Raw genomic sequence first — 72,089 nt, 5'->3', positions numbered from 1 at the left:
CTGGTAACAGTTTTCTGTTCCGTGCTCTCAAATCCGGTAGATCTTTTTCATCCTGAAGTTTTTGAAGAGTCTCTACGAGCAGAGCTGGAAGAATACCGTTTGAACGATGACGTTTTACCATCTCATTATGATATCGAGTTAACTCCATACTTCGAAGACGAGGGCGATCACAAAGCATTTACTTTTGATGGGGAAGTTTTCATCACGTTAAGACCAACAAAGGCCGAGGTTAAGAAGATTGATCTCCATGTAGCTAGTATTACAATAGAATCCGTAAATTTAAAATTATTTGATAATAGTAAAGATGTGAAGCTTGGGGAAGTTAGTTACAACAACGATACGGAGATCCTCAGCATACCAGTGAATGATGTATTTGCGGAGATGGAGGATTACTTACTAATTATTCGTTACATAGGTGTTTTGGGTGATGATATGAGGGGATTTTATAGAAGTTATTATAAGGAGAGAGACACGAAAATTTGGTTGGCGTCCACTCAGTTCCAGACTACGTCAGCGAGGCGTGCATTTCCTTGTTTTGATGAACCTAAATTCAAGGCTACATTCCAGTTGAAAATCAATCGTCCGTATACTTATCGATCGTTTTCGAATACTAAAATCATGAGCCAGTCCTACATTAGGTAAGATTTTAAGATAGCATGAAATAGTTATGAAAAACTTTAATTTCGTTTCGTTTCGTTTCGTTTTAGTGACACTCGTATTCAAGACTTGTTTGAAGAAACTCCGGTGATGTCAACTTATCTGGTTGCATTCATTGTGGCCGATTACATAGAGAACACAAAGAGCAATATGGGTATCTTGGCTCGACCCGAGGCATGGGATCAGACCAAATACAGTTTGCAAGTCGGTATTGATTTGTTACACGAATTAGAAATGTGGATTGATTATCCATATAGTTCCGTTCCGAGTATGGATCGAATGTATATGGCAGCGATTCCAGATTTTTCAGCTGGAGCAATGGAAAACTGGGGCTTGCTGACTTATCGCGAGACCAATATACTCTACCATAGCGACGATTCGACTAGCATGCAACAGCAGCGCATTGCTGCAGTCATTGCACACGAAATTGCTCATCAGTGGTTTGGGGATTTGGTTACTTGTGAGTGGTGGGATGTCACTTGGTTGAATGAAGGGTTTGCTCGTTACTTCCAATACTATGGTACAGCTTTGGTTGAAGACAGCTGGAATTTGCCATACCAGTTCGTAATTGAACAGCTACAGGGAGTTATGCAGATGGATAGCTTGGAATCAACTCACCCCATGACTCACGATGTGTATACTCCGGCTCAAGTGAGCAATATTTTCGATAGCATCTCATATAATAAAGGGGCTGTTGTATTGAGAATGGTTGAGCATATCCTATCTACGGGAAGATTTAAAGCTGGTCTTGCAGCGTACATCAAAGAACGTGCGTTCAAAACTACTAGACCAGAAAATCTATTTGCGGCACTTAATATGCAAGGAAATCCTACAATAGGTAGTTTTATGAAACCATGGACAGTCCAAGCTGGTTATCCACTAGTAAGTGTGATTCAAACTACCGATGGATTTTCGGTAAAACAAAAAAGATTCCTCCTCAGCGGTATGGCTCATGAAGATAAAACGCTATGGCCTCTTCCTATTACTTATGCAACGAAGTCCGAAGATTTTGACAACACAAAACCGTCTATTATCGTTGAAACCGAAGAGTCTAAAATTAATGTTACCAATCCAGATCAACTGCCGTACTTCATTCTAAACAATCAGCAGGTCGGATACTATCGCGTGAACTATGATGCAAAAAATTGGGAAAAAATCAACAAAGCACTTAAATCAAATGGTTTTGGCGGTATCCACGTCCTCAACCGAGCACAGATTGTTGATGATTTATTCAATTTAGCTCGCGCAGGAGAAGTTAAATATGAAACAGCATTAGAAATCATAGATTACCTTCAGGATGAAACGGAATATCCACCCTGGTTATCAGCAGTGAACGGTTTCACAATCTTATCTCGCCGGATTCATCATGACGACGAAGAGTTATTCGCTGTAAGAACAATTAGATTTACCATGCTATTCAGAGATCAATGTTTTAGTTTTCAATAATTGAGAACAAATACCTACTTTCTTCGGTAACACCAACCGTTACTTGACTGGTACTGTTTCTGGTTTTTAACTAGTAAATTTAACGGTCGAATACTGAAAACTAAAATGCCGATCCAAAGCATTAAAATTTCCTAAAACAATTTCCACCATTTTCAGCAATATATCTTACATCTATTCAGGAAGGTATATAGTTTAGTGAAATTCCAAGAGCCTGCGGCGAACGAAGATCGTCTCTTAACGTACCTTCGAATAAATGTTCTTCAATGGGCTTGCAACTATGGTTTGGAAGCATGCAAAAAGGATGCTGCTGCCGAATTCAAGCGGTATTTTGAGAACCGTGGCAAAAAGTATGGACTAAAATTACACGAATTTTTACATAACATTGATAATTTTTGTATTTAGAGTTCATCCTGATATTCGACAAGTTGTCTATTGTGAAGGTATTCGTCAGGGCACTGAAGAACACTTCAGCTTTCTATGGAATCAATATCTTTCCACTAACGTGGCAACCGAACAGATTCTTATTCTTCAGGGACTAGGTTGTGCTAAAGATAAACAGCAAATTCACGTAAGTGAAGGTTCTATACATTGAATATAGGTATTGACGTTTCTCAAATTTTTCTTTCAGACACTGATGGATGCTATAATCTCAGATAATATCAGACCGCAAGATAAGAGTAGTGCCTTTTCATATCTTCTTGCCAATCCATACACTCTTGATCATCTTTCCGAGTATCTACGAACGAATTATACAGAATGGGCCGAAGCGTAAGTATAACAAGTGTATGTGAGAGTATGTGCGCTGAAATAGTTTTATTTACAACTTTTAGACATGGTTCGTACATGAACGTGGCATCGGCGTTCAACAGTTTGTTGGCACGCATGAAAACCGCTGAACAGATAAGCAATATTGAAACATTCGCGACCAATAACAAAGATGTGCTTGGTGAATCGGCCTACAACTCAATTCAACAAGGGATCTCTGATGTCAACGCTAACCAAAAATTTATAGAAAACAATCGTGAAGTCTTGAAAAAATTCCTTAAAGAGAGAGCTTCCGGTGCTAGTACAATAACCATATCTTTGATTACATTAATTGGAGTTGTTATAGCTGTGATGCGGAAAGATTTTATGTTTAATTTATAATTCGATTTCAGTAGTATAAAATGAAATAGAAAGACTGAAACAACTGTTGAAAATAGTTTACGAGAGAATTTACTAACTTTTCTTTAGTTGCTTACATTCCTGTAGCAGATACGAACAAGTATTACATTTTCACACAAGATTAGGTCGTCATTCTTTCATCTTCCTGCCATACAGTTTCAGATAGAGTCGAGTTCTTATACATATGCAGCGAGAATGAGACCTGGCACACCGATCTTCAATATTAGTTTCTCATCACTTATCAAAATATTTTGACGAATTTCTACACTTGCTAGCAGAATTGTTTTAAGGGATGCAAAAGAACTCGAAAATTATTTTTTTTAAGTATATGCTCTTTTAAACAGAGAGTATAAAAATGTTATAAGCAAGGTTTGTGGTCAGATTTTTGTATAGGAAAAATACATTTACGTACTCGAACACTCTTTGCGTGAGGACGAGAGAGACTTTCTTTTTTACAGGACATACACACTAAACAATACCTTTGGCTCGGACCTAAAGACTGTCCCAGGAAGTATGGTTCAGAATCAGTCAATTTTTATGGCTGCGTCCTGTTGTTTACACTCTTCTCCAACCACTTGAGCAGTTGTTTATTCGTTTTCATTAGTTTGTTTCGAAATGCGTGGACTTTCAGCAGAACAACGTTGAAAAGTTGTGTACAAATGGTGCACAGAACGAGGACTGTCACTGAGAAAGATAGCAAACCTGGAAGGAGTAAGTGAAAAAGCTGTGCGAAATGCAATCAGGAAGTTCGGTGAGGATAACACCTTTGAGGATAAACCGAAAACGGGTCAAAAAAAGGTCCTGCTAACCCTCAGTTGGATAAACGTATACTGAAGGCGTTCGAGCAAAAGAAGGAGGGGATGTGGCAAAAAAGTGGGCACTTTGAAGTCAAATGTTCTTCGTGCTAAAGAACGTTTGAATCTTCGAACCTATAAGAAGCAGAACCAACCCAAACGTAGTCCGAAACAAAAAGCATCGATCAGGCCGAGGGTTCGAAAGCTGTACAATGCGATTCTTGCTGGGAATTTGAACTGCATAATCATGGACGACGAAACCTACGTGAAACTCGATTACAAATCCTTGCCGGGACCACAATATTATACGGTGCGAGAAGGGCAAGTGTTAAACCAGTCCGAGACATCGATTGAAGTCGAAAAATTTTGTAAGAAAGCTATGGTTTGGCAAGCAATTTGTAGCTGCGGTAATTCAGTGAACAGCGAAATATACATCAAGGAATGTTTACAAAAACGACTTCTACCCATGATTCGAAGCCACAAGGATCCTGTTGTCTTCTGACCAGATCTTGCTTTTTGCCAATACTCGAAATTAACGGTAGAATGGTATACTACAAAAAATGTCACTTTCGTTCCAAAAGACATGAATCCAACAAATTGCCCACAACTTCGACCAATTGAGGAATTTTGGGCATTAACGAAGGCACATCTTAAGAAACATGTCTCGGCAACCGAAACCATTCAACAGTTCGAAAAAGAGTGGAAAAAAGTGTCAAAACTTGTCACCAAGAAGTCTGTACGGAATTTAATGAGGAACGTTCGCAAGAAGGTGCGCCAGCTAGTCTACAATTGTTGAGAATAATATTCTGTTGTTGTAGTTTTATTTATTTGACAATATCAAATAGCCAGACCTATAAGTTCAAATAGTTATAAAATCTGATATGAAAATTTCGTATTACCTGTGTCGTAAGATTTATGACTATTCCATTCAAATGTTGATTATAGAGACTTTTTTTTTCAATAAAGCTGGTTGATTCACCATTCTTGTACTATTTCGATTGAGTCAATTGAACGAAAATGAAACCAATCGAAAAGCTCTGCTCTATTACTGCTGTATAAGAAATTTACGGTCAATGGGTAGTAATAATTCGCAAGCAGCATAATGAAACAAGTTTTGTGATTGGATTTATATTTTTATTTTTATTATCAATATAATCATTTGTAATCACAACCGATGAATTCGATTGTATTTTGAAAACGTTATAAGTTTTTGTTCTCCCGTACTCGCTATACGAGACTGAACAAAGTACACTGTGTTATTTGTCCGCAAGGACAGTAGTATTTTCTTCTTCCGTACCAGAATGTACCGATGCGTACCATTTTTGTACCATTATTTTGTATGACGGTTTGTAAGTTTTGGTACTCATCACCCTATAACTTCGGAACCGAAAGTCAGATCTGGATGAAATTTTACAGTGTCTTTTAAGGCAATGAGAGCTTTAATTTGAATCAAGAGTTGTGAAAATTGGTTAAACCGTTGCTAAGAAATTGAAGTGAGCTCCGTCTTTGGAAATTTTCTTAACTATTTTCGGTGTTTCCGGAACTAGAAGCCGGGGATTAGTAGTCCCAGAGTCGGTTTATATATCCACAAACTAACAAGATCTGCCAACTAGATGAATTTTCCAGAAGATTTTATAAAATTTTGCATTTTTTCACCGTCATTTCTGAAAAAATTCATGAAATTAAAAATTGTTCACTTATAGCGCTGAAATACCGGAGCCGGATCGACTTTCCGGGGACTTTTTCAAGAATTTCACGACCTTTTATTTGCATCTTAGTTTGTGAAAATGGGTTAATACCTGAGAAAAGTGAGTGGCTATTTAATTCTATTTTTGGTGCATGTCACCCTGTAACTCCAGAACCGAAAGTCGGATCGAGATAAAACTCAATAACAGAATATGGGGCCATAAGACCTTTCATTTGAATTTATCCAACTCGCTTGCACTAGACAAAATCTAGGATACATCACCTAGGTTGGATCCGTTATTACACTAGAAACCGACAATCCAGTGACGGCTGTTCCATCAGCTAACCAACCAAAGACATCTGTAGTTCAGAATTTGAGCTCAGCCCCACCCTCTTTGTGTGAGCTTCACGCGTTCATTTTCTACATCTTTCCACGTGGTTCTCGTAGCGGTGCCGACAAAAAGCACCCCGGCCGATCAGTCTACGTTTTCTAACGTTTGTCATTCTGCTGGCAGTGCTCGGACTATAAAGTACGATTTAGACCGTCCGTCACAGTCAACCTCCGTCAAAATTAGTTGGATACATTCTTATGGAGACATTCACACACAGCGTCACCGTAACGGAACGTCTTGACCCGTATGAACGTTCCGGAAGAAGAAAGTATTGAACTAATTTTGACGGACACTGATGTTCTGGTGACGGACAAGGCTGGCAATCAGAGCTTAAAATTGTCACGCATTCTCAATGAAAGAAACCATTCCAACAACCCCATTTTCAATATTTTACTGATTCATTCGTAAATGACAGACACCAGAACAAACGAAGAGAGACGAAGTATTTTCGTTTTTCATTGAAAAATTGAGAGAGTATAGTTGTCTAGCGTCACTCTTTCCTCTATGAGAATACGAAACCAAAATATCGTCTGCAGGGAGCATCTGCAGAATTTCATTCTTTCATCGATGTATTGAAAATCTGTAATGCTTGGCTATAAAGAGTGACTAAAATATGACAAATCGAAGTAATTACATCCCAGAACCTCTTTGGAAACTAAAACTACTATAAATTCGTACACCAACAGGTAAAAGTAATTGAGAAAACTTTTTCTGTCATTTTCGATTCTCAAAGCTTCGGTTGAATACCGACATACTATGGGATTTTCACTGAAAACAGCAAATGACTGAAAGGGCAAATGAAAGAAAGAACACAATTTAGAAACTACTGTTCCGCTTATGTCATTGACTGGACATGACTTTCGTTCTCATAGTTTGCAAGCGAAGCTGAGAGTGACATTGATTTCTCGTCATTTTTGTCTATTTTGAGTCAATGAAAATAACTTTTTTAGTTCTGTTGGCAATCATATTTTTTACTTCATCATCAGTGACACACACAGCTTCTAATCGGTTTCAGTAGCATCATGGATAGACAGGATAGACACGAGTGGCACGATTTTCAGAAAGTCCGTCCAGCTACTTGGTTTCGTTGATGATATTGACATTATAGCTTGCAACTTTCAGAAGATACAAGATACGTACATCGGACTGAAAACTTAGGCCAAGCGGATCGGACTAGACATCAATGTGTCAAAGCCAAAATACATGAAAGTAGGGGCCCGAGAGAAGATGTCAGCCACCCATTACGAGTTCTTATGGGCGGTGATGAAATCGAAATGGTCGACGAATTCGTGTACTTGGGCTCACTGATGACTGCCGATAATAACACCAGCATAGACATTCAGAGACGCATCCTGTCAGGAAATCGTGCTTACTTTGGACTGCGCAGGACGCTTCGATCGAGTAAAATTCGCCGTCGTACGAAGTTAACTATCTACAAAACGCTGATTAAACTGGTTATCATCTACGGGCACGAGTCCTGGACAATACTTGCGGAGGATCAACGAGCACTGGGTGTTTCTTAACGGAAGGTGTTGCGAACCAGATTTGTGATCTGTGATCTTATGTGTTTGTACATCAACACATTGCATCAGATTCTTATGACACAGTTTCGCTTGTATTACCATCCAGCAGAGTTGTCATGGACGGCCGATGCTCGAATCGATGTCATTTCAATAAAATTCTCAACACATGTTCTCGTATGATGCACATCGTGTTCGGTTCCGTAGCTAGTTGTGTTTAGCTCGAGACATGAAATTCAATCGTGTTACCTTATACATTACGATACGGTTCGGTTTTTGTCTTCGTACATCTATGTTCGTGCTGGTTTTGAGTACCAGCAAAAACAAAACCGAAAATCTTGGTTGTGTTGGCAGCTCTTTAGTGTAAACATACACTCACCAGCGTTGCTCACTATGGTGAGACCAAACTCAATACTCACGTTTCAAAACTCGGAATGAGAGTTGGGTACTATGAAATCAAGACTGAGAACCATCAATACCATCACAATTTGGACCCAGTGATGGCCTGTAAAGGTGAGTGTGTTTGTTTAGATCAGCGAAGAGTTTCATCTCTACCATAATTTTACGGATTGCATCTTAAATCATGAAGTGAGCTTATGACTAGAAGAAAATGAGCCTCATGAGCGAGTTTTTGCCACCTTTGGTGACGGAAAGAGACGGACCGTCTGAATAGTACCAAAGACATCATATTATCAAGATATCCAGCTCTCCCATTTCCCGAACAAATGATTGGAATAATGTTTTATCAAACTAGTTAAATTAAACTACATTGCAGCAGACCTTATCAGCTTGGAGCGTAATTAATCTTCAGTTCAGCAATGCCATCGCACAGCATCACATTCAACATATTATGTGAATCGTATGGGTGCACAGTGCTGCTATTTTGGCGCGTACGAATTTGACATTTCTCTCCCCTACTTCTATGTACAAGATTCGATGCGGACTCGCCTGAGGGCGCCATGTTCGCGAAAAAGATGTTGCCAATGATTTTTTCGGGAAATGTGAGAGCTGGATATCTTGTTAATGTGATGTCTTTGTTTGCAGTCTAGTCATTCATCTTAGCCGTACTTTTGTGATACGCTCTGTAGGTGTCAATTGCTGGTGTTGCACAAACAAGTTACTCAAGCGGTAACGGAGGTATTTTAACCATTCTAATATTTTTGCCCCAGCGTTCACAGGTTATAATAAAAATGAAGTACATATTCATACCTAATATGTTAAAGAATGGAATAATTTTTAAAAGGTACGATGTTCTTCATTTTGATCGCATCCAGAAATAGGGAAACGGCTCCCTATTTCATCTGAGCTCCTATTTCCATCTCATCCATTCATCTCATAACTTCGAACATAAATCATATTTTTCAACATACCTGAACCAAGCTGTGAAATGTTTTAAAATGTTTATTTCAGCTTCTCCACTCAAATTGCACTGCTTTGAATTTCATGTCATTTTTTTAAAGGTAGAAAACTGCACACACTGACCTAAAAATTTATGAGACAACCAAAACAATGCAGACTCTGTAGGGAAATATTCTTTACAGGTCCTCAATTCGGCTTGTCATTTTGTCGTGAATACGACTTACTTTACTATGGGGCGCCTTTTCAAAATTTACCCTCTGAGAGAGTGATAAGTTTTTGATCGAGGATATCTCCTCTTGTTTCTAATTAATCAACATAATTCTTGCGACATGTCATCGGAATATGATCATAATTTTATGATAAAATTTTCTGTTTTGTGACATAATCTCAAATAGTTCAAAATTAAACTTTTCTGAAATGTTTGGTATAAACGAGTGTCAAAGAGGATAATTCAAAAGGCGCGTTTGCCTTTCTCGTATTTTGAAAGCTCATAGTTCAGTGATCCGTAGAAGGATTTATATAATCTAACTACCAATAGCATCGAAAATTTTCAACTTGAACGTGTATTGCAACAACATTGAAGTTTTTCAATAGTACACTATTGAAAAACCTGTTTGATTTAACCCATGACAGCACCAGCCAATCAGAACGCGAGATGTCTGCATTTATACAAGAGCATCCATATAAAAGTTGAGTGGTTCATTTTTTCTACCATTTGCTGAGCAACTGTTCCCGAAACAAGATACACGAGAGCAACATCGACGACCTGTCGTCTCACTGTTTCCCGTTCTGCGAACAGGAAAGGAATTTTAGGTATAAAATGAAATGTGATGTGAGAAATAGCGTCATTTAAGTTAAAGCAGCTACTCTGAACGTACGAAGCACCGTCAGCACAATGACACCGAAAACCGGTAGAAAGGCAGCCAATAAGTCCAGCAAGGCCCATTCAAAGCACTTTTAAGTGCTAAAGATCATCCTAAAGAACTAGATGAATTTTGTCGCTTTCCTACCAGCTCAGATCTCAATATTTCCTACCAAAATCATTCATCAAGATAGAAATTAGAATAATTTGCACCGTCACTAACACATTCAATTACGAACGGCAATGTGAAAGCGAAAGTGATGATGTTGAACACATCTTTAAACTAGTATAGAGTCTTGTGAAAATATGGCATGCGAAACAGGGTTGCCATATATACAGGTTAATCTGTGTTTTATTTATACATATATATATATATATATATATATATATATATATATATATATATATATATATATATATATATATATATATATATATATATATATATATATATATATATATATATATATATATATATATATATATATATATATATATATATATATATATATATATATATATATATATAGACCATTGCAATTGTCTCGTACTGAAATTTTGAGAAGAATCTGTTTCAAGTTTGGAATATATAGTTGTAGAATAGTAGCTGTTTAATGTAACTAATCTGTACTTCAATGTAGGTGCATCGCTTCAAACTCTATTAGTGAAAAAGGAGAAAGCTTGCACAATTCATGCAATCAATTAACTAATTGATATTCGGAAAAGTGATGGGAGCGTGTCAGTTTTTTCGTATTCACGATATCCAGTTATGTCTATGACATTACCCACCCGCCTTTTTTCTCCGTGTGAAGAACATTATTCCCCAGTTCGCTTTCACATCTCATCCAAGTCAGTCGATAAAACAAAACCGCTTACGTTCGGGACAGAAGAAACCAAGTACAGTATTGTGTAGTGCACAATAGAACGACATCGAAATGAGTGAACCAAACGAACAAAAGCTACCGCCGACACGAAAGAATACAATTGTTGTTGACTTCAGGCAGTGCAAAATTCGACCTTCGATACGAGAACTTGAAGGTTTGCTTAAGGTGAAATGTAGCGGAATGCGAAAATCGCGTTTTTGATCAATTATTCAAAAACTAGACCGATTTTCGAAAAACCAAAAACACTTAAGTTTTCGAAATCAAATTTATCATAACTAAGTATTCTTAGAATTTTGAAATTTTGCTTTGCCGAGCCGTAATTGGTTTTTGAAATGTATAAACGGTCACTGTTCCGTCCCACGGGGATGATTTTTGAACTAAAAAGTAGCAATTGTAGCAGAATTTCACAAAGAATCTGAAAATGCAACTCAAAATTATAAAATTTTAGCGAAAACAACCGAAAATTGAAAAAGTTTTCATAAACTTTTCTGCATTTTTTTTTATTGCTTGCGCGCTGCTGTTTCGTATTGAGGTGGTGTGAGAAATGCACGGTGGGCACGGTGGCATTATATCGTGAGCAAAAAATAGATATAGAATAATGACGCAAATTTATGCAGCATTGGGTTTTGTGTTGAAATAAAAACGACTTGAATACAATAAAATGAGTATTGTAAGAAATCGTTTATTTTCTAAGTAGCTGTCATTTATACAAACAATGTGATAAACATTGAGGGCCAGCTTCGAGCCAGTCAGCATGGAAAACTTATTGGAATTCATTGGTTTTTCAATTATTATGAATACAATGAATCAACGCTTGATTTTGCTTTCAAAATCGATTGAATAATAAGGAACTACGAAATAACTTTATATTCAATTTCGTGCCCCAAATATGTGCTTAAGAAAAGATTCACTAAATAATTTTAACTGCATGGTATGATGAACTATTAGTTATAATTGGAATGTATTCCAATAATGTAATCTTGGAAATTATTAAACTATTGTTGATTTCTGGCACCGGAGGCCAGAGGCTGTTGGGTCTTCGGTTCGTTATCGTTGAAACAGACATTTCTAGACTCATCATGCTATACAATTCCGAAAGTCGCTTCCGAAAAAAAGTTAATGGTGAATACTTTTACGTAAATTCTATCTCATCGGCGGGAAGGGCCTGGTGAACGACTGGCAAAGATATCGAAAATACTTGAATGTTCTCTTGTCTTCAACCGTTCTTTTGAAGGAGAATCGACGCTTGCTACTAAAATCAGGCATATACATGGTTAGCAAGGTAGTCAATACATATACATTTAACCTCATGTTAATCATTCCTAATTACTCATGATATATAGCTCTAGTGTAAGAGTAATCACTAACAATGATGATTGAATCAGCATATATTCAAAGTGTGAAGAATTCTAAAATCCATTACGTCCCGTCTTTTTTACAAGCCAATATAACGAGAGGTAAACCCACTGCGCTCAATCATTGAAAAAAGTTCTTGTTTCTATGTGGCCGTTTTTCTTAAGGCTTAAGGTGAAATGTAGCGTCATAAAATGCGCGCAAAATTTCATACGCTTCCGTTGAACGAACCGTCGCACAAAGCATACCACGAAAAACGGACACATGGAAACAAGAACTTTTTACAATGATTGTGCGCAGTGGGCTTAGCTCTCGTTATATTGGCTTGTAAAAAAGACTGGACGTAATGGATTTTTGAATTCTTCACACTTTGAATATATCCTAATTCAATCGTTATTGTTAGTGATTACTCTTACACTAGAGCTATAAATCATGAGTGATTATGAGTGACTAACATGAGGTTATATGTATATGTATTGACCAACTGAATTGCTGAATACGAAATGACGAACTGTCTGTTTCCTTTTGTGCGTCTTGTTTCAAGAATAAAAATCCATCTACTACAGGGCCGCTTTCACGTTTCAATGGGTCCGGGCTCAAGCAATATTTGTGTGAGGACCCCCGAGAACAAGTGATGAGAGCAAAAAAGGTCCCGGTTATATCATTTAATTTATTTTTTTGGTCGATTGACCCGGGGCCTGTGTAAAAGCGGCCCTGATCTACTAACACTTGCACTCAAAGCATAGTTTGTGCAACCGGTATAATGAAATATTCACATACACAGCCGAAGAAATTTCAAACCAAGCCAAAGAGGCCGACTCATGTGTGTGCAATAATAAAAAGCGGCACATTTTCTCGGACATCACTAGCTTGGGTTGTGAGAACTTAGATTGAAATGAACAAACTTTATAGTACCATAAACTACCATTAACTTTTTTCCGGAAGCGACTTTCGGAATTATATAGTCTAGAAATGTCTGTTTCAACGATAACGAACCGAAGATCAAACAGCCTCTGGCCTCCGGTGCCAGAAATCATCAAATAATAATTTCATAGATTACATTTTTAATACATTCCAATTATAACTAATAGTTCATCATACCATGCAGTTAAAATTATTTAGTGAATCTTTTCTCAAGCACATATTTGCGGATCGAAATTGTATATAAAATTATTTCGTAGTTCTTTATTATTCAATCGATTTCGAAAGCAAAATCAAGCGTTGTATTCATTGTATTCATAATAATTCCAATAAGTTTTCCACTGACTGGCTCGAAGCTTACCCTCAATGTTTATCACTTTGTTTGTATATCATGTTAATGAACGATAATACTTGGCTTGTATTCATTTCATTCAGTAGCTTGCTACAATCTAGAATAATACCTGTTATACGATATCACACAGCCAGGCTTTATTGCTTCAGCAACATCAATGCATTGAACTCAACAGAATTGGACATTATTAGCATTATAAATGACAGTTACTTAGAAAATAAACAATTTCTTACAATACCCATTTTATTGTATTCAACTCGTTTCTATTTTAACACAAAACCCAATGCTGCATAAATTCGCGTCATAATTTTATATGTATTTTTGCTCACGATATAATGCCACCGTGCCCACCGTGCATTTCTCACACCACCTCAATACGAAACAGCAGCGCGCAAGCAATAAAAAAAAATGCAAAAAAGTTTATGTAAACTTTTTCAATTTTCGGTTGTTTTAGCTAAAATTTTATAATTTTGAGTTGCATTTTCAGATTCTTTGTGAAATTCTGCTACAAACACTACTTTTCAGTTCTAAAATCATCCCCGTGGAACGGAACAGTAACCGTTTATACATTTCAAAAACCAATTACGGCTCGGCAAAGCAAAATTTCAAAATTCTAAGAATACTTAGTTATGATAAATTTGATTTCGAAAACTTAAGTGTTTTTGGTTTTTCGAAAATCGGTCTAGTTTTTGAATAATTGATCAAAAACGCGATTTTCGCATTCCGCTACATTTCACCTTAAGGAGCAAATGCATCTTGACATTAAACGTGAGCATTTACATCAATGCAATAAGACAAATAATGTTATTTACATCCAGTTCTATGAAGAGTTGGATGCCATTCAATTCGCAAAAGACAATAACAATGTGCACTATGTAGAGCACGAAAACATTCAGTACAATATTCCAGTATATATGGTAGATAGTGCTATAGAAGTGCGTGTGCATGATCTTCCTTCAAGCGTCATCGGTTCTTATATTCGCAAAACTATGTCCCAATACGGAGAGATTCTCTCTATCGGAAAAGAAAAGTGGAAGAACTTTTTCCCCGGTATTCTAAATGGCGTACGTTTGTTACGCATGCGCTTGAAGAGTCCTATACATTCTTATGTGACTTTCGGCCAGGATACAAGAATACAAGAATGACGAGACGAACCACGAACGAAGTGCCCCTCAATCCTCGCAGGAGGGAAATGGAAGCTCCTCTCCCCCTAGAAAAAGGGTGACAACGAGATCCAACTCAAAAAATAAAAATTATTTAAAAAATCGGCTCAATCGGCCACGTAAAGCTTGTACGCAAATAGGCCTGAATAAAAATATCTTTTAAATAGAAAAAATTATTCCCCGCGGACGCATACGGACAGAAGGGTGAGGCCACCGTGGATATGTACTAGAGATGGGCAATTCGTTCGCGAACGGTTCCAAAGAAGTAGTTCTTTTGTAAGAATGAACGAGCTATAGTTCTTTTTTCGAGAACGGTAGTTCCTCAGTTCAAAGTCGAGGGATCTTTTTTTTAGTTTTTTGAGCTCGCTCAACCTTTTTTCAAGAACGGTACGAATAAGAGTTTCGTCACGAAACCTCAGTTCTACTGCTTTTTTCCCTCGCTTAAGCTTACAAAAATGAGTTCTCGTTTGAACAAACAAACCAACTATGAATAGAACGAAAGAACGGTTCTGGAGAACTAGTTCTTTCAACAGAACTTTGCATCACTGAACGGTTCTTTGAAATGAACTGTTTTTCCCATCTCTAATATGTACCAGTGTCTCCGATATGAGTTCCGACCCACCAACCATTGCCGACTAGAATCTGGAAGTAAGATTCCCTAGAGTAGATCACCGTTACCCCAATGCGACATCATTGATTTAAAATTAGAAAATGCCCTTGCTATTTTAGAGCTTAAGTAGTGTGCTTTTAAACTTATATTATTATACAACAGTTCGGCTGAAAAGTTCGTATCGTTTAATAGAAACACACATTTTTTTTGCCAAAATTCGTTTTTATTATTCAACATAATTGCCATCAGAGGCGATACAGCGATTATAGCGATCTTCCAACTTTTCGATACCATTTTTGTAGTACGATTTGTCCTTTGCCTCAAAATAGGCCTCAGTTTCAGCGATTACCTCTTCATTGCTTCTAAATTTTTTACCAGCGAGCATTCTCTTGAGGTCTGAGAACAAGAAAAAGTCACTGGGGGCCAAATCTGGAGAATACGGTGGATGAGGGAGCAATTCGAAACCCAATTCGTTCAATTTCAGCATGGTTTTCATCGACTTGTGACACGGTGCATTGTCTTGATGAAACAAAACTTTTTTCTTCTTCAAATGAGGCCGTTTTTTTTTAAATTTCGTCCTTCAAACGCTCTAATAACGCTATATAATAGTCACTGTTGATGGTTTTTCCCTTTTCAAGGTAGTCGATGAAAATTATACCATGCGAATCCCAAAATACAGATGCCATAACCTTACCGGCCGATTGTTGAGTCTTTCCACGCTTTGGGTTCGGTTCATCGCGTGCAGTCCACTCAGCTGACTGTCGATTGGACTCCGGAGTGAAGTGATGGAGCCATGTTTCGTCCATTGTTATATATCGACGAAAAAATCGGTTTTTTTCGATATAACAGCTCCAAACACTGCTCAGAATCATCAATTCGTTGTTGTTCTTGATCGATTGTGAGCTCACGCGGCACCCATTTTGCACAAACGGCACCCATTTTGCAGCTTTCTCATATTCAAATATTCGTGAATAATATGTCCAACACGTTCCTTTGATATCTTTAGGGTGTCAGCTATCTCGATCAACTTCACTTTACGGTCATTGAAAATCAATTTGTGGATTTTTTTCACGTTTTCATTGGTAACAGCCTCTTTTGGACGTCCACTGCGTTCATCGTCTTCGGTGCTCATAACAGATCGGCTGAAAAGTTCGTATCGTTTCTATGAGAGGGCGCCACTAGAATTAAATCCATACCATTTTCAGTTAGTACCAACCTTCAAAAGATACGTGTATAAATTTGACAGTTGTCTGATTATTAGTTCGTGAGATATTGGATTTTGAGTGAAGCTACTTTTGTTATTGTGAAAAAAATGGAAAAAAGGAACTTCGTGTGTTGATAAAACACTACTTTTTGATGAAAAAAAGTGCCGCCGATACCAAAAAATGGCTTGATGAGTGTTATCCAGACTCTGCACCGGGCGAAGCAACAATTCGTAAGTGGTTTGCAAAATTTCGTAGTGGTCATATGAGCACCGAAGACGATGAACGCAGTGGACGTCCAAAAGAGGCTGTTACCGATGAAAACGTGAAAAAATCCACAAAATGATTTTCAATGACCGTAAAGTGAAGTTGATCGAGAGAGTTGACACCCTAAAGATATCAAAGGAACGTGTTGAACATATTATTCACGAATATTTGGATATGAGCAAGCTTTGTGCAAAATGGGTGCCGTGTGAGTTCACAATCGATCAAAAACAACAACGAATTGATGACTCTAAGCAGTGTTTGGAGCTGTTATATCGAAATAAAACCGATTTTTTACGTCGATATATAACAATAGACGACACATGGCTCCATCACTTCACTCCGGAGTCCAATCGACAGTCAGCTGAGTGGACTGCACGCGATGAACCGAACTCAAAGCGTGTAAAGACTCAACAATCGGCCGGTAAGGTTATGGCGTCTGTATTTTGGGATTCGCATGGTATAATTTTCATCGACTACCTTGAAAAGGGAAAAACCATCAACAGTGACTGTTATGTAGCGTTATTAGAGCGTTTGAAGGACGAAATTAAAAAAAAAACGGCCTCATTTGAAGAAGAAAAAAGTGTTGTTTCATCAAGACAATGCACCGTGTCACAAGTCGATGAAAACCATGCTGAAATTGAAAGAATTGGGCTTCGAATTGCTCCCTCATCCACCGTATTCTCCAGATTTGGCCCCCAGTGACTTTTTCCTGTTCTCAGACCTCAAGAGAATGCTCGCTGGTAAAAAAATTTAGAAGCAATGAAGAGGTAATCGCTGAAACTGAGGCCTATTTTGAGGCAAAGGACAAATCGTACTACAAAAATGGTATCGAAAAGTTGGAAGATCGCTATAATCGCTGTATCGCCTCTGATGGCAATTATGTTGAATAATAAAAACGAATTTTGGCAAAAAAATGTGTGTTTCTATTAAACGATACGAACTTTTCAGCCGAACTGTTAATAAGACATTATTCGACATTAATTTTGCTTGAAGTTAGTGAAATCGAATAAGAGAGACGTAATTTATTTCGTTCGTTCATATTTTTGCTTTTCTCTATTTTAAAGTTTCAGTTTAATGATTTGAAACTATCGCTAGTCGTTTATATTATACCTGTTTATATAGTCGTTGATAATCTCTATTGCTCAGAACATCTGCAGGACTAGGAGTCAACAATAATTGTTCTCGATAGGATGATTTATCCGCAATGTATTTTTTTCTTCACACATTTTTCAAAGAAGAAGGTAAGAGAATTAATAAACCGTTAGAATTGGCATTGGTTATAAAATATATATTAAATTTGGTGATTATGTATATACACAGGGATTTCTTTGATTTCTATCTTAGAGATTGAAATATATATATATATATATATATATATATATATATATATATATATATATATATATATATATATATATATATATATATATATATATATATATATATATATATATATATAAAATTATATATAATTATGATTTGTCATTAAGTTAAAGCAGTACAGCTTAAGTACAAGTTTAATTATTGCAAAATAGGGTGGCAATTACCGTTTGATCTGACCAACAGTCATTCATTGGTATGTAAGTGAGAAATTTAAGCGATGCTCCTGTAAACTTAGGTAAAATAAGTCAATGCAGTAATCAGGTATTTAAAATTTTATCCTAGGTTTGGAGACTCCTTTTGCTAACGTGTTTCGATCAAACTTCAGCCAGAATATTTACAGTCTTGAAGCTTTTGGACACTTAAAATATAGTTTTAACATACAACAACAGTATGCAAACATAGTGCGCAGTACCATGAGGAACACTTATGTAAGTTGTGCAACAATATGGAAACCTCATTCCTTCTTTCTAGTACACACTATTTTATATATCATCAGGGTCATAGATAACTTCGCTTAACCATTGATCGATTGTGTTGGCATTCATGTCCATCCATAGAATATTAGCTTGAGCTCTTTCAATTGCTTGTTGTATAGTTCTTCCAGTGTCCTTCAATTGTGTTTGCGCAAACTCCTTCAACTAAAATAAAATCATTTTTATTTGTTGATTTAGGAATATCAGAGCAGCATACTTCATCAAGCTCGTACTGTGTATTCAGACGTTTTGTAGAATATTTGAGAATCATATTCAAATTGGACATTGAAGTTCCGAGACTGCAAAAAGAAACAATATATGAAAAAAGCTTTTCACGTATTACTTTATTATACGAACTATTCTTTCATTTTCTTCCAATTGTTTCGAATATAGCTGAAAGCAATCGGCTGACCTATTACATTGTTCGATACAGCAAGAAATACACGGAACACATCTTGCTTACGAATTCCGTACTCATCAGTCATTGAGTATTCTAAAAATCTTGTTAAAATCCACGTTTCTCGGGAGCATCCGAGAGCAGATAGAAGTGTTTCTTTCTCACTTGAAATTGTCGTTTTCTGGAACCTCTGCCAGGCAAAATCCCATTCAGCTTCGTCACCATACTTTATTGCTGTGCAGTACACAATGTTCTTTAAGTTTGGGGAAATACTAAAATAAAATTCATATCATTAGTTTCCTGTAGTTACTGTTCGTGAGGAAGTTTAATATTACGGGTTATTGATGTCAGGATGTACTTCATGCATCCATTCATAGAATTTTTGAACACATTTGCTCACACATTCTCTGTATCCTAGATGACAAGCAGATGTAAGTACGTCAACTCGTTTGTAAATCGTCAACAAAGAGCTATCTTTTGAATCATCGAATCCCACTTTTGCGTAAATTGGTTTCAACAGGTGCAGGGAGTATTTCTGAAACGAGAATTCAATTAGCTGGTATTGTTCATAAATTAACAATTTTACATACTTTGAATCTAAAGTAGTTACTTGTTTTGATCAACATTGAATCGATGAAGTTCAATGCGTTAATAGCCGCTTTCCATGGCACGTAATCAGTTTCGTGGACCAGATATCTGGTAATATTCAATGCAATGCTATAGTTAAGGTATCCTCCACGAGCAAGGTTGAGTGCGTCATCGATAAGTTGAGCTCGGTTGGATGGAGCAATGGATTTGAAATTATCTCGGTCTCTCAGGTGATTGATAATCATATCCCAATTTTGCTGATCATAGTTTACCCGATAGTATCCTGCGTAATGGTATACATTAGATATTATAGTGTGGGTAAACAATTTTGAACAAAAACTCTATATTGAAGATTAAGTAAAATCAGTTCGCAAATATATATTAAGATCGATTCAACATTTTCAGAATAATAACAGAGAAATCACATATTTGATAACTCATTAGGAATAGACCTCTATTTCCAGTGTTTTGTTTCGCCGGTTTAAGTGACGGTGTACAATATTGAACACACTTTACCCTATAACTCCAAAACCGGAAGTCCGATTCGAATGAGATTCAGGAATTCCGTATGGGACCGTAAGACATTTGAATCTAAGTTTGTAAAAATCGGTTCATTCATCTTCGAGAAAACCTAGTGAGATTATTTGACACATACACACACACACACACACAGCGAACAAGTGTCGGTTCGGGAGTTTTTCAGTCATCGGGGAACTCTCCGTCGGTGTAGTCTAAATCCTTCGCCGGGGATTAGACGAGTAGCAATGGTATGGATCGTAGCACTGGTATGGATCGTCTGGGCGCCAGTGAACCGGAAGCTTTCCTTCAACCGGAATCAGTGGAGCGACTCAGGCACCCTGCCGATCGATCCGTTCACGGGTATCGGAAGCGACGGTTACGGGAGAACTTCCATTGTCGGGGAATTTTTCCTCGGGGTAGGTAAGATCCTTCGTCGGGGACTAGGCGAGTAGAAGCCACAGCACCGATGTCGAGTGCGAACCGGAAGTCAGGCTCCAACCGGAATCACCGGACCGACCTCCTTCTCGTGTGCCGGTGACATAATCATGAATAATCGGGGTCGGGAGAACTTCCTTCGCCGGGGAATTCACCGTCGGTGTAGGTTAGATCTTTCGCCGGGGAGTAACCGAGTGGAAGTCACAGCAACGAAATCGAATCGGAATTACAGGACCGATCTCGGCACTCATTCGAGTGTCCCGCGTGGCAAAATACGAGATTTGGTGTCGGGAGGAACTCCGGGGAGTTCTCCGTCGGGGTAGTCTCGATCCTTCAACGGAGATTAGATGAATTGATTGCGACGCAGCTCTGATATGGATCGTCGGGGCACCAGTGAACCGGAAGTCATCCTCCAACCGGAATCACTGGACCGACCCAGACACCCTGCCATTCGAACCGTTCACGGGTTTGGGAACGTCGGTCCGAGGAAACTTCCATCGTCGGGGAACTTTTCCGTCGGTGTAGGCTAGATCAATCATCGGGGATCAGCCGAGTAGTTCGCGACGTAGACCAGTCCTGGGTAGTCGAGGTGTCAGCGAATTGAGTGGCGGTGTTTCAGCACAGCCCCATGCCGAAGTAATACCTTATGGTAGTCCCGGCAGGATGAGGGGAACGAAGCTTAGGGGGTGTTTTAGTTCGGGTTCGACTCCCACATACCAAGTTCACTTATGTGCAGGTAGCTTGATGATCCGGCGATTTCACCTCCTACACAAAAAAAACACACACACACAGATATTGCTCAGTTCGATGAACTAGATCGAATGGTATGTGACACTTAGCCCTCCGGGCCAATTTTTGTTGGTCGGTTTTTCAAGTGATTGCATAACCTTTCTGCATGAGAAAGGCAAAAACAGTCCTAAAATTGAAGTTTTTGCACATTGCCCTGTAAGTCCGTGTTGCTGATTAATAATCGTCGACCCCTCGACGCTTGACCGGTCTATATTATATTGTATTTCATTTGCTAAGAACAGAAGATTTCAGGTATCCATTATTATACGAACAAACATTAAAAGTAATAGTACAGTAACGTGCGGTCACGTTTTATTCGCTTTACGCTGCTAATCCCGAATTCGGAGCGTTTCCGATTTGGTTTCGGTCTCAAGTGTCAGTACCCGGTCCAAGTTCGTTCCTCCTCTCTCCTTTCCAAACATTTTGGTCCTTCGCGTCCGGATACAATGGAGAAAAGTGAACTGGAAAAGTTGTGTGCGAAAAGAGAGGTTATGTTTGCCAAAGTAAAATGGGAGCTATCCGTTGCAGAATCGCTCAACACTCGGAATCCGTCCTACGAAGAGGTTTGCGAACGGAAAGACAAGCTCACGGAACTTGCCGGTAACTTCGATACAGTACAGACCACGATAGAAGAAACTACCAGCAATCTTACTGGTGTGGCGTCGGTGTTCAACTACCGATTGCAGTTCGACGGAATTTACTTCAAACCAAAGGGATTGTATACGATATTCTTGGAAGAGAATCAAGATCGAATATCTAATTACAGCAGCGGATCAAGACAATCGGTTAACAAATTGCGGGATGCAATCAGAGCGCTTGTAGAAACTCAACAAACTTTGATTAGGCATCAAATCCAACCAAACTCTACATCCGCCGGCAGTCAAGTGTCGAATCAGGACCATGCACAAAACGTAAATCTTCCTCAGCTAAATATTGCCGTATTTAAAGGAGATCGGAAAAATTGGCATTCCTTCAAGGATAGCAGAACAGACCTGAAAGATTCACTGAAGATGCAGTACCTATTGTCGTACTTGAACGGCGATGCGAAGAGAATGGTTAGTTCGTTTCCCATCAGTGACGCCAACTACAAAGAAGCCTGGGATACACTGGAAGCGCATTACGATAAAAAGAAGTATACGGTGTTTGCCCTAGTTCGCGAGTTCATTGATCAACCGTCAACAACAACAGTAAATGGACTAAGGAAGCTGGTTGGTACATCTGATGACGTGATAAGACAACTCAAAGCTCTTGGAAATGAGTTCGAATCACGAGACCCGTGGCTCATTCATATTCTACTGGAAAAAGTCGACAGAGAAACACGGTCTTTGTGGGCTCAGAAGATAATCGATGTAGATACTCCAACATTCGTCGATTTCTTGGAATTCTTGCAGAAACGCTGCGATGCACTAGAGACGTGCACAGCTTTCACGAAACGAACAAACCAAGGTGATATGAAGAAAGAATATTTGAAAGCACATGACAGTGAAAGGGTGCGATCATTACACGCAAATGTTTCATCATCATCAATCTGTGTCAAATGTTCGAAGGATCATCCGATCTACCATTGTGAACGATTCAAGGAAATGGACGTGGTAGCGCGCAGAGAGTTAGCACAATCATCGAGGTTATGCTTCAACTGCTTGCGCCCTTCCCACACAGCGAAGAAATGCTCATCAAAATCTGTTTGTCGCATATCAGACTGCCAACAACGTCATCACACTTTGTTGTGCACACTGGAATCAAAACAAGTGGACAAGAAATCAGAACAGGAGGAATCCAAACATGAAACGGGTTTGGAAACAGCTGTTGCATCAGTGAACGTTATTGCAACACAAACTTTAGAGGATAAACACGAATTCTCGCTACTGCCAACGGTGGTGGCTCGAGTAGAAGGGAGTGACGGTAAACAACACGTTGTACGAATTCTCATCGACAGCGGTTCGCGGGTGTCGCTCATCACGGAGGCGTGCGTAAAGCGTCTAGGACTGAGACGTAGCAATGCTTCACTAGAGGTTACAGGTATAAATGCTGAGGTCATTGGTAAAACCGCCGGCAAGGTTTCGTGATTTCATCGCGTTTCGAAGAAGCAACAAAAATCGTCACTCAAGCCTATGTACTGGGAAAGCTGACGGCAACTCTACCGTGCCAGCGTTTCAACGTGTCAAATATGCCTTATCTAGCAGGCTTACAACTAGCCGATCCACATTTCAATAAACCTAGTTCAACGGACATTATTCTTGGCGCCGATGTCTTCCTGTCAATACTACAATCAGGACAGGTCAAGGATCACAACGGAAATCCTGTGGCACAGCGTTCTGTCTTCGGATGGATGGTCGCAGGTAAAATCTCGAAACAGGATTGTATTCATACTCATCATTCAATCATCAACTTACACCCGGAGGTTGATATTGATCGTACTTTACGTTTGTTTTGGGAAGATCAGGAACTACACCGTTTCAAACAACTAACTAAGGATGAACAAAGGGTGGTTGAACTGTTCAACTCCACTCTAACACGCTCGCAAGAAGGTCGCTTCATCGTTCGTTTACCTATGGATGATTCGAAGCTCAAATTGGGAAATTCTCTGATAGCCGCTATCAGGCGATTAAGATGTATCGAACGCAAATTCGATAGTGACAGCAATTTCAAGAAGCAGTACCTATCATTCATGCAGGAATACCAGGATTTAGGTCACATGGAAATTGTACCTCCAACGAAGATTGATGTGGACTGCTCGAAGAGTTACTACCTACCTCACCATGGGGTCATCAAAGAGGACAGCATCACTACCAAACTACGAGTGGTGTTTGATGGCTCGTGTTCTACCACAACCGGAACTTCGCTAAATGACGTTTTATTGGATGCACCAAACATAAACGCAGACCTGTTCGAAGTACTACTGCGCTTTAGATCCTATCCAGCAGTATTTATAGCGGACATCGAGAAGATGTATCGTCAGGTGTTGGTACACTCGGACGACACTAATTATTTACGTATCGTGTGGCGAGATTCAGCTGATAAACCCGTACAGCACTTTCGTCTTTTGGCAGTTACTTACGGTTTAAGGAACTCAGGATTCCTTGCGATGGCAGCGCTGCACAAAGCAGCAGAAGTTTACGAGATGATATACCCAGAAGCTGCTGAGCGAATCAAAAGGCATATCTACGTCGATGACTTAACTTCCGGTGCCGACTCAGTCAATGAGGCAAAACAGCTCATAAAACAGATCAACGAAATTCTCAGTGAGGCTGGTTTTACTCTCCGTAAATGGTGCTCTAACTCAGCAGCAGTATTAGAGTCATTATCAGATACAATTAACAGTTCCATGCCAATCCAATTTCCCGATGAACGAAACATAGTGAAAGCTCTTGGAATGCACTGGCTTCCAAAAGAAGATGTGTTCACGTTCAAGGTTACTATGTCAATCGATAGACCGAATACGAAACATCAACTATTATCCGATTCAGCCAAACTATTCGACCCATTCGGATGGTTTGCACCGGTGATTGTACGAGTCAAAATCCTTTATCAAAAATGTTGGCTCTACGATCTCAATTGGCACGATTTACTGCCTCCCACCATCGAAGAGGAGTGGATCGAAGTTAAGGAAACACTACACCAGCTAGAACAAATCAAAATACCGAGATGGGCTGTAAACTACAATGACAATGTGCAGCTACACGGTTTTTCGGATGCTTCTGAAGAGGCGTATGCGGCTGTAGTATATTTAAGATCAGTAGATTACAACAACGAGATTCATGTCACCCTACTAGCAGCAAAAACGAAAGTTGCTGCAGTTCGACAAATTTCCATACCACGGTTGGAGCTTAACGCAGCTGAACTGTTGGCGAAACTTATGAAGCAAGTTGCAGAACCATTGGAGAGATTCAATATCGAGCGGTATGCCTGGACAGACTCTACTATAGTCTTGCAGTGGCTATCCGGTCACCCCCGCAAATGGGACACGTATGTAGCGAACAGAACTTCTTTGATTTTGGACGTCTTGCCGAGAAAGCACTGGTCGCACGTCACATCGAAGAATAATCCAGCAGATTGTGCTTCGCGGGGCATATCCCCGTCCGATCTAGTCAACCACCCGCTCTGGTGGACAGGGCCTGCTTGGCTGTACGAAGATTCATCTACGTGGAATCGAGAAGTACCTGATTATAATAACAATGAAGATACACTGGAGGTACGTAAGCGATATAAAACACTAAATATTACCGTTAGTCTTCCAGTAACAACCAATGTCATCGAAAAACAAATAATAGAACAACGATCCAGTCTCATCGCGGCCTGCTGGCAGCTGGCTCGTGTTTCGAGATTTACGTACAACATGAAATGTGTGATAACCGGCAACAATAAGCTTTCCGGTTCAATTTTACCTTCGGAACTGCATCAGGCTCGGATGAAATTTGTTCGACTGGCGCAGAAGGAATCCTATGCAACCGAAATAAAAGCACTTGCTTGTGGAGATGAAATTCCCGTCAAATCCGGAATTCTAAACCTGTATCCGTTTCTCGACGACGCCGGTACGTTGAGGGTAGGAGGACGATTGCAACAGTCGTTGTATGCCTTCGATGTTAAACATCCTATAATATTGTCGAAAACCAATCACTTCCCTAAACTACTGGTGGAGGAAATTCATGTAAACAATTGCCATGCCGGGCCAACTTTGATGACAGCAACAATAAACCAACGTTATTGGATTCAAGGTTGACAGGTAGTGATCAAACAGGTGATCCGAAAATGTTTGTCGTGTTGTCGGCAGAAAGCGCAAACGGCGAAACAGCTAATGGGAAGTTTACCAGCAGCTCGAGTGACAGCATGTCGCCCTTTTGCTCATGTAGGGGTGGACTATGCTGGTCCGATAATGGTACGTTGCAGTAATACTCGTGGAGTACGGTGTATGAAGGGATACATCGTAGTTTTTATCTGTTTATCAACCAAGGCTATTCACTTGGAAGTCGCAGGTGATTTAAGCACTGATACGTTTCTGGGACCATTTAGAAGGATGATTTCACGACGCGGCTATTGTAGCGAGGTTTGGTCCGATAACGGCACAAATCTGGTAGGTGCCAATCGACAACTGCAGGAAATTTACGAAATCACAACTAATCACGCTAAAAGAAAGGAACATTACTTCTCAAATCTTGGAATTCGCTGGCGATTCATACCGCCTGCCAGCCCGCATCAAGGTGGCATTTGGGAAGCCGCTGTTAAAAGCGCAAAGGAGCTGCTTCGGCCGATTATTGGAGATAAAAATCTAACATACGAAGAGTTATCAACAGTATTGTGTCAAGTAGAGGTTTGCCTCAACTCAAGACCCCTCTGCTCTCTATCCTCGAATCCTGAAAGCCTCGAAGCCCTCACACCGGGGCATTTCTTGGTTGGTCAACCTCTCAACATGTTACCAGAACCGGAAGTCACCCATCTCAAGGTGAATTATCTAGATCGATGGAAAATGGTACAGCGATATACAGAGGAGTTCTGGCGTCGCTGGCGCGATGAGTATATTGCCACATTGCAACCCAGAGGAAAGTGGAAGATGAAGCAGGACAATCTCAAACTCGGTTCTTTGGTACTCGTGAAGAATGATAACAGCCCACCGTCAACTTGGGACTTAGCACGCATCGTTGCCGTACACCCGGACCAACAAGGATTGGTTCGCAACGTCACTCTTCGCAGAGGAAAATCGGAGTATCAGCGTTCGGTGCAGAAGCTATGTCCGCTTCCTGATTGAGCCGGTGTCTCAAGGCGGGGAGGATGTTGCTGATTAATAATCGTCGACCCCTCGACGCTTGACCGGTCTATATTATATTGTATTTCATTTGCTAAGAACAGAAGATTTCATGTATCCATTATTATACGAACAAACATTAAAAGTAATAGTACAGTAACGTGCGGTCACTTTTTATTCGCTTTACGCTGGTAATCCCGAATTCGGAGCGTTTCCGATTTGGTTTCGGTCTCAAGTGTCAGTACCCGGTCCAAGTTCGTTCCTCCTCTCTCCTTTCCAAACAGTCCGAAAGCGGAAATCGTATCTGAATTGCGGATATTTGCATGGGATCCTAAGCCTTTTCATTCAAAACTAAGTTTGTGAAAATCGGTTCAGTTAGTCCGAGGAAAGCGATTGCACGTATTTTCTTTTTTTTTGCACAGCCATCTTCAAGAAAAGCTAGTGTTACTTTCACACATACAAATACACACAGACGTTTTGCGATCTCGACGAACTGATTCGGTATGAGACACATAGCCCTCCAGGCCACGGTTCAAAAGTCGATGTTCACATTTAGAAAAAGTTATTATTTCAGTTTTTACACTTTCCAACGACATTTAAACAATGATGTTGAATTGTGGATTAATTGATGAGCATGAACGAAATTTTAAATGAAGATATTCGCAATAATTTCATTTTCCTTTTTGCATAATTCAAATTGTTCAAGCAATTTTTTTATTGCATGTTATAATGCTAATTCATTATATGAACTTCCACAAAAGTATGTATGCTTTAAAACTGAAGGTATCGACTTACCCATCACGCCATACACGTCCCCGTAAAAAAATTTTAATTTTGTTTTATTGACATTTAGTTTTCATATAAATTAAGTTGATACGTTAGAGTTTAGCCATGTCTATCTTGTTTTCTACTACACATAACGATATTTGTACATCGCACAGTTTAGAATACTGTATTCTTACCGGTTTGCTGAATGTTCACAATAATCCAATCGTGATTGGGAATATCCATTTCCTGAAGTAAAAGCTTTTCTTCTGCTTTCATCCAAACGTATGGTTTGGTATTGTTAAAGTTTCGTTCGCCTAGCGTCGTGTATGTAATAGGAATCCACCATAAAGGTTTTTCATAACTTTTATCGGAAGTATTGCTAAAGGGTTCAATAAATATGAATCGTTCCTGGAAAAACTCAATACTTTTACTATCGTAGTCTCGAGTCACTTTCACAACAGGGAATCCCGTCTGCAAAGTCCACGTGTCCATAATTTCTTTCACAGTTGTGGAACCATCGAATATATCTTCAGCTCTTGCTGCTTCGGTAAGATACATCCAAAGATCATCTTGTTCTGCGCTTTGGTATTTTCTGAAAGATATCATTTTGTCTGTAGGTAGCATTTCAAGATTATTTTATGTTGCTGTGTGTTCATATGGGAACTTCACTTATTTTACTTTCTCATACGTTCATCATATGCGTCATCATGAATTCGAAAGTCCCACGACAAAAGGACGTAACTGCAAATGGGAACCTTTCTTCGTTTACTTTCCCTTTTGATTATTACGGAGCCATTACTGCAATTTCTCGAAAGTTTCCAATTTGAATCGAAATTGCCTTGCACGTTTTGCGAAGAGTAAGGCGTCAAATATAAAATCAGTTCGGTAAATCGTGAAAGAAAAAGTAAACAAAGAGAAACTGTCGTTTGCAGTTAGGCCGTTTTGTCGTGGGACTGTCGAATTATTCGACTATTTTTGTATATATCTAACAGCTAAAGTATAAAAATCGACTAGTGTTCTAAACAAAATAATAGACGGCAAACATCGAGTAATTACCGAAAGGAAAAGCAAAAAAAAAAAAAAGATATGCTTTCAAGGCTGAATGCGAAAATCAGATACTTCAACTTACATCTGTTTAAGTATTTTTGAATGTTAAAATCAAACTTTTATTTTCAAAAACATTTTCAGTAAATGAACCGGGCGAAAAAACTTTGACAGCAAAAACTTGAGTTGAGTAAAGTTACAGTGAAATTCTGGTTTTGCTTCAAAAATACTCAATTGAGTTTTCAAATTATGTGCACTTGTTTGAGTTTTGCCTTCAGCCGTTCATTTGTACATTAGGTCATTTCTATAATCACACAACATTTTTGGAATGTGTTGTTGGTGCTAACTTCAAATACATACTTATCATTCAAGTAGTTTGTCAGTCCTTTCCTGAATACAACTGCCGTCAAGAAATGATCCATCATCCGTATGATTGCTGCTCCTTTACCGTAAGAAATTTTATCGAAAATTTCATTTATTTCTTCTGGATTGTGAACATTAACAGAAATTTGATGCGAAGAAGAGAGAGCGTCTAACGAGAATACATTGTGCAGCTCGTTAACCACAAATTGTTCCATTGATTTCCACGCTGGTTCAACGGCATCTACACCTAAATATTCCATGTAGCTTGCAAATCCCTCGTTCAGCCATAGATCTGTCCACCATGAAGGGGTTACTAAATTTCCAAACCACTGATGAGCTAAAAAATGTATCATTAGTAAACATAGAGGAATAAAACTTTTATATCAGTACCCAGCTCATGTGCGACTACTGTGACCACTCGTTGTTTGTTACTCTTCGCAGAAATGTTTGTCTCGTAGAGCATGGCAGTTTCGCGGTATGTTATGAGTCCCCAATTCTCCATAGCTCCTGCACTGAAATCAGGCAAGGCTATCATATCCATTTTCGGCAGGGGATACTCTATGTCGAAGAACTCTTCCAAATATTTCAAAATTTTTGGTCCTATATCGAGAGCGTATTGGGATGAAATTATGGCATCGGATCGTGCCCAAACAGCGAAATTATTAGATGTTAAATTGACAAAATCGCATACTACAAATGCTACGAGATATGTAGGCATGGGGAGCGACTGTTGGTAAACATCCCACACGTAGTCCTTCAATCCATCTTCGCTGCAATATTTGATTAGTAATCAATATTTCTGTGAAACATTGTATGATGCTGTCAATTTACCTGGCTGAATAGGAACTTATTTTGGGCATATTTGATAATGAGGTCATATGACGAGGTCTTGCCAAACTTATGCTGAATCGCGCCTTCAATGCTGGCTCGTCAAAACACGGAAAAGCACGACGAGCGTCCGTTGGTTGAAACTGAGTAGTGGCTAGCCATCTGGTAAAATTAAAATAGAAAAACTAATTATTCCTCCCTATATGTGCGGCTCATATTGTATTTTCAACTCAAAAACTTTTCAATATTTGTGTTTGAACTTGCTTGTTTGAACGGTGATTCACTCGAAACTGTACGAAGCGGTAATTTGCAATCATCATTCATTTAACTGCTTTAGCAATTCGGTGTAGTAAACTAAGAGCACATTCAATTTTATGTTCAATTTAAAACAAAATTCGTGAAATGCTGGATTAAACAAAGTATTCCAGTTGAAATGTATTGTAAATCTTTGCAAATAGGATAACGGTACTCCCTTTCATGTCAGCTCCAGTCGTCATATCATATACAAAACCCATTAGTTAGAGTGAGATCTGCTGTTTTCTGTCCGATAGATTTATTTATTTTTTTATTCATAATACATAATACTTGTGAAGTAAGGATATAATTCCACAATCGGTTGCAATTCAGATGTTTCATGTTTCATTTTTCATAACTGCTACCACTACTGTATTCTAAACTACTATGATGTATTAATTCCCTCTGTTAAACCAATTTTATTTATTTATTTATTTATTTAGGTATAATCAACAGACACAATAAAGTCCGATCCGATGAACTTGTAATGTATCGAGACCGATTAGTAACCCGCGACTTTCGTAGCTTGGTAGTTGGTGGGGATTGTTCCACGGTAAGCGCCGTAGAGCGAAGAGAGTGAATCTGCCTTGTATCGATTCGATTCTATAAGATCCGTTTATGTAGTGAGGGTTCCAAACGACAAAACAGTACTTCAGGGATGAACGAACAGAGATTTTAAACAGTACACGTCTGTAAAATGTTTAGTCAGCTTTAGAAACGATATAGCTGATGTGTTGCTTGAATGTCAGTTGCTCATCGACAAAGACGCCAAGGTCTTTAACACACATCTTTCTGACTATCTGGGATCCTTCCAGAAAGTATTCAAAATGAAATGGCTCTTCCTTCTTCGAGAACGTAATGGTCGAGCATTTGTCAGGATTCAATTTCATACGGTTAACTTTACACCACTCGGCGAAGCTCAACAGCTGTCGTTTTACAAAATCTGCATCTTCTGGGCTTCGAATGTAATAGTAGATCTTAACGTCTTCGGTAACCGATAGACGAGGGCCCTCTAGAGTAAGGTTGACGTCGTTGAAATACAGTAAAAATATTAATGGCCCGAGATGGCTACCCTGCGAAATTCCGAACGAAGCGATAAACTCATTGGAAACGTGATCGCCGATTTACACTGCTAAACGACGACACATAAGATATGATTGCAGCCATCGTAGGATGCTGGAGCCGAATCCAAGTCTCTCCAATTTAGCAATTGTTATGTTGTGGTTTATTATGTCAAAGGCAGAAGAGAGATCGGTGTAAATAGCGTCTGTTTACAAATCTTTTGACATACCATCAGTCGCGTAGTACATGAATGACAATAGGTTGGTGGTTGAGGAGCGCTTACAGGCATAAAGCCATGTTGAGTGTCGACAATATATTGCAGTGGTTAAAAATCGTTGTCAGAATAACCTTCTCAAACAGTTTAGGAAATTCATACATTCTGTTCGAAAATTGCAATTGCTCTTTATTTCGGTAGGTAACTGATTCCATCGGACAATCGCTCGTATGAAAAAGGTATTACCATAATGAGATGTATGATGGTGCGGTAAATTAAAATACATAGTGCGGCTACTGTGGGACTTTTGTAATTTATCGTACATATACCCTGCTTTACAGGTGTTAATTATTTTAAACCATGCTATACAGACTCAAGTTTTATAAAGCATACATATACATTGAAGGAACAACCAAGCAGTTCACTCTGTAGGTGGGTTACTTTTAAGAAACGAGGCAGATTGAAAACCCATCGTACGCAACAAATCAAGGTAGTTTCATTCTTAGCGACTTAGAAAAAGCGTTTAATAAAAATTCGGATCCATAAATGAAATGAGGGTATAGGAGAGATTTCAAAATTTTACGTTTAGTTTCACGTTTTAAGATGCTGTAATATCCATTTTGCAAAATTTCAATACGAATGGAAGATCATTAATAAGTATCGAAAACAATATCGGACCCAGGATAGAACACTGAAAAACGTCAGTTGATATATTTGCGGGTTGAGAGTAATGTTCATCAATGAAAACAACTTGTGAGCGACCAGTAAGGTAGGACCTGATTAGTGGTACTGCAGTATGAGAAAAATTAATGTGAGATGAAAGTTTTTGGAGCAATTTCACATGTGATAACCTATCGAAAGCCTTCGAAAAATCTATCAATAATAAAAATACCATGCCTCGTTTATCGATCACTTTACAAACATTATTGTAAATCTTTAGAAACGCGGTTGTAGTACTGTGGTTTTGCCGGAAACCAGATTGAATAGGATTAAGGAGATTGTGATGGAAGATAAAATGTTGAATTTGCTATTGTAACTTTCTCAAATGCTTTCGATAATGCCGATATAATACTTATTGGATGCAGATTGTTCAAAACCGTACGTGTACCCTTTTTCGTGATAGGAATTATTTTCGTCGCTATCCCAAGCAGGTGGAAATTTTTGATGTCTGTCACAATAAAATTGAATATGTATATAATAGGCTGAATGATGCAAGGCAAATATTTGCATAAAGTCAGTTGAACCTACCTTGTTTCATTTTGAACAGTGTAAGAACTCCGGTAGAATCCTTGAAGGTAGTCATTGAGTATCCCATCAAATTTTATGTGTACCGTGTACCGTTCACCAATTTTTAATTTTTCTTTAAGTTTGAGCACCAAAAATTGTTTACTATCCACGATATATTGTCGTTCTATTTCAACATGTGTCAATAAATTAGCATCGTCATCTGATATTTGGTTATCATCGCTTGTAAATTCTCTGTTTCTTCGGAGCCGACGAGTGTAGCGACTGTCACTAGTATCTGCCTTTTCAGTCGATGCTGGTAATTCATGTCGCTGAACGTATGCTTCGTGTATTTTGAGAGCAACCGCGTGAAGCGTTATATTATCACAGTCCTCCTTCACCAGCAGCTCTATTCCGATCTTCCCAGTAAACGTAAAATTGTTTTCAAATATGAAGGGGATTAATCGAATGTTGTACGCAATCGGCTCAATTGATCTGGGTAATCGTAGATTGTCATCTTCGGATACCGATTTATTGTGACTAGTGTTAGATTGATCTCCAACTGTAACGGAATCGATGGTTTCAGTTATGGAGATAGTAGAAGATGTGCTTGTCGTTAGTGGAACGGTGCCAATGTCGGTTCGAGCCGGCATACTAGTCGTGTCAATATGTAACCGCGTGTGGTTTGTGACAAAATGGAAATGATGATCGCTTATGCTGGCATGGACTGGCGCTTCTTGGCAGCTAGCAAATTGATATATGAGGAGACCGGTACCTACCACGAGGCAGCTGAGTATCGCCATTGTCGTCAAAAGGGTCATTCTCGTGATAAAATAACCCCGATTTTCACTATACGGTCTTGTCGCACCATCCGCTGTGAAGCTCTCCCGTATTTGCATCTTGCTGTTATTCATCTTGAGCCGAATGCTGGCCGTTGGTTAACTATTTCATTGGAATAATCTCTGAAAGGAGAGGAAGACAAAGTTTATTCATTAATTTTTCTCGATTGAGATGAGGTCCAATAAATTAATTCAACATTGAGAGTGTGTCTTGAGTAACGACAATCCTTTGAAGTATTAAATTGTTAGAATAATAACAGAATGATTTTTTAAAAACACTTATATCAAAATTTCAGATTGTCTAACTTTATGCAAACATAACTGTTCAATGTTTTATTGTTTCATTTTCGACGCATTGACGAATTGCTTCTGAAGCTAGTCTTGCAAAAAGCGATAAAGTAAAATCTCTTCATTGTGAATCAAAATCATTACCACAATCCACGACCCAATTCTATTTGTAAAACATATTAAACACTCATATTAGCTCTGTATCGGTAGTTCAGATGAGAAGGCTCTGGAGTAGACTATTCGAGCCTAGACTTGTAGTACCAAGCAGGTTTTCGAATGGTACTGCAGGATAATGATACGAATTAACAAACCATTCGCGCTTTTAAAGTCGCTAATAAAAGAAACAAACAACAAACAACTCAATCTCGTATCATTGAAATTCATTTTTACCGGAACAGTAGAAATAGAAAAGGTATTTGAAATATACAGTTTACGCGAAGGTTTAGTGGCAAAAATGCCAAGATTTAAAATTATTGCATGGTCGCACTCTTCGGTTGGTTCAGAATTGTGAATATGAAGCCATACTAGAAGGTTATCGAGCGTAGCTCTAATTCTATAAAATATTTCTTTCACTGATCTCCCAAATCAACCAATTGGCAATCATAATTCTGTGACGATTCAATTCTTTTGTCCAAGAATTCTTTGAGTGATTTTCTCAGAACACGTTATACAGGCCGTTATTGAAGCCGTGGGCAGACAAACATTTCGGTGGCAGACCATGGACGTTTCAGCAGGACTCGGCACCGTCTCACAAAGCTCGAGTGAACCAAGAATGGCTGAAAAACAACGTTCCGAACTTCATCACGTCCACACAATGGCTCTCGAATTCACCAGATGCGAATCCAATGGATTATTCTCTTTGGGCCATTTTGGAGAGCAAAGTCCGAACTAAAAGATACACCAGTCTCGAGGCGCTGAAAAAAGTTATTGTCCGCGAGTGGGCCAAAATACACCTGCAAGTCACATTCGGGCAGCTTGCGATTCGTTTTTTGACCGTCTCAAGGCCATAGTCAAGGCAAAAGGTGGTCATATCGAGCAAAAGTGAATTGATTCTGAATTTTGTATTATTTTTACACATTTTGTACTTTGAATTAAGTAAAAGTAATTTTCCAAACTGAATTTATGGCCTTTTTAATTGGCTACACTTCGAGTGCCGGACCCTGTACTTCATATCGTATTCGCCATGCACAAGTTACAGCATTATGCTTGATCTATTTTATCAGCTTTATGCAGAATACCTTTTGTTATATTGATTCAAACATATCTTTATGTTTAAGTGGGACCGAATCGGAAATAACTATTAGCACTAATTTGAACAGCAAATGTCACATCCCATCGGTTAAGCCCTCTATACGTGGGCCCGAGTATTAGCTACAATTAGCTTATGTTCAATTAATATGCCGTCCACTCAGTAGAGCCTCAGTAGTCGATGAGTGCGAAGGTATCGATTTAAGAGATCTGGAGGGAACATCAGTGAAAAGTATTTGGTACGGGGAGTGAAAATGCAAACTTTTTTACGAATCTATTACGACGACTTTTAATAAGACTGATTTAGTCATGAGAGTAGATACCTCAACACTTCCGTGCAGCGTATGGGTGATCTGCTTATTACAATAAGCGAAGTGCCCTGGAGCCACCTAGTACCTAGGTGATTTGCCGTCACTTACAAAGGAAATTAAATATTTTTGAAGTGTAGCTGACAAAAAAAAAAATTCATAAAATGATACAAGAATACCATTCATTATTTTTTACCATAGGCCCAGAGTTTTTCTTATCAAACCAAACAAATTATTTTATTGAAAACACAACGACAAAATCATATAAATTTGAGTCTCAATAAATGTACATAAACGAAGCGTTGAAATTTATGTCCAAAAGCATGTATATATCAATCACTTAAATTTACATGTTAATGGACATAATATTCTGTTATCACCCCAAAAATACGAAATGCTTGAATTTGCGTCATGCGTAATTTTCATTTTCTCTAAAAGTTAAAGTGAAAATTAGCAAATTTTTTCTAAATGGTTTGAAAATGGCTTGGTCTTTGCAAGCAAAACAAACCTGACCAAGTTACCACTCTAACTTTATTCAAATCTTTTGTTTGAAATCAGTTCGAACCTAGTTACAACGGCATTGAACTGAAATTTTAGTCTGTTTCGAACCTAATTCTTATATCGGGTTTGCTCACACCCCCGTTGTTAACACCAAATACAACTTAGTTTCGTGACAATTTGTTTGTTTGACGCAACAACACTGAGTCAGTTTTAGTTTTCTCAAGTAAAAACGACATGAAATCCATATTAAGTGTAAAAATCATTTTTATTCCATCTAGTGGTGTAATGATGCCTTTCTCATATAGAAGTACGTTGGTTTAAGTTTCAGTTATATTATTCATCTTTCACATAAGGAGTGTATCGAAAAGTAGTTAGCAACATTGATTATTCAATGAAAAAGCGAAAAACAAAATTTTTGACATCAATTTTCGATATATTGTAGAAAAATTACATTTTTATGCATTTCACTGATTATATTGAAGAAAATTCTAGTGAAACGCTCGCACTTTGGACTTGACATTCTTCATTCAATTCTGCACAGTTACTTTTGTGACTTTCCTGGTGACAGCTGTTCAGTTTTTTTTAACTCCTGCATGTTTTGGGACATTGCACCTTCCTTCCGAAAGTGCCGCTTGACAATTGCCCAATACCTTTCAATTGGCCGAAGATACGGGCAGTTCGGTGGGTTGATATCCTTTTCCACGAATTGTACATTATTCTTTTACACCCACTGTAGAACGGAGTTGGTGTAGTGGGCTGAAGCCAAATGCGGCCAGAAGAGAGGAGGAGCCAAACATTCTTCCTCGTACACCTTGGCGTTAATTGTGCCCTTCGTGAAGAAAATCGACGACCGCAAACCACAGGTACAAATTGCTTGCCAGACCAACACCTTCTGCCCAAACTTTTCCATCGTCACCGTGATGTCAGCGTCGTCCAGGTCCTGGTACACCGATTTCGTATAATATTGCGGTCCGGGCAGCGCTCGAGAGTCTTCCTTGGCGTAGGTTTCGTCGTCGATCAGGATGCATCCGTCTTTATTCTGTACAATCCGGTTATACAGTTTTCGCGCTCTTGTTTTGGCCTGAACTTGCTGTACCAGGGACTTTTTCGGCACCTTATGTTTCTTGTACGTTTTCAGGGAGTTCCGAACAATGTCCGTTGAATCATCCCAATGCTGGTGTTGAACTGCTTGGCCAAATCCCGCGTCAAGGCCGATGGGTTTTTCCTGATGTACTCAACCACTTTTAAGTCCCGGTCGGGCTGGCTGGGACCCGTTTTCCTACCGGATCGGGGCAAATCCTTCATGAAAAGGGTCTTACCGAGCTTCTCGATAATATTTTTGACACTGGTGTGGTGCATTTTCACCCGTTTTGCAATTTCGTTGTACGTGACACCACTTTCTGAGCACCAAGTGTACAGAGTTTTTGTTCGCGTTTCCGGATCAATTCGACTCATCATTGAAACGATAAACCGTACCGAAACCAATCGATTGCGCAGCTGTTATTGACATGTAAACAAACATGTCACCGCAAAACACGCTGCAAAAAGTTAAGCCATTTCAGAGTAATAAACTATAACTGTTTGAATGTTGCTAACTACTTATCGACACACTCCTTATTTCGAGTTTCGAACATGGTCCTAGATCATGTTTCGACCAGCTGCATATGCTCTTATAGTATCCAAATTGCTTAAGTTTAGTATATTTAGATACTTTTGACATCATTATCTATGAAAATATTTAAAGATTTTTGCGCTTATTACCCTATAACTTCGGAGCTAGATGTAGAATCTTGATAAAATTCATTAACGCCATATGACACTATTATATAGCATTTTTTTACCTATTCCAAGGAAAATAATGTAAATTCCATTTCGGATACATAAATTTTTTTTTGTAGTTTTGCACTTATTTTTTCAATATTAATATCTTGGTCATGCCCAGAACTAAAAATAAACAATAACAATTCGTAAAGAATAAAAACATCGAGATGAGCTATTAAATTGGACACTGTTCTTATTGCGTTCTAAACCAACAAACGGCAAACGAGAAAAGTATCTGATGTATGAAGCACCGAAAGAAAACCATTCAATTAGAACAGAAGTGAATTGAGTGTAACAAATTGAGGAAGGAACAGACTCTGGTCAATGAATTAAATCTTTATCTCGCCGGAGAATAAACTACGATAGCTGTAACTTTCGTTTGTTCATATGATAGATAACGAAACTTTTGCTCGCTTCGTGCACTTCAATACAGAAAAGAACCCTACTGACCTCCCATACTCGTTGATTGGATGACGGAAGAGAGCATGAATGAAGCGACGAATGACGGGCAGTTAGTGAAATCACATAGATCATACCACATCTCTGTTGTTTTAAAGCATAACTCAATTTAAGTGGCAGATTACAATCCGCTCGAGCGTTTGTTAGCATTAGGACTAGCGATTCAGTGCTGAAATGTTGGATCAATTTAACTAATCGGACAATTGATGCAGGAATATAAGATAGTTTTAGATCGTTTTTTCTCTACATCTGAAATAATTGCAAAGTTGAATAATATAACATTCGCGGGAATTTGAGAATAAGTGTTCCGGAAAGGAAAGTTGGATTAGAATAATAACCAATGGCAACATATGAGACTAGTAGACTTTTGAATCTAAATTTACGAAAATCGTCTCAATCATCTCTGACTAATCGAAGTTGGTTCCATTATAGGGAATTTGTTTTCGGAACAACCGGTATTGGTAACCGAAATAGCAACAGTGAGTTTTTTTTGACATCAATTAACAAATCCTGTAATCTGGAAGATTATACAAACGATTCTTAAGTAATTCGCTCTTATTATATTGCTATTTATAGAAATACATTTTTGAAATTGAAAGCTTTAACACTTATTTAGTGTTTCCGAAACTGGACCCTTTTGTCCAAGACATCGCATTTGATTCTAAGATTGAAGAAATCAATTTCGACGAACTCATTCAAATGGTATGTCACGTGTATCCTGGCTTAGCTTAGTTGACCGGTCGTTTGAAAATTGTACAAATATTTTTAACATGTTTTCTGATCCGATTTTTCTAAAGATTGCGAATTTCGAATGTTTCCGAATGTTTTTAGAGTGTTGTTAACTTAGAAGCATTTAGTTTTTCAATAGGGTAATTTAATATGGTATAAGGTTGTGTAAAATAATAATTTTATCTGTTTTTTAACTTTTCGAAAAGAATCTTCTCATACAATATTCCTTCGATGATAAAGTTTATTTGAATGTTATACTGGGTCTAAATTACAAAATTATGCACAAGAATATTATAAGTTTACAAACCAATAAAATCACAAATTAAGAGCAATCATTTAGAAAAGGTTTATGAATCGATTTCAATTGAAGAGATATGACAATCAGATTGAAAATAAAAATTTCAGTAGTAGGAAAATAACGTTCCCCAGCTGTAATTGTCATTTTCTTCAAATATGCACGTTAGTTCATTTTTTGTGATATGACAGAAAAGTCCAAAACTCATTTGAACACATATTTTAAAAATGTCGATTCGTGTCGTTCGCAACTGCACAAACGAACTACCCTATCTAGTAGTGATGATATATTGAGTAATGAAAAGGAAGATGTTTTCATGAACAGCCAGGAAACAATAGCACTATTCTTTCTTGTAGATATTATTCATTTAGTACTTTATTCTTTACTCCTTTTTCCCTTTCACTTCTATCTGAATATCTTATTTCTTTATTTGAACTCGATTCACTAACGGATTTTTTATTGATTCGTGAACTAAATAATGAATTAGTAAACCTATTCACTAACTATATTTTTGTCCATGGAAGTATTTTGACCCACCATGCAAAAAGGTAGTAATAGTTAAGCGCTACACGCAGTAAAATTCTGGTTGTTTAAAACAACAAAACAATTACTTGACAATCAAGCCAAAAAATAATTGTTTCAAACCGATATATCGAATATTCAAACAAAATATGCTTGTTTTTAACTAGAATATGGATGTTCCAATGTGGGTTGTTTACAAAAACATCGGTTGAATCAAACCACAATTGTTTTTATCACTATATCAACAACAAAAAAATCATTGGAATCACCCGTATTTTTCCATTTAAATAAAATCCATCATCGATTTTATATTTTCTGAGAAGACTCGAAAAATTAAAAAAAAAATAACGAAAAAAGTGATTTATATAAAACTACTATATTACAGAATTACCAGTTTCTCGAAACAATACTCGGAAAACATTCGAAAACGGCAGAAAGTAAAGCTTTCCAGTAAACGTTATTTCAAAATCGTTGTATCTTGAGAACGTTAGCATTTTCCAAAGTTTTTCAATTGAAAATTTGCAAACATCAAAAAAGACAATAATTTTCAAAAATTTAATCATATCAAAATGCTATTACTTTTTTATCTTTTACTTCTCCATCCTAAGCTATAGTGCAATAAACTTCATTAGTTGTCAAAAAATCCTTTTTTGAGAAAACTGATTTTTACGTTTTTCTTTTCAGAACAACACTCCTTTCATCGTGCAAATTTTGAAGTTCTATTAATTAACTAAAACATTGCCGAAGACACCAAATTAAACGAACAAAAACTTCATGAGAAAATTTCTAAGGAATTTTTTCTTAGGTCCTTCTCAAACATTAAAATAACAAACTCCTTTTTTTGGTCATTTCCTGTGGAAATCACGATTTTTTCTCATTGAAATCTGCGGGAGAAATTTGTAAATTCGACAGCCATCTTTATCGACTACAATAGATAAATAAATAAGTTAATGCTGATGTGTAACGAACTCGAAATGCAGGTTGTAATATTTACATTTCAATGTGATATGATTCCAATTCTTTGCACGGTAGTCAAACAATATTTGAATGCAATCGGAACTGATACTAAGAAAAACTATGCTATTCTTCGAATAATCTACAAGAATGCAACGAAAGTGTGATAATAATTTTCCAAAAGTTTGTTATAATTATACTATAATATTACCGTATTGGAAAATTTTACCTTTCTAATGTAGAAAGGTTATCACTCAAAAACACATCTAGTATTTAAGTTGAAAATCTAAGGCAGTCGCCTAAAGTGGTACATGCATAAATTTCTAATATGAACGATAATGAGAAAGGCACAATTACTCCACTAGGTGAATTGAAACGGGATTTTGGAATAGGTTTGCTGGTTAACTTTGCTAATGAAGAAATCACTCTACTTCTAAATAATAACACCCTAACAGTATATTTGCCTTTCTCATACAGAAAGGTTATACAATCACTGTTTTTTAAAATGAGATTCGGAGCGCCGAGTGTCATGTACTGTTCGACTCAATTCATCGAATACGCAAAATGTCTGTATGTGTGTGTATGTATGTATGTATGTAAAAAATTTTTCATGCTAATTGTTCTCAGAGATGGTTGAACCAATTTTCATGAACTAACATTCAAATGAAAGGTCTTGTATAAACTTTCTGAATTTGATTTGAATCCGACTTCCGGCTTACAGAGCGGTGATGCAAAACACGAAAATATATTTAAAAACGTGCTTAATCCACCTAGCAGTGAGATGATACCTTTTTTTTATCAATCTGCATGTGTTTTTTGCATGAATATTCTTCGGTGTGATAGTTTTCATGACATTATTCTAATGTCCGTCGTTTTAAGTGGCAAATTGAGATTTTTATGATTCATTACTGTAATGTCGAAACTGCAAATCGGATCGAATCTAAATCTAAAAGTGTAAAAATCGATTAAAGATTACATGATATGTTGAAGTAATTTCCACTTTAGAGTTTAGGGTAATTTAAGGTACTTCCAGAGCCAGGAATTTAAGGTACTTCAGGAACCAGCGACAAATAAATTGCAATATTTTTGAGTCCAACTGTAAAGCTTTTCGGGATTGTCATCTTCTATATCGCTTTGAATTTTAAAAATTCATCATCCTACAATTCCAGAATCGGAAGTCAGAATTGGATCAAATTGGATTTATTTTAATTTGAACTTTTGTTTCTAAAATTCGATTTGGCTTTTTTTTTAGAAAACGATTGAGCTTCGAGAAACGATTCGATATAGGAACCGGAATTTGAAATTCGGTGTAGCCGAAGTCAGACAAATTCACCTGAATAGCTGCATAGTTTACATTTGTTTCAAAATGTTTGAAAATCAATGTAGACATCTTTGAGGAATCGTAGTGCGAATTAAATTTTTGGGTGCCTTCCGAAACGAAAACTGAATACAACCAAAAATGAAATGAGTTTATTTGGTTATCGACTATTCAAATTTGCTAACCCGATAAACCTGATAAATTTATGTGAAATAGACATTTTTATACTAATCACTGACTAATCACTACTAATCTCCGAAACCGGAAGTTGTATCTGACTGAAAAGCAAGATGTTTTATAGAATCTTCGTTGATTCTTAGAATTCATTGGAATATTATATCGGTTCAGCATTCTACGAGAAAAATGACAGTTTTATTTTCGTTTCACATATCATCCTGTAGTTCCGGAACCAGAGGTCGGATCCAAACATAATTCAGGAACCTTGTTTGGGAGTATACGACATTTCATATGAATCTCATCATTTGTCACACACGCATTTGATGATCTCGACGAACTGATTCGAATGGTATTCGACTGTTATGTTCTTCCAGCATTTATTGCTGTAAGTAGTTTAAATCAATATAATTATGGAATTGCTTTCAACTCGAAAATTCTTCCATCATCTGCTTTACATATGACATATTCGAACGATTATGTTGCCAAAAACGAACCGTGCTAAAATCGGTCCGAAGCAAAATATCATGCTGTACACAGCCTTTTGGGTACATAGAAACAAATGTATGTAACAGTATAAAAAATCGTGTTTTATGTTGCTCCCAAGCATTTCTTTGCCAGACAGCGCTCAAAACTTCTACTGTTGGAATAGGGGAAAAAGTCGCTTACACAAAAATTTCTATATTTCCGTTAAAATGGGCGGATTTTAACAATCTATGGCTTGTTGGATAGGTATTACCGTGCGAAATCTTAGTCTGAAAATATATTCTATTCTCAAGGTCAATTGTGACAGATACTGTCACAGAAAATTTTGACATAAAACTTCGTATAATTCAAAAAGTAAACATCCGATCTCAAAACCATGCAATATCATTCAGGGTAACGGGGAAACCTTTCATTTGCGACTAGCTTGGTCTAAATCGGTCCAGCCATCTTTGAGATCTCGACCTCTTTGTTGACAACACACATACAGACACACACACATACACACACGGACATTTGCTCAGTTCGTCGAGCTGAATCGATTATTATATGACATTCGGCCCTCCGGGCCTCGGAAAATTTTTGAGCGAATTCTATACCTATTTTTATGTTTATAAAAAAGGTAAAAACTAGTGGCTTGAATTTAACCTAGTTTCTAATGAAAAGTCTTGTGTCCCATACGGAATTCCTGAATTTTATCCGGATCCGACTTCCGGTTCTGGAATTAATGGGTTAAGTGTGTAAAACATTTTTTACCGTCACTTGAACTTGTGAAACAAAAAACGTACAAAAGTTTCTAAACTGGCCTCAGAACTAGAGATGGTCGAGTATCGGGTATTTTACCCGAAACCCGACCCGTACCCGTACCCGACGGGTTTTTGGTCGGGTACGGGTAAAAATTTTTATTTCCAATCGGGTACGGGTCGGGTACGGGTAAAAAATTTTACTGCTCACTCGGGTACGGGTCGGGTACGGGTAAAAAAATTTACTGCTCACTCGGGTACGGGTCGGGTACGGGTAAATTTTTTTTTCTGATCGATTACCCGACCATTTGTACTTCACATAAATATGTTTATACGTTGACGAGAATTTTTTATTGCAAAACAGTTCTTCCGAAAAATAAACAATTTGATTCAAGGGGTTTTGACATTTCCAGAAAAAAAACATTTCTTTTCTTCATTTAAAAAAAGCGATCAATCATAGTTACGTGAAAAGTTATGTAATACACATTCAGATACAAGAAAACGGTTGTTTTAAATATTGGTTGGAGATTTTCAAAATTTTCATATAAATCATTAGGGTTTTTACCATAAAAACATGAACATTTATTTCAGAAAATCTGCATAGAAGTTCTTCTTATTCTTCACTTCTGGGTGGTGTCACCTCACTTGAAATGACACCGATTGATGGCACAGCAAGTTGGGCTATATTGCCAGTTAATTTTCGTTTCTTTTCACTGGACTACAAGTGAAAATCTCGATACGTGACAACGTGGAGTCGCAAAAGTACGGGTGAGAATCTTTTCTCGCGAAATACTCAAATTTTCACCGCGTTCACTCGTTGAGGGTTCCACCGGAGGTGGCAAAAAAGTTCAATTGCTGTAAAAACCACCAGCTACCGTTAACATAGTGGGTGTGGGTTTGTGAGCCAAAATCATAATTCATTTTGCTTTGTAGTAAAAAATTTTAACCAAAACAAATTTCCTGCGAATGTTTAAACTACTTACACTTGAAGGACTCACTGTTCACCATTTTCAAAATCGAATACACGTACATTGTTTGATGTTTGGTCAATACACGTAAACGAACTGATGATACTCTATTCATTTTAGGGAATCCTCGCATAACATTAATTTTCGTCACGTATAATATTCAATTAGACATTTGGAACCATTTAACGTGATTTTTCAAGTGATTTGAATGTGAATTTTGATTTGTGTGTCAAGATAATGAGAACGCTTACTTGTGGCTCTAAAGAATCGAATCAAAAGTCACACTATTTCGTAAAAACCATACCTACCCAAAATTGAATACAACGGGTATTACGACATTTTGGCTAAATATGCTTCTTGAAAAATTTGAGTAGATATTACTCTCTTTTGTTGACATTTGTAAATGAGTATAAAGTACCAAAGACATTGGAAATCTACAGGGTCCGCCATCTAACATTTATTTTTGAACTAGCGGTTATTTCGACATTAGTAACCTAAATGTCACTTCTGATTTGACAGAAACTTAGTTGTATCCTTCCGCTTGAGAAACGCGTGAAAAAAGTGCAGTTTTACTTTGAAAATCATGGTAATGTTGCGGAATGTGTGCAAAAAAATCATCTTTTCGGATGAGGCGCATTTTCATCTCGGCGGGTCTGTTAATAAGCAAAATTGTCGCATCTGGGGGACGGAAAACCCGCATGTTATCGTGGAGAAGTCGATGCATCCTCAGAGAGTGACGGTTTGGTGCATCATTGGCCCATTTATCTTCGTAAATGAGGCAGAAGCCGTCGCCACGGTCAATAGCGAGAGCTACCGCACCATGATTAGCGATTGGTTCTTCCTGTTACTTGAAGAGGAAGACTTGGACACCATTTGGTTCCAACAAGACGGCGCTCCGAACCACACAGCTAACGCTACGATCGATCTTTTGCGCACAGTCCTCGAAGATCGAATTATCAGTCGAAATTCGAATGTCGTTTGGCCGCCTCGGAGCTGTGATTTGCCGCCGTTAGACTATTATCTTTGAGACAATTCAAGCCTTGAAGGACAACATTCGTGCAGCCATAGCTGAAATAAAGCTGCATACAATCAAAAATGTACTAAAAAACTGGACCGACCGTATGGCGTACTGCAAGGCCAGCCGAGGCAGCCATTTGAATGAAATTATATTCCACAATTAACCGAAGAATTGTACTTTAATATGAAAAAAAAAAATAAATTTTGAAATCGGATGAACCGTTTGTGTTTTATTGCATGTTTAAAAAAAAAGTTACATGGCGGACCCTGTATTCATGTTTCATATTGTATTTATATTTTTAAATGTAAACAAGCATTTTAATGTATTTTACTTACCAACTAGAGCCTGATACGGCTCGATATCTAAAACACTTTAATTTTTCCATACTGAATTTTGGTAAAATTTTTACTACTCATTCGGGTCGGGTACGGGTACAGGTAATTTTTAATCGGGTACGGGTCGGGTACGGGTAAAATTTTTTATTTTTTTTCGGGTACGGGTCGGGTACGGGTAATTTTTTTTAATCATTGATCGGGTACGGGTCGGGTACGGGTAATTTTTTTAATTTTTGATCGGGTACGGGTCGGGTACGGGTAAATTTTTTTGCTGATCACTCGGGTACGGGTCGGGTTCGGGTATAAGAATTTATATACCCGACCATCTCTACTCAGAACTACTCCTGATAGTCATTATCATTAGACAGCCAAACAAACCGATTCCGACTCTCTTGGCTCCCAAGGTCTTGTGGTCCCATATTGAATTCCTGAATTTCATCTGGATCCGACATCCGCACGGAGAACCCTTCGATCGTAAAATTGCAATATAGCCGTTTTTGATTTTTGAGATTGTTGATTCAACTAATTTATTTTCGATTCATGAAATATGGTTTTTGATTTGCATATATTCAAGTAGTTGAAAAATATGTTGTTTTGAATGCTGTCAAATGCCGGAGACAGCTGAAAGCAAAACAATAATCGCAATGGAAAATCAACAATGTTCGCGTTGCTTCAAAATGTCATGTCAAAATCATGATCGTTCAAAAATCAAAATCACTCAGAGATCAGATTAGTTGTGATTTCGTAACGATGATTTATACCTTGGTTAAGATCTCTTGTGATGAAATCAGTAGGGATATTTATGTACGAGATCAGTGATCTTAAGATCAGCAGTGATCGGTGGTTTTCCCAGCCCTGTTAATAACTAATGATATTACATGTCAATATAAAATACTGTTTATATTGGAACAATGATATGAATACATGAAATAAGTATCTCAGCATACCGAACTTTTTTCAAATAGATCATGACGTATTTCAGTAATTTTCAGATAGTAATATTATGATTATTATCGAAAAATAAAAATGACAGTTCAGTTAAAACAACAATCGATTAGTTGCACCAAATTTTAACCAATCGATTTAGAAAATCAAATAATATTCTGGTTGAAATGGGATCGCCGGTGGTTCCGTGCGGTTCCAGAATTATCGGGTGAAATTGTTAAAATATTATACCGTCACTAAAAGCGCCGAAGTAAAAAAGGTTTTTTTCGAAACTCACCTTGAAAGTACTTCAATTGGAAGTCACTGTTAGTAGACGGCCAAATAACTCAATTTTGGCTTTCCTGGTTCCAGGTTTTCGATTAACGACCGGAGATTGTAACCAGGAGAACCGGTTCCCGAATTCTGGTTTCGGAAGTACCTGCAATAGTGGAACTCACTTTGTTTTTTCAAAGATCGCCTAGCTAATCTGAGAACTGTTTCATTCTGTAGGTTGCACAAGTTTATGGATCAACTTTTTTGTTTTTCAAGGATCAAATAAAATTATTTTGAAGAATTCCATAAATTTATATACGAGAATATGAGAGATATGAGTAAGACATCATTATACCGGTAGGTGGATTAAAACAAGTTTTTTCGAACAGCATATTGCTTTAACCTATATGTGCCAGAATCCAAGTCCTAGCAGTTATCGATCGGTATTGTGAACACACATGATTTGTGATGTTAAATAGCCAAAACTGCACATAAATATTAGAAGTGAGAACTAAATATTATTATAAGATTAAACGACTCTAATACACAGATATCTTGATTGTGGTTACGAAGCTGTATACTTCAAGTTTGAAAAATCAGCTGAAAACCCCTCAATAATGTAACTATAAAAGTAAAATGAACAAAATAGCTTCCCGATATTTCTTACCGTGAGGAGATATTTAATCCGATTAAAAAATGACTCGCTCATGTATCGCCAGCTGTTATCTTTTTTTTGCCTAAGGAAGAAGGATATATGTGTCACGCAAATAGCATATGGTTGAAAGTTGAACTGTTTATTCTCTTCAGCCCTTTTTTTTCTCCGCTGTACTTTTAATAACCAAAAATTCACACTGTTCCCGCTTGACAACATCCCGGATTTTATGAAATGGAGACTCAACAGCAAAAACAGACGGGTATATGCCAACTTGTAATTTCTTTTATGCACATTTTGCTGCGATAACATCCGGTTCAACATCATTACTTTATTGAACCAATTCTTCATGCTCTTGACACTACTCATTAGATTTTTTCGATTATCTCAGTGGTTTTGTGATGTTGTGATGTGATTGTTTTCATGATTTCTCAATATTGTTCAAATGGGCAAGGCTTCAACGGTTTGAAGGATTGGCCTCTTTGAGTACAGAACCAACATTCAATCCAAATCTGGCTGGGCAATATTACATACCAAAACTGTGTGGCCTCCGTGGGTCTCCAGGAGATAGAATGTGATTTTTGTTGCAGATGTGCTTCCAATGCAAAAGTGAAATCTTTGTCTGAAAACTTTCACGAACGCGAAATATCGAATTAGAGCATTTGAATGCTTGATAACAAAATAAGGTCTCAAGCTGCTTTTAGCGATGTGCTTCATCACATCCAGAGTAGCTCATATGTTTGAGTAGTGCCAGAAGGATTCCACTTTCTCAATTCAATTAAATATTTATCGCATACTAATCTGTCTTTCATTTTGAAACGAGTTCATCCAAGTTAACTACGAATGTGACTACACAAGTATTTTCAAGTATTTTGCCACTAACGTCACGAAATAGTAACAAATACAAATACCAGTATTTCGGTGTGTTTTTCAAAAAAGTATTGTTTGCCTTTCTCTTATAGAAAGACTATGCAATCACTGTGAAAACCGACTTTTGAACCGACGTGTCATATACCTTTCGACTCAATTCGTCGATATCACAAAATCTCTCTCTTTCTCTCTTCCTGTGTGTGTGTTTTCAATTTCATGAGTGTTTTCCAAAAGTGGGCAGACCTTGTTAGTTAGTGGATATAAAAATCTACTTTCGGACAACTACTCCCCGGTTACCGCTTCCGAACGCACCGGTAATAGTGATGATAAGCTCCAAAAACGAAACTCACTTCGATTTCAACCCCAATTGTTGAACCGATTTTCTCAAATCATGATTTATATTGAAATTTCCAGTATCTTAAAAGAATGCAATTTCATTCAGATACGACTTTCGGTTCCGAAATTATAGGGCGATGAGTATCAAAACTTTCAAACTGTCATACAAAATCATGCACAACCGGTACGCATCGGTCCCTGCTGGTACGGAAGAAGAAAACTTCACCGCCTAGCACACAGCGTGCTTTGTTCAATTTTGTATAGCGTGCAGGATTGCCACATTTAAATCTATATTAACTTGACATAACTGTTTACAAATTGAAAAGGTTAGGGTAGTTTATACCCACAGAAAATTTATGATTTTATTCAAGTTTGAAAGAAAAAATCTTGACAGAACCTTCTAGTGATGTTTTTGAAACGATAAATAATATGAGAAAGGCACCATTACACCACTAGGTGGATTAAAAAAGTTTTGTAGAAGTAATTTCAATGAAAATTAACGATTGACTTAGTGAATATCTGGATTAAAAAAAACTAACTTATTTCGGCATTAGAATAATGATGTGTTAAAAACGAAAAATAATCCCCTCCCAATTAGCAATTGTAGCTTGTTCAAATTTTCAAATTGCACAATTATTATACAATGATTATTTTTGTTAGGTATGTTAGGAAAATTATGCTTATATGTGTATGCATATCGAATGTACATTACACCATTCCATAGTATAGGGAAAACTCAATTGATTTGTTTTATCATTAAATATAATACTTTATCCAACCTTAGTTCAGATTCCTGCTTATGAAACCTACATCTGATATGTTCAACAATAGTTTCAGAACTTGTTGCACAAGCAAAAGTGCGCTTTTCCAATGACTTAATAGTTACGTGAGCGCTAAAAAATGCAATACTTGGAATGTTTACCGTCGTATATATAAAACTGCAATCTAATTCAAGTTCCTGATTACTGGTTTGTAATTTGTAATGTAACTTACAGAGAAGAATGAAGCGTTTTATCTTATTAATTACTGTAAATTTGATTTCTTTGTTGTATCTCAGTTACTCAAACGGTACGGCAGTGATGAGGAATTCTTTGTTAAGCTCTAGCGTAATCGATAACTCGATAACAATAAACCCGCATGACACAATTTATATTGTGAAAGCAGTATGCATTTGATTATAAGAGTATGAAGGAATTTAGATGATGTTCGGAATTGATACATAATAAACGGGCGGATGTTGATATCATCAAACTCGGGTTGGTAGAAAGGAGGGTGAATGGATTTTTCTACTGTTTTTGGTTCAATGTGTGTCGGAAATTATAACCGATATTTTCTCTGTTCTCTTGTTCACGCTGGTTAGGACTCTTCGTTGCAGGAGACTGTTTATGATTGCTTATAGACATTTCACGACTAGCGTTGGTCTGCCAAACCACATACTTCTAGGTCGATCTAGTTTACCTAAAGATAGATTCTATTTTTTAGTTATATCTCAACAAGTGACAGCATAGCCGGATACTATTTAATTGACATTGACATGTATTGAGAAAAATGGAATAAACAATTTTATTCTGAGAATCTCTGCCAAGCTCAAACAATACTCTCGCTGCAAATAGAATCTCAGAAAAAAATGTTGCCAAAATTTGAACAACTGTTCCACTTCTCAAGGTCGTCAGATGCAATAAACATATGCGCCAAATCCAATCAATAACTCCATGCAATGAATTAGCATTACTAGTGTCGTTGTACCGTGTGCAGTTCAGATCGTCTGGGGAATTCTTATCACGAATATTCGCCAAACATAACAAATGCGAATATCGTTAACTGTTGTTTAAAAGTATTTTCACCGTGCCCTTTCGCTACCTATTAGTGTAAGGGAGATGGCTTTCCAGAAAAAAATCAATTGTTGTTTTGAAAGTTTCGCGAAATACCAAGTTTTTCATTGGGTTGGTTTCAAGAGGTTTTTCAATAAGAAGCATTTTTCTGAGATAATTTTTTGGGTGTTTAAGAAAGGTTTGCCATTATTATGGAAAACAATATCAGCCAACAGATCACTACGGCTACGTTTACAGGACCATATCCTTTTCATGAAATTTTCCTTCACAAAATCGAAAAGTGGCTGCTTTATGTCCTCAATAACTTCACGAATTCCATCTTTAAGGTCTTGAATCGAAGCTGGGAAAATACTCGTATGCTTCAAACTGGAAATCACTCCAATTTCTCAGAAACGACCACACGGATCTTCGCAAACTCAGATTTGAATGAAAAGTATAATGTTTTCATAAGTTGATGTAGAATTTTATCTAGATCTGGCTTCCGGCTCCGAAAATACAAGGTAAAGTGTATGAAATTGCAACCTGTCATATTGGTAATGCTACTTGCTGGCAAAATGAATCGATTTCAGTCATATAGGTTCCAAACTCCCGAAGTTATTTATGGAAACATGAGTAATATGAAAAAGGCACCATAACACCACTAGATTGATTAAAACAGGTTTTGCCTTTCGTCGAGATCGCAAAATTGAAATGTCACTTTGCGTAGAACTGAACTGATTTACCCAAACTTAGGCTCAAATAAACGGTACCGTTGTCCCAGAGAAGTGTTCCTAATTTCATATGATTCGGACGTTCGGCAAGAATTGCAATGAAAAATATGCAAAAATAAATTGCACAAAATGTGCTCTCATTTAACACACAAATTTTTACAATCTTAGGCTCAAATGAAAGGTACTATTGCTCCGAAGAAATTTTTAGAATTTCATAACTTTCATGACTTCCGGTTATTTTTGCTATAATAGAAGATGATGTAAATATAAACTAATTTCTCAAAAATAATAAATGAATTCCTCTAGCTTATAAGTCTTGTAGGTTGAAGACCACCCAAACTCACATAAGATTTCTCGGTGCCCCAATCCCGGTACCGAAAACAGTGATCAAAGTCTGCAATATGGAACAAGCTTCATTTCCTCAGAGATGCTTCTCAAATTTAGCTTCAAATAAATGGCTCCATGATTAATATGCAAAATTTCTGACTTTAATCCGACTTCCGGTTCTTGGATTATCAGGCGAAAAAAGTTTAAAATTTCAAACCGTATAAAACAGCGATGCAAAACACGTGAAAACTCGTATTAAATTAAACATAAAACTGTTATAGGGTTATTTTATGGGTCGTGTTAGTTGCTAGCCATACGAATCGATTCCGGCTCCGGAAATAGTAATCAGAAGCTCCAAACTGGAATTTACTTACTTTTCTCAGAAATATTGGGAACTGTTTTCTCAAACTTAGATTTAAATGAATTGGTTCGGATACGACATCCGGTTCCGGAAATACAGGGTGATGAGAGTATAAAATTTTAAACCGTTTCGCTATATAGGTTATTATATGATTTGAAGGTCAAACCATCTCTTCTATGGTGAAAAGAAAGCGTTATGAAGAATGCCACAATGTTTCAATATTTTTTGTTGCCAATAATTTATTATGATAGATATTTATTTTCCTCCGGAAAAATACATTGGAAAAGCATCATTACACCACTAGGTGGATTAAAATAGGGTTTGAATCATCACTTTGAATGAGATAAATTCAACAGCAATATATATATATATATATATATATATATATATATATATATATATATATATATATATATATATATATATATATATATATATATATATATATATATATATATATATATATATATATATATATATATATATATATATATATATATATATATATATATATATATATATATATATATATGTAAGTCCCAGAAAGTTGATTTTTTTCAAAAAAATTTTTTTGATATGACACTAACTTCGATGTTTCATGCAGTTTTAAGAGTATCGGCATCAAAAAAAATTTTCGATTTTGGAAATTGCATGTACTCCCCCCTATGGTGCTTTTTCAAGATCGAAAATTGTCAAACCTTTACCACCGGGAAGCACCCCTTACGCATGTCCGATTTAGCGCATGAAGACTTTTTTCGAGGTGCTTAAACTTTTGAGCACTAGAGCTTAACGAAAATAGAGGTGATCCCAAAATTTTGGCACCCTCATATATATAAGAGCGGTAAAAATCAACGTGTTTTGTCGGTTACATCACATATACCATCATATACCTGGAACCAAAAGTCACAACCATTTGATCTTCGAACTTGATCAATGGCCCGACATTAGCTTTCAAACGAGCCCAAGTTTGTTAAAATCGGTTCAGCCATCTCTGAGAAAATTGAGTGCGTTCAAATATCTTCGAAAAGTCCACACACATACACACACAGACATTTTCCGATCTCGTCGAACTGAGTCGAATGGTATATAACACTATGGGTCTCCGAGGCTCCGTTCGAAAGTCGGTTTTTTCAGCAATTCTAATACCTTTCTATAGAGAAAGGCAAAACCCTTCTTAGTCCACTCAGTGGAATTTTCATATATCTTGAAAAATCACCATAGTGGAGAGTACATGAAATTTTCGAAATCGAAAAAAAATTGTTGATGCCAAAAGTCTTAGAATTGAATGAAACGTCGAGATTTAGTGTCACCTCGAAAAATTATTTTTTGAAACATCGACTTTTTGGGACTTAGAAAAGTCTCAGAAAGTCAATTTTTTCGAAATTTTTTTTTTGAAATAACACTAAATCTTGACGTTTCATGCATTTTTAAGATTTTTAGCATACAAAAAAAATTTACAATTTCGGAAATTTCATGTACTCCCCCCTATGGTGCTTTTTCAAGATTGAAAATTTTCAAACTTAAACCGCTGGGCAGCACACCTTACCCATGTCCGATTTAACTAAAATTTTGCATGAGGACTTTTTTCGAGGTGCTTAAACCTTTGAATAGTAGCGCTTTAAGAAATTAGAGGTGATCCCAAAATATTGGCACCCTTATATGTACAAGAGCGGTAAAAATCAACGTGTTTTGTCGGTTACGTCACTTATACCATCATATCTCTGAAACCAAAAGTCACAACCATTTGATATTTGAACTTGATTAATGGCCCAACAGTAGCTTTCAAACAAGCCCAAGTTTGTTAAAATCGGTTCAACCATCTCTGAGAAAATTGAGCGCGTATAAATACAACGCGTTTTGTCGGTTACGTCATTTATACCATCATATCCCCGGAACAAAAAGTCACAGCCGTTTGATCTTTAAACTTGATAAATGAATAGTAGCTTTCAAATGAGGCCAAGTTTCTTAAAATCGGTTCAGCCATCTCTGAGAAAATTGAGCGCGTATAAATACAACGCGTTTTGTCGGTTACGTCACTTATACAATCATATCTCCGGAACCAAAAGTCACAGCCGTTTGATCTTTGAACTTGATCAATGGCTCAACAGTAGCTTTCAAACGAGCCCTAGTTTGTTAAAATCGGTTCAGCCATCTCTGAGAAGATTGAGCGCGTTCAAATATCTTCTAAAAGTGCACACACACATACATACACACACGGACATTTTCCGATCTAGTCGAGCTGAGTCGAATGGTATATAACACTATGGGTCTCCGAGGCTCCGTTCGAAAGTCGGTTTTTCCAGCTATTCTAATACCTTTCTATAGAGAAAGGCAAAAAGGTACAAGACTACCTTCGAGATTGCGGAAAAATGTGTCACCAATTTTAAATGTCATAGTACGCCTTTTCAGATAACTCTGTAGTTATTTCTAAAAAGGACAATTGAATCCAAGCCTTCTTTGTTTTATTTACTTGTTTATTTGATCGAAAAAAATGAAATGAGTATATATCGGGTCAACCTGTAGTAGCGCCTGAATGATGTTGGATGTATAACACACATGATTTGAAAACGTGAATCGTTTTGGAATGAAACCGTGTTGTAGTATAGTATATATAGTTAGAGCAATCGTGGGTGATGAAATCCAAAACGACTATTTCATAAAGCTTAGACACAGCACATAACGCGACTATTCTCTGGTAATTCGATATAACACTTTCATGACCAAGCACCTCGATGCTGTGTTGACCAATATGACCTATATATACATATATCAATTGAAAAATTATATCTGTATTGAGAGACCTGTTACTTGCAGTCAGTATCGATTATTAAATCTTAGATAAGTAAGTCTCTATGCAAGGTATGAAATACTTGATGCATTGTCCTTATAAATTACTGTGCTAGCATCCTAGGTGTAATTGTTCAGTGAGATTTGCTATGTGCATAAAACAACTAAACTCAATTTTAAATATGACCAAAAACTTACGTTTACTTTAACTTGTGACAAATATATAAGTTTGCATACGTTGCATGGATCGGTGATTTTCAGAGTATAAGGTAATAGTAATAAGTCAAATGTATGTTCGACCGTAATAAGTCAAATGTGGTAAGTTCGAATCCTGACTTGAAAGGGTTCTAAATTTTATATTTCCGACTCGAACACGAGGTCGGTTGAAACAGAAGGTCAAGTACCGCGTTGGAATGTAGTACCCTGACTTTGCATTGCTCTTTTATATACGAAAGTTAACACATCTTATTCTAGGAATAATATATTCAACCGGTTTTGAACTAAATTAAACCGGCAGTACTCGGTTCTGGAATGAAGCAGTTAGTACAGAATCTCTACATCAACAAAAAAATGCAAATAAATAATCCGCTAATCAGTTTTGCTGGCCATACGTCTTTCGCATCCAAACTTGAGTGTTTTTGATAGTAGTTAATAGAACAGGCAAATAAAAGAAATTCGTATTGATAAGTAATTTTGCAGATCATGCATTAAGAGCATTGATATCATTGTGCCCAGAACTAGGAGGACAATTTTAGAAACATTTTTCTATGCTATTGCTTTCTTGTTATACTTTGCATTGCTGAGACATTAAATGTCTTTCTTTCCATTGCCTAGCGCAGAGAAAATCACAGTCATGTATAGCCGTTTGTTCATGACATGTAATTATTTGAACAAACGTTTAGAAACTACACGCGATGGAGCACCTGCAGCGGATTCAAAACAACTATAAGATTGCAATGAATCAGTTGTAAATATTGAAACATGCACTTACTTTTTTATCGCCCTAATGTAGAAAAATCGCTTTTTGGATTTCTAGAATCTGTTGGCATCTGAATCGAAAACCTTTTAGAGCTATTTGAAAAAAAAAAACATTTTTGTAAGAAGAGATATATAGATTCATAGATTATATGAATATGAATATTAATCTAGTATCTCAGTCAAAATATCATCGCGACCACATTGAAATGTGTTTTATTAAATGACACGAAGGAGGGAGGGGGAGGTTTAAGGTGGGAGGTTCAGGGTTAACTATTCATGTTCTCGTCATTGGTAGGGAGTTACTGTTGATGGTAGAATCATCGTTTCGGGATTTTCCAGTCTTATTGCTGTTGCTTTTTTTATTTAAAAGTTATTTTTTATTCAGACCTATTTGCGTACAAGCTTTACGTGGCCGATTGAGCCGATTTTTTAAATAAATTTTTTTTTGAGTTGGATCTCGTTGTCACCCTTTATCTAGGGGGAGAGGAGCTTCCATTTCTCCCTTGCGATGATTGAGGGGCAATTCGTTCGTGGTTCGTCTTGTCATCCATTGTCGCATCGATGGTATTGTTGTCGATTTCCGTCTTCTTTTCGTTGCTAGTTGCTGTAGATGCACCTTGTTGTATATTGGTTGCAGTTGCTGATTGGTTGGATGGTAAGTTGTTAAATGCAGCTGGTGTACTTTGTTCTATAGGGGATACGTTGGATGGTTTCGTTGAAGGGGATGCTCCACTGTTGTTGGTGACTGTCACAGGTGTACAGGGGTTGCTTGGGATTGGTGTGAAGGAAGCACCGTTGTCCTTTGGTATAGTTGTCTCCTTGTCCAGTTTATCACATGGCTTACCGTAGTGAACAGCTTTTTGGCAGTATTGACATGTGGCCATCTGATTGTCATAGGTAACAAGTGATTTGCACGGTATTCTTGTATCCAGACCGAATGTCACATAAGAAGGTATAGGCCTCCTCAAGCGCATGCGTAACAAACGTTCGCCATTTAGAATACCGGGGAAAAAATTCTTCCACTTTTCTTTTTCGATAGAGAGAATCTCTCCGTATTGGGACATAGTTGCGCGAATATAAGAATCGGTGACGCTTGAGTGAAGATCATGCACACGCACTTCTATAGCACTATCATCCATATATACTGGAATGTTGTACTTAATGCTCTCGTGCTTCACATAGTGCACATTGTTATTGTCTTTTGCGAATTGAATTGCATCCCACTCTTTATAAAACTGGATGTAAACATCATTATTCGTCTTATTGCATTGAAGTAAATGCACACGTTTAATGTCAAGATGCATTTGCTCCTTAAGCAAACCTTCAAGTTCTCGTATCGAAGGTCGAATTTTGCACTGTCTGAAGTCAACAATAATTGTATTCTTTCGTACCGGCGGTAGCTTTTGTTCGTTTGGTTCACTCATTTCGAGATCGTTCTATTGTTCACTACACAATACTGTACTTGGTTTCTTCTGTCCCGAACGTAAGCGGTTTTGGTTTATCGACTGACTTGGATGAGATGTACGAGTGAACTGTGTTTATGGTAGTTGTTTGACAGTTCAGCAATTACCGAACGATCGGTAATCAATTCAATTACCGAACTGATTACCGAACGTTCAGCTGTTGAAAATTCGGTAAAAAATTACCGAATTCTTCGAAATTTTCTAAGTGTGTATGTAGGAAAATTTTTTGGTCTCTCAAACTACTCTGAATGTGAATGTGACAAACCAGAAAGCAATTGAAAAGAACTCCGTAAATGCACATAGTAATGCATTTCCTGAGAATTTTAGTCGAATAATGATTGTATTAGAGGGTATATAAATGTCTCGAATGACATTTGCTTCAATTAGTCAATGCTTGTAAGAAAGTAAACAGATTTGTAGCAATATTACAATCCATTCTATCACATTCAGTTTTTTTTTTGTAAATTATAAATTATAATAGATAATTGATTTGCATCATCAGAAAACAAAACATATTGCAACAAGAATCTTAACGTATTGTCAATAACAACATCATCGCAACGGGAAGCATTGGCATTATGAAACAACATACATGGGGCCGATATGAAATAATATTTCAATTAAAAAACCAGATAAAACAAATAATTCGAATCTAAAATCTTAAATCGGGTTCAGCGGGTAAACTTTTGGAGAAATCTGTGACCACCCACAAAGAAGGCCGAATGCGATGGAGAGTCACCAGTACGTCTTTCAGACTTCGATAGTATGGTAAAGTTGGGTAATATGGCCCATTTAAGTTTTTTGTCAGCAAGGGTGTTTTATAATAATTTCCTCTAAGACTGGCTTTTAATTTGCAGCTGAATCTATCAATATGGCAAGGCGGCGTTGGAATAATTCACTAGAAAGAAGCTGGATTATTGATCTTCTAATTATTCGGCCTAAACTAGGAAAAACTATAATTGAAATATTAGAATCAAAACGTTTGAATATTTATGTTTGATGAAGAAAAATTTTAAACCATATTTGTCCTACCTTTTAAGTTAATGCGGAACGTTTACGGAATAGAGTATTTAGTGATTACTTGGGCTATATGAATTAATATTATTACGGGTACTTTTACCTTAGCTATTTAATACGTCAAAGCCGTAGCCGTTTTGTCTCTGTTACGCTGAATGTGTTATCAAAGTGAGTCGAAAATCAAAGTTCAGAAGTGGCGAATATGAGTTTGCTCTCGGATTATTTCATACTTTTGATGTCGGGGGCAAGGTTAATGGAAGCATGGAACAATAATCGCAACCTAATAAAGGATTTTTGCGAGACAGATTGCGCTTCTTAAATTTGCATCTAATTAGTTTGGTTTATGTAATTAACTACACCGGGAAAAGTCGTTTTCTAGTCAGAATTATTGATTTTAAGTAATGATGTAGTCTGTAGCTACATTTCCAGCAGTTCCAACTGTTCGTAAACGATGAAAACTGTTGTTCATCACAGACTAAAGCAATTCATTCTAAAGTTCGGAAATGTTCTTGTGAATTACAATTACCAATTGATTTATATTTAGGATATGGATTGAAGGTTATAGTTAACAAGATTTGAGTGCCAATACAAGTAATACCGTTTAAATTCCAGTTCTGTACGAATGTGCTTGACATAAGCATGAATTCAATTAATGTAAACATCAATCAGTCTTCATGGCACTACTAATTATATCAACAAGAACGAGTGTACCTAACCGAATGAAATCTATTTTCGGCAGTTGTGATCACTGAAATTCAGCACAAAATAAAGAGTTTCAATTTGCTTTCCTTTTACTTCCTCGAACATGCATAGATACAGTGTGTACTGGTGAACGACGCAGAAAAAAAAGATTTAGGAGTATCTAACTAGTTTTTTGCAGTATCCATTTACTAATCTGTTAAGAATTTCAATGTAGAATAGTTATTTTATGTGAAATAGGCAATGAGGTTCAATCGGAACCAAACATTTTAGGTAGGTTCGTGATTCATCACTTAAAGGTGAAATGTAGCGTCATAAAATGCGCGCAAAATTTTATCCGCTTCAGTTGAACGAACCGTCGCACAAAGCATACCAAGAAAAACGGACACATAGAAACAAGAACTTTTTTCAATGATTGAGCGCAGTGGGTTTACTTCTCGTTATATTGGCTTGTAAAAAAGACTGGACGTAATGGATTTTTGCATCCTTCACACTTTGAATATATGCTAATTCAATTTGTTAGTGATTGCTCTTACACTAGAGCTATGAATCATGAGTAATTATGAATGACTAACATGAGGTTATATGTATATGTATTGACTACCTTGCTAACCATGTATATGCCTGAATTTAGTAGCAAGCATGTATTCTTCTTCAAAAGAACGATTGAAGACAAGAGGACATTCAAGTATTTTCGATATCTTTGCAGTAGTTCACCAGGCCCTTCCCGCCGATGAGATAGAATTTACGTAAAAGTATTTACTTGACTCGCAAGAGTTTCTCAAGCACATATTTGGGACACAAAATTAAATATAGTTATTTCGTAGTTCATTATTGTTCAATCGATTTTGAAAGGAAAATCAAGCGTTGATTCATTGTATTCATAATAATTGAAAAACCAATGAATTCCAATAATAATAATAAGTTCCATGCTGACTGGCTCGAAGCTGACTCTCAATTTTTATCACATTGTATCACAGGTTGATGAACGATAATATTTGGCTTGTATTCATTTCATTCAGTAGCTTGTCATGTTGATGAAGTTATAGTTTTGCTATAAAAATTGCTACAATCTAAAATAATACCTGTTAAACGATATTACACAGCCAAGCTTTTTTGCTTCAGCAACATCAATGCATTGAACTCAACAGAATTGGACATTATTAGCATTATAAATGACAGTTACTTATAAAATAAACGATTTCTTACAATACTCATTTTATTGTATTCAACTCGTTTTTATTTCAACACAAAACCCAATGCTGCATAAATTCGCGTCATTATTTTATATGTAATTTTTGCTCACGATATAATGCCACCGTGCTCACCGTGTATTTCTCACACCACCTCAATACGAAACAGCAGCGCGCAAGCAATAAAAAACATGCGGAAAAGTTTATGTAAACTTTTTCAAATTTCGGTAGTTTTAGCTAATATTTTATAATTTTGACATGCATTTTCAGATTCTTTGTGAAATCCTGCTACAAACACTACTTTTCAGTTCTAAAATCATCCCCGTGGAACGGAACAGTAACCGTTTATACATTTCAAAAACCAATTACGGCTCGGCAAAGCAAAATTTCAAAATTCTAAGAATACTTGGTTATGATAAATTTGATTTTGGTTTTTCGAAAATCGGTCTAGTTTTTGAATAATTGATCAAAAACGCGATTTTCGCATTCCGCTACATTTCACCTTAAAGGCAGGAAAAGCTAAAGGGTTTCAAGCTTTCCTTATGGACATTTGCGATGACGTTAATAAATAATAATTGAACAATTAACAATTCATATTTTTAGTAAATATGGCTCAATTGCTACAATCAAAACTATAAACGGCAAGTGAAGCAAATAATGGAAACATTATGCAAATAATAATGTATGCATATTTGATCAACAAAGTAGACTTTTCTTTTTTGTGAATTTCTCACACATCAAAAATTATCTTTGGATGGAAATTATTTTGAATACTCTTAAATTAGAATAATCGAACAGCCCTCATGATTGCTCGAGATTAGTGAAGTAGAATGGTAGAGTGTTCTGTAAAAATGAATCATCTGACAATTCGATCTCAAGATTTTTCCCCAATTCAGGTACTCACGTACACTTCGCACTTTAAAGCAGTTTTTTTCTGCTCTTAAAAGTCCCAAACGATTAAAGCAAAATACAACCAGAATCAATTTGACGGTTTATGAGCAAGAGAGTGAATCATTCGAATAGGTAAAACATATCGATGAGATCCCAAATCTCGATTCAATCGATGTAATTCAAAAACAGGAGGCAAACGGGATGGTTCGAGTACATTGGACGAAACTGTTCATAGTTATTCAAATACAAATAATTTGAAATTTCGGAATACTCTGGGTTGATATAATTCGAATCGCCTTTAGTCCAATACGTTTGGACTCAAATAAATAACCGAACTTGCAATTTGAAATGTGGAGGTCGTTTCGAGACAAATTTACACAAAATCCCGTCCAAAAATTCCTTCAAAGGTATAGCACGGGAAATGCTTATGAAAAATTTATGCCGAAAAAAAACAGAAAACATCCTTCTAATTCGAAAGGAATCGTTCCAATAAGTAGAGAGCCGAACAGTTTTGGTGTTTGAGTTAACGGTCTTAATTTGAAGTGGTAGCTGAGGTGTGCTGATCATGTTGTCTCAGTGCATTGTGAAAGCAATAATTATATCTATCAAGAAGATACAAATCACCTTTCTGGAATTTAGGAAAACAACGAATCATAAAAACGTTAATCACTTTCTTTTCTTATAGTCGTTTTATAATTTGACTTCACGGTATGGCGCCCAAATTTATGTATCGGAAAATGGAAACCTGTATCATAAATTAAATAAACATAGATTTCCCAGTGCAATACTAATGTAGTTGAGAAACCCGTGACAGCAAAAGCACCGTCTGGTGGAGAATGGGTGCGTAAATGCTCCTAAAATGCATGCATAAAGTTGCCTGCGCATTTAACAAAACCACAGTAGCTAATGGAAAAAAGTACACCCGTTTCTCACTAGAGGTGCTGTTAGTGTCACCGTACAGTCGGAAATCTATGTTTATTTGATTTATGCCTGTATGCTGTTCATTTGGCGCCCTTACTTGATTCGAAATAAAGAAACGCATGAATCAAGTAGGCTCAGTGAAATTTTTACACAAATCAGCTAGTTTGGCGCCAAACGGTTTTATTAATAATCTAGTATTCATATTTTGCTCTCCAGCGGGCAGCAGCATTGCATAACTCGGTACGCACCAAACAATCGTTGGAGATCTAGCATGCATTGAATGTAAAATTTCCAATTCTAAATGAATAAATTTTCTAGTTTTTCTCTACTTTCCCGAAGGATTTTCCTTATGTACTATAGCCTAAAACCTCCGCGTAAACGTCGTTTCTTCTTTTAATATGCCATTCAAAATTGTTGTCTCAACAACATTTGCGATTAACTTTTGAACTTTTAACTTTTTTCTGTACTTGTTCCTCTATTGTCTGCACTTTATTTCGTACTTTATGTGCTTGTTTCTATAATTATTGTGTTTGTTCCTGTACTTTCTGTGCTTGTTTCACAATATGTTCCTGTACTTTCTGTACCTGCTCCAGTATTTTCTGTATTTGGTCTTGTAACTTCTGTACTTATATTTTTACCATCTGCACATTCTGTACCTTTTTCTGCACTCAATTGTGCCAGTACTTCCTATACTTGTTTCCCTCATTTCTGTACTTTGTTTTGTACTTTCTGCACTTGTTCCTGTACCTTCTTTATTTTTTCCTGAACTTAGCTTCTGTACTTTTATTTCTGTACCTGTAGCTGTCCCTGTGAATTTCTCACAACTCAACAATTATCTTTGGATGGAAATTATTTCGAATACTCTTAAATTAGAATAATCGAACGACCCTCATGATTGCTCGAGATTAGTGAAGTAGAATGGTAGAGTGTTCTGTAAAAATGAATCATCTGACAATTGTTTTTGATTCAATCTTAACATTTTTCCCCAATTCAGCTACACACGTACACTTCGCAATTTAAAACAGTTTTTCCTGCTCTTAAAAGTCCCAAATGATTCAAGCAAAATACAACCAACATCAGTTTGACGGTTTATGAGCAAGAGAGTGAATCATTCGAATAGGTAAAACATGTAGATGAGTTCCCAAATCTCGGTTCAATCGATGTAATTTAAAAACAGAAGTCAATCGGGATGGTTCGAGTACATTGGACGAAAAATCCTTCAAAGGTACAGGACAGGAAATGCTTATGAAAAATTTAGGCCGAAAAAAAAACAGAAAACATCCTTCTAATTCGAATGGAATTGTTCCAAAAAGTAGAGAGCCCATCAGTTTTGATGTTTTAGTTCACGGTCTTAATTTGAAGTAGCAGCTGAGGTGTGCTGATCCTGTTGTCTCAGTGCATTGTGAAAGCAATAATTATATTTATCAAGAAGATAAGATTCCTATTTCTGGAGTTTTAGTAAAACAACGAATCATAAAAAAACGGTAATCACTTTCTTTTCTTATAGTCGTTTTATAATTTGACTTCACGACATTGAACCCAAATTTGTATATCGCAAAATGGAGACCTGTATGCTGTTTATTTGACGCCCTTACTTAATTGAACATGAGATTCGAAATAAAGAAACACGTGAATCAAGTAGGCTCAGTGAAATTTTTGCACAAATCAGCTCGTTTGGCGCCAAACGGTTTTATTAATAATCTAGTGTTCACATTTTGCTCTCCAGCGGGCAACAACATTGCATAACTCGATACACGCCAAACAATCATCGGAGATCTAGCATGCATTGAGTGGAAAATTTGCAATTCTAAACGAACCAATTTTCTAGTTTTTCTCTACTTTCCCGGAGGATTTTCCTTATGTACTATAGCCTAAAACCTCCGCATTAACGTCACCTTTCGAACAAAAAAAAATCATTTTAAGATCGACCCACGCAAACCAGAGAATATTAGCAACACACACTTTTTTCGCTATTATTTTATATATATATATAGATTAAAATTTAGAACAACGTGCGTGCATCAAATTTCGTGTTGCAAATGGATTGTGTTCCGAAACGTTGAAAATGTTAGAAAAGGTCTTTGGTGAATCGTGTCTAGGAAAAACACAGGCATACGAGTGGTATAAACGCTTCAAAGGTGGTCGTACAAGCTTGGATCATGATAAGATCCCTGGCCGCCCAACAACATCTGTTACTGAAGAAAACATTGAATCGGCGAAGCAAATCGTGTTGCAAAATCGTTCTGTACCGATTAGAGAGATTGCTGTGTTGTTGGGCATCTCTTATGGATCAGCCGAACACATTTTAACTGATGTTTTGGTTTTAAGTAATGATTTTAAGTAATGATGTAGTCTGTAGCTACATTTCCAGCAGTTCCAACTGTTCGTAAACGATGAAAACTGTTGTTCATCACAGACTAAAGCAATTCATTCTAAAGTTCGGAAATGTTCTTGTGAATTACAATTACCAATTGATTTATATTTAGGATATGGATTGAAGGTTATAGTTAACAAGATTTGAGTGCCAATACAAGTAATACCTTTTAAATTCCAGTTCTGTACGAATGTGCTTGACATAAGCATGCATTCAATTAATGTAAACATCAATCAGTCTTCATGGCACTACTAATTATATCAACAAGAACGAGTGTACCTAACCGAATGAAATCTATTTTCGGCAGTTGTGATCACTGAAATTCAGCACAAAATAAAGAGTTTCAATTTGCTTTCCTTTTACTTCCTCGAACATGCATAGATACAGTGTGTACTGGTGAACGACGCAAAAAAAAATTCAGGAGTACCCAACTAGTTTTTTGCAGTTTCCATTTACTAATCTGTTAAGAATTTCAATGTAGAATAGTTATTTTATGTGAAATAGGCAATGAGGTTCAATCGGAACCAAACATTTTAGGTAGGTTCGTGATTCATCACTTAAAGGTGAAATGTAGCGTCATAAAATGCGCGCAAAATTTTATCCGCTTCAGTTGAACGAACCGTCGCACAAAGCATACCAAGAAAAACGGACACATAGAAACAAGAACTTTTTTCAATGATTGAGCGCAGTGGGTTTACTTCTCGTTATATTGGCTTGTAAAAAAGACTGGACGTAATGGATTTTTGCATCCTTAACACTTTGAATATATGCTAATTCAATTTGTTAGTGATTGCTCTTACACTAGAGCTATGAATCATGAGTAATTATGAATGACTAACATGAGGTTATATGTATATGTATTGACTACCTTGCTAACCATGTATATGCCTGAATTTAGTAGCAAGCATTTATTCTTCTTCAAAAGAACGATTGAAGACAAGAGGACATTCAAGTATTTTCGATATCTTTGCAGTAGTTCACCAGGCCCTTCCCGCCGATGAGATAGAATTTACGTAAAAGTATTTACTTGGCTCGCAAGAGTTTCTCAAGCACATATTTGGGACACAAAATTAAATATAGTTATTTCGTAGTTCATTATTGTTCAATCGATTTTGAAAGGAAAATCAAGCGTTGATTCATTGTATTCATAATAATTGAAAAACCAATGAATTCCAATAATAATAATAAGTTCCATGCTGACTGGCTCGAAGCTGACTCTCAATTTTTATCACATTGTATCACAGGTTGATGAACGATAATATTTGGCTTGTATTCATTTCATTCAGTAGCTTGTCATGTTGATGAAGTTATAGTTTTGCTATAAAAATTGCTACAATCTAAAATAATACCTGTTAAACGATATTACACAGCCAAGCTTTTTTGCTTCAGCAACATCAATGCATTGAACTCAACAGAATTGGACATTATTAGCATTATAAATGACAGTTACTTATAAAATAAACGATTTCTTACAATACTCATTTTATTGTATTCAACTCGTTTTTATTTCAACACAAAACCCAATGCTGCATAAATTCGCGTCATTATTTTATATGTAATTTTTGCTCACGATATAATGCCACCGTGCTCACCGTGTATTTCTCACACCACCTCAATACGAAACAGCAGCGCGCAAGCAATAAAAAACATGCGGAAAAGTTTATGTAAACTTTTTCAAATTTCGGTAGTTTTAGCTAATATTTTATAATTTTGACATGCATTTTCAGATTCTTTGTGAAATCCTGCTACAAACACTACTTTTCAGTTCTAAAATCATCCCCGTGGAACGGAACAGTAACCGTTTATACATTTCAAAAACCAATTACGGCTCGGCAAAGCAAAATTTCAAAATTCTAAGAATACTTGGTTATGATAAATTTGATTTTGGTTTTTCGAAAATCGGTCTAGTTTTTGAATAATTGATCAAAAACGCGATTTTCGCATTCCGCTACATTTCACCTTAAAGGCAGGAAAAGCTAAAGGGTTTCAAGCTTTCCTTATGGACATTTGCGATGACGTTAATAAATAATAATTGAACAATTAACAATTCATATTTTTAGTAAATATGGCTCAATTGCTACAATCAAAACTATAAACGGCAAGTGAAGCAAATAATGGAAACATTATGCAAATAATAATGTATGCATATTTGATCAACAAAGTAGACTTTTCTTTTTTGTGAATTTCTCACACATCAAAAATTATCTTTGGATGGAAATTATTTTGAATACTCTTAAATTAGAATAATCGAACAGCCCTCATGATTGCTCGAGATTAGTGAAGTAGAATGGTAGAGTGTTCTGTAAAAATGAATCATCTGACAATTCGATCTCAAGATTTTTCCCCAATTCAGGTACTCACGTACACTTCGCACTTTTAAGCAGTTTTTTTCTGCTCTTAAAAGTCCCAAACGATTAAAGCAAAATACAACCAGAATCAGTTTGACGGTTTATGAGCAAGAGAGTGAATCATTCGAATAGGTAAAACATATCGATGAGATCCCAAATCTCGATTCAATCGATGTAATTCAAAAACAGGAGGCAAACGGGATGGTTCGAGTACATTGGACGAAACTGTTCATAGTTATTCAAATACAAATAATTTGAAATTTCGGAATACTCTGGGTTGATATAATTCGAATCGCCTTTAGTCCAATACGTTTGGACTCAAATAAATAACCGAACTTGCAATTTGAAATGTGGAGGTCGTTTCGAGACAAATTTACACAAAATCCCGTCCAAAAATTCCTTCAAAGGTATAGCACGGGAAATGCTTATGAAAAATTTATGCCGAAAAAAAACAGAAAACATCCTTCTAATTCGAAAGGAATCGTTCCAATAAGTAGAGAGCCGAACAGTTTTGGTGTTTGAGTTAACGGTCTTAATTTGAAGTGGTAGCTGAGGTGTGCTGATCATGTTGTCTCAGTGCATTGTGAAAGCAATAATTATATCTATCAAGAAGATACAAATCACCTTTCTGGAATTTTAGGAAAACAACGAATCATAAAAAAACGTTAATCACTTTCTTTTCTTATAGTCGTTTTATAATTTGACTTCACGGTATGGCGCCCAAATTTATGTATCGGAAAATGGAAACCTGTATCATAAATTAAATAAACATAGATTTCCCAGTGCAATACTAATGTAGTTGAGAAACCCGTGACAGCAAAAGCACCGTCTGGTGGAGAATGGGTGCGTAAATGCTCCTAAAATGCATGCATAAAGTTGCCTGCGCATTTAACAAAACCACAGTAGCTAATGGAAAAAAGTACACCCGTTTCTCACTAGAGGTGCTGTTAGTGTCACCGTACAGTCGGAAATCTATGTTTATTTGATTTATGCCTGTATGCTGTTCATTTGGCGCCCTTACTTGATTCGAAATAAAGAAACGCATGAATCAAGTAGGCTCAGTGAAATTTTTACACAAATCAGCTAGTTTGGCGCCAAACGGTTTTATTAATAATCTAGTATTCATATTTTGCTCTCCAGCGGGCAGCAGCATTGCATAACTCGGTACGCACCAAACAATCGTTGGAGATCTAGCATGCATTGAATGTAAAATTTCCAATTCTAAATGAATAAATTTTCTAGTTTTTCTCTACTTTCCCGAAGGATTTTCCTTATGTACTATAGCCTAAAACCTCCGCGTAAACGTCGTTTCTTCTTTTAATATGCCATTCAAAATTGTTGTCTCAACAACATTTGCGATTAACTTTTGAACTTTTAACTTTTTTCTGTACTTGTTCCTCTATTGTCTGCACTTTATTTCGTACTTTATGTGCTTGTTTCTATAATTATTGTGTTTGTTCCTGTACTTTCTGTGCTTGTTTCACAATATGTTCCTGTACTTTCTGTACCTGCTCCAGTATTTTCTGTATTTGGTCTTGTAACTTCTGTACTTATATTTTTACCATCTGCACATTCTGTACCTTTTTCTGCACTCAATTGTGCCAGTACTTCCTATACTTGTTTCCCTCATTTCTGTACTTTGTTTTGTACTTTCTGCACTTGTTCCTGTACCTTCTTTATTTTTTCCTGAACTTAGCTTCTGTACTTTTATTTCTGTACCTGTAGCTGTCCCTGTGAATTTCTCACAACTCAACAATTATCTTTGGATGGAAATTATTTCGAATACTCTTAAATTAGAATAATCGAACGACCCTCATGATTGCTCGAGATTAGTGAAGTAGAATGGTAGAGTGTTCTGTAAAAATGAATCATCTGACAATTGTTTTTGATTCAATCTTAACATTTTTCCCCAATTCAGCTACACACGTACACTTCGCAATTTAAAACAGTTTTTCCTGCTCTTAAAAGTCCCAAATGATTCAAGCAAAATACAACCAAAATCAGTTTGACGGTTTATGAGCAAGAGAGTGAATCATTCGAATAGGTAAAACATGTAGATGAGTTCCCAAATCTCGGTTCAATCGATGTAATTTAAAAACAGAAGTCAATCGGGATGGTTCGAGTACATTGGACGAAAAATCCTTCAAAGGTACAGGACAGGAAATGCTTATGAAAAATTTAGGCCGAAAAAAAAACAGAAAACATCCTTCTAATTCGAATGGAATTGTTCCAAAAAGTAGAGAGCCCATCAGTTTTGATGTTTTAGTTCACGGTCTTAATTTGAAGTAGCAGCTGAGGTGTGCTGATCCTGTTGTCTCAGTGCATTGTGAAAGCAATAATTATATTTATCAAGAAGATAAGATTCCTATTTCTGGAGTTTTAGTAAAACAACGAATCATAAAAAAAACGGTAATCACTTTCTTTTCTTATAGTCGTTTTATAATTTGACTTCACGACATTGAACCCAAAAAAATATCGCAAAATGGAGACCTGTATGCTGTTTATTTGACGCCCTTACTTAATTGAACATGAGATTCGAAATAAAGAAACACGTGAATCAAGTAGGCTCAGTGAAATTTTTGCACAAATCAGCTCGTTTGGCGCCAAACGGTTTTATTAATAATCTAGTGTTCACATTTTGCTCTCCAGCGGGCAACAACATTGCATAACTCGATACACGCCAAACAATCATCGGAGATCTAGCATGCATTGAGTGGAAAATTTGCAATTCTAAACGAACCAATTTTCTAGTTTTTCTCTACTTTCCCGGAGGATTTTCCTTATGTACTATAGCCTAAAACCTCCGCATTAACGTCACCTTTCGAACAAAAAAAAATCATTTTAAGATCGACCCACGCAAACCAGAGAATATTAGCAACACACACTTTTTTCGCTATTATTTTATATATATAGATTAAAATTTAGAACAACGTGCGTGCATCAAATTTCGTGTTGCAAATGGATTGTGTTCCGAAACGTTGAAAATGTTAGAAAAGGCCTTTGGTGAATCGTGTCTAGGAAAAACACAGGCATACGAGTGGTATAAACGCTTCAAAGGTGGTCGTACAAGCTTGGATCATGATAAGATCCCTGGCCGCCCAACAACATCTGTTACTGAAGAAAACATTGAATCGGCGAAGCAAATCGTGTTGCAAAATCGTTCTGTACCGATTAGAGAGATTGCTGTGTTGTTGGGCATCTCTTATGGATCAGCCGAACACATTTTAACTGATGTTTTGGGTTTGAAACGCGTCGCTTCTCGGGTGGTGCCAAAAAAGCTGAAATTCATTCGAAAACAGCGTCGTGTTGATGTGGCCAAAGAGATGATTTCCAACGCAGATAGTGACCCCACATTCATCGAATGCATCATAACTGGTGATGAGGTGTGGATCTATGAATATGACGTCGAAACCGCACAACAATCGACCGAATGGCGCTTCGAAGGCGAGCCGGTGTTCTAAATTTTCATACATTATAAAAATCGCCACACGAAAATTTTTCAACTTCTTTGTATAGACGCCAAACAAAAACTAATCGTACGATATGCGTCAAAATTTGACAGAATGTGTATAAAAGTGTTGCCAACGTTGAGAGAATAAAAGTTTACCGATTGGGTAAGCGCGGGAATTTTAAAATGAAAATTCGGGTTCTTTTTTGATCATAAGGTATATGGGGTACTGGTATAGTGTGATGGGTAAGTCGATACCTTTCACGCAGTCCGTCTGGATTCGAATCCCAACCCCGCACATAGGATCAGAAGGTTTTCTTTTTGGCACGAAGAGGTGAATGACCTTAAGGTTAAAACCTTTATAATCAAAACCGAAAAATCATACATGGTGTCGCATTACTCGGTAATTTTTACAAAACGTTAGCACAAATATCGGCTATTTGTAGTACAACAATCACTAAAACAGTTCAACATTTTCTTCTTGCTTCGCCTTCGGCTCATCAGTTCTTTATGCAGTTCAAATTGAACTGCCATGGCCACCTAACAGTTCAATTTCAATCGCTAAGCATACACGAAATTTACAATATTTATGCAACACTTCAAGTATATTGCAACGAAGTGTTCACGTTCTGCGACAACCGGTCAGTCGTTACTTATTTACGTCCGAGAAATAATACTGCATCTCGGTACAATGTCCTTAAAGTGTTACATAAATAGTATAAACTTCACGTCTACTTAGCGATTAAAATTGAACTGCTAGATGGCAATGGCAGTTCAGTTTGAACTGTTTAAAGCAACGATGAGCCGATGAGATGAAACGTGAAGAACTTGCTCTTACGGAATATACTGTAATTGAGCTTCAGACAAGTCATGCAAGCAGATTTAAACCAAATAAATATCACAGGAACTTTTCTCATACTACCTCTCCTCGTCGTTGTCAAAAACTGCAACGGTTTTTTTCCTTCTGTACAAACGTGAAGCAAACACTCACTAGGATCCAGTCCAACTATACGCTTCAAGGAATTTATTTCTCACTGATGATAGAACTGTAGATAATTGATGATGATGGATTATTTCTCATTCGGTGCAAATACTGTCTGCAGGACGACGCTTCTCGTTGATTAAGATATTATAACTTTTGTATGCATCAACTTACGCTTACAATTTACGCTTTCATTACTACGAGGATAACAGTATGTCTTTCTGGTGATGGTTCAAACTTTTGCACCTTATAGCATGCGAAATGCAAAGCGACTAGAAAAATAGTTTCAACTCGACCATTAGACCGGCACATTAGATAACTAATTTCGTAACGCTTGATCTATCCACAGGCACTGACAGCTTTATAAAATTGCACTTTTAGCTTGCTCTTCTAATTCGATTAGTCCGATCAGAAATAAGAGAGTTTGTGATAATGTTACACTATTTAATCAGCATAAATGAAGTATTTTTTTACTGGTGAGAACGTTTTAAATTTTCTTGTTGCAAATTAAACTTTGTTTTAATACGTATGAGATGAAACGGTCAACTACTCGGAACTGTAATAATAATTTGAAATTCTCACTTTTTCTTACGCTAGAACAGAACCTAAAGCATAACCGTCCTGTGCCGGTGCTCGCGTGTGACTGTTTTGTTTCAAACTTCTAAGCGGAAAATTCACCCTATGCTTTATTTCGATTCCTACAGAAAGCTCTCTCCTATCTGTGCCTGACGGTAGTTGATCTTAGTATAGTTGCGTGCGAATCAATGAATAAATATTCGAGAGTGCACATTGTATGCTCGTCGAATGTCAATGCCGACAATGAACGTTTTGTGTTATAGGAAATTGAATTGGACGAGAGAGGGACGATATAAACTGACACACATTCTAGTAAAGTTCTGTCAGTATTTAACTCAAATTGCAACAGGTTATTGAATAACAGTCTTTCT

The 72,089-nt window shown here is 36.9% G+C and overlaps 2 protein-coding genes across 7 annotated transcripts in view; one reads left to right on the top strand and one right to left on the bottom strand.

The window, feature by feature from the left end:
- Positions 1-3,317, top strand: part of LOC131440482 (membrane alanyl aminopeptidase-like) — a 12,566-nt gene extending 9,249 nt beyond the window's left edge. Inside the window, exons 2-7 of the mRNA XM_058611797.1 lie at positions 1-638; positions 708-2,046; positions 2,260-2,450; positions 2,506-2,671; positions 2,732-2,871; positions 2,934-3,317. The exon at positions 1-638 is cut by the window's left edge and continues 22 nt beyond it. Of these exons, the coding sequence (XP_058467780.1) occupies positions 1-638; positions 708-2,046; positions 2,260-2,450; positions 2,506-2,671; positions 2,732-2,871; positions 2,934-3,249 (2,790 nt within the window). The 3' untranslated portion in view covers positions 3,250-3,317. The remainder of the gene's footprint in view (positions 639-707; positions 2,047-2,259; positions 2,451-2,505; positions 2,672-2,731; positions 2,872-2,933) is intronic.
- A 14,814-nt stretch (positions 3,318-18,131) lies between these two features.
- On the bottom strand, positions 18,132-71,868 carry LOC131440480 (aminopeptidase N). 6 transcript variants are annotated; one of them, XM_058611792.1, is made up of 12 exons: positions 71,317-71,868; positions 71,083-71,257; positions 32,778-33,715; positions 29,963-30,121; positions 29,522-29,901; positions 29,129-29,468; positions 27,919-28,316; positions 19,476-19,756; positions 19,221-19,420; positions 18,846-19,157; positions 18,706-18,787; positions 18,132-18,653 (listed from the first exon to the last, which is right to left on the bottom strand). In XM_058611792.1, exons 3-12 carry the CDS (start codon positions 33,665-33,667, stop codon positions 18,498-18,500), a joined length of 3,198 nt encoding a protein of 1,065 aa, XP_058467775.1. In that variant the 5' UTR covers positions 33,668-33,715; positions 71,083-71,257; positions 71,317-71,868; the 3' UTR covers positions 18,132-18,497. The 6 variants fall into 6 exon arrangements, with proteins under 6 accessions (XP_058467775.1, XP_058467776.1, XP_058467773.1 ...); XM_058611793.1 differs by having other exon boundaries at positions 71,083-71,206; XM_058611790.1 differs by having other exon boundaries at positions 71,083-71,868.
- Positions 71,869-72,089: the final 221 nt, after the last annotated feature.

This window comes from Malaya genurostris, chromosome 1, assembly GCF_030247185.1.
Source record: "Malaya genurostris strain Urasoe2022 chromosome 1, Malgen_1.1, whole genome shotgun sequence".
Lineage (NCBI taxonomy): Eukaryota > Metazoa > Arthropoda > Insecta > Diptera > Culicidae > Malaya > Malaya genurostris.
Note: the sequence above shows the minus strand (reverse complement) of the source record. Positions and strands in the feature narration are given on the sequence as shown.

Excerpts from the sequence above, each read along its gene's own strand:
- LOC131440480 (XM_058611790.1), bottom strand. The coding sequence starts at position 33,667 with ATGAATAACAGCAAGATGCAAATACGGGAGAGCTTCACAGCGGATGGT. Across the intron at positions 19,421-19,475 it reads GTAACTACTTTAGATTCAAA|AAATACTCCCTGCACCTGTT; the intron begins GTATGTAAAATT and ends TTCTCGTTTCAG. Across the intron at positions 19,158-19,220 it reads CATCCTGACATCAATAACCC|TATTTCCCCAAACTTAAAGA; the intron begins GTAATATTAAAC and ends ATTTTATTTTAG.